The sequence below is a fragment of the Brassica napus genome, chromosome C9 (assembly GCF_020379485.1).
Source record: "Brassica napus cultivar Da-Ae chromosome C9, Da-Ae, whole genome shotgun sequence".
Classification (NCBI taxonomy): domain Eukaryota; kingdom Viridiplantae; phylum Streptophyta; class Magnoliopsida; order Brassicales; family Brassicaceae; genus Brassica; species Brassica napus.
In genome coordinates this window covers 6422198-6493451 of record NC_063452.1, presented here as the reverse complement: position 1 = coordinate 6493451, position 71254 = coordinate 6422198, and the positions used below count along the sequence as shown (strand labels likewise).

Sequence of the window (71254 nt, the reverse complement as noted above, 5' to 3'; positions counted from 1 at the left end):
TCTCCAGTTAGATATGGAGGAGGAGTGTCTCTCACAACCCTTTTGTGCCTAAACAAATTCTTGTTTATTCGGTAAGGATGGCCAATGGGAAGAAATCGACGGTGACAATCAAACCAACTTGTCTTCCTACCATTCTTCAGTTGAAACGCATCTGTCGTTCCATTACAATATGGACAAGCTAATCTCCCATGTGTAGTCCATCCAGACAACATCCCATAGGCAGGAAAATCACTTATGGTCCACAAAAGCATCGCTCGCATCGTAAAATTCGTCTTCGTTGAACAGTCATACGTCCTCACCCCTGTTGACCACAAATCCTTCAACTCTTTTATCAGTGGTTGTAGGAAAACATCCAGGGACCTTTTTGGATGGTTCGGACCAGGTATTAATATGGTCAAGAATAGTAACTCCCGTTGCATGTACATCTCCGGTGGCAGGTTGTATGGAGTAAGAAAGACTGGCCACAATGAATATTGTCTCCCTGACATTCCGAACGGACTAAATCCATCTGTGCATAATCCGAGATACACATTCCGGATATTGCTAGCGAAATCTGGATGTACTTTGTTGAAATGTTTCCAGGCTCTTGCATCTGATGGATGAGTCATCTCACCATCCGTCTGAGTATGCTCGGCATGCCATCTCATCTTTCCAGCAGTCTGCTCTGATTGATACAATCTTTTCAATCTGTCTATAATTGGTAGGTACCACATCCTTTGGTACGGTACCCTATTACGTCCCCGTCCTTGCGGCTTGAATCGTGGCTTCTTGCAGAATCGACATTCTTCTAGCTTCTCATCATCTCCCCAATAGATCATGCAGTTGTCGATGCAAACATCTATCATCTCCGAAGGCAACCCAAGACTATAAACCAGTTTCTGAATCTCATAATAAGAATCAGCAGACACATTGTCTTCCGGCAAGTACTCTTTAAACAAGTCCGCCCATTCGTTCATGCAACTTTCAGGTAGATTGTGATCAGTTTTAATATTCATCATTCTAGCAGCTAACGACAATTTAGAGAGACCTTCTCTACAACCACTGTAAAGTGGTTGATTCGCCGCATTTAACATTTCGTAAAACTTTTTTGCATCTATATTAGGTTCTTCATCTTCATCATGAGCTACGAATGCATCAGCTACCATATCATGAACCCTATCAAAATCTACCATCTCCTCCTGATGGTAACTATGTTCATTATGCAAATGATGATCAACCGGTTCTTTTTCCTGAAAATTGCTATTACTACTACTAGCTTCATTCTGATCATAATTAAAACCTTTTCCATGTTGAAATCAGATATAGTAATTTTCCGTGAAACCTCTATTTATTAAATGCTTCCAAACATTTTCACGATTTGCCAGTTTCGAATTGTTGCATTTCCGACAAGGACAGAACATCTTACCACTTTCTTGGGCGAGCGGTGTTGAATCTGCTTGATGCATAAATGTCTCCAGACCCGCAAGGTATTCTTTCGTCACTCTCCCGTTAGCATCTCTATGCATATACATCCACTTCCGCAACTCGTAAATAGTCCCGGAGCCAGCCATTTTTTTTCTTTCACGTTTTTTGTTGTTGGTGTGTTTAAAATGATGTTCAAACATCCATATTTATAGGAAAATTCGAATCTGGTAGTTGTAATTTTGCTATGAATTTACGACGAAAATTAATTAGGTGGGCAAAAAAAACGTGTAACACCTATAAAGTTGGTGGATTCAAAAATTTCCTCGCTAAATACACGTAAACTATTCCCTCGTAAATACCACGCAAAGTTTACGTCGTATTTACGAGGAAATAGTTTTTCCTCGTAAAATACTCGTAAAATTACATCCACTTTACGACGAAACAGTTTTGTCGTTACGTTACGAGGAAATAACGATGACTTTAGTTTTTCACGTAAATTCGTCGTAAACTCGACGCAAATTTACGAAGATTGTTTTTCCTCGTTAATTTTCGTCGTTAAGCATGTGTTTTCTTGTAGTGTTTTCAAATTCTAACTGTAAAACTACTGGTTTTTACTTTTTGGAGATGGGGAAGATACAGTATCTTTAGACCTCAAAGCATGTCCGAATGAAGAAGAAGACATAGATCTGGTGTCTTTTGTTAGGAGGTTAGGGTCTAATATCTTTCACCGACTTTAACTTATTGTTTACCACTTAAAGTAATGCTTACTCATCTATATACTTTAAAATATTTTGTAACCCATAGTGATAGTGATTTAATTAGATGGTAACCCATAATGTATAGAATATATTATAGAGAACTTAGTCGATAACTTTTTCATTACTCTCCAACATATGTTTATATGTTTGCGATTTATTCAAGTTTTCTACTTTTTGTTATTTGCCTAGGGAAACCAATTCTATAAAGATATATTTTTAATTAGCTGATAACTTATTTTGTAACATTTATTACTCTTCATTAGATTTTAATTTAGAAGAGTTTAGTAGGTCATCTATTGAAGACGACAAAGTGTTTTGGAGTATAGATAGTTAGATGGTAACCCATAGTGTATTCAGTAATAATAGTTGTAGACGATAACAATCTAGTTAGACGTTACAGCGTTGTGTAGCTGTTATATACAGTATGTATAGAAACCCAACTGTTTAACTTTCTGCAATACTATTTCTATATACTGGGATTATGTTTATATTTTTTGTTGTGTCAAGTATTAATAGCTATAGACGATATCTATTTAGTTAAATGTTAATGTCAATTGTAGCAGTTAAACTATAAGTTTATTATGTGTTGTGTTTAATGTTGTAGGTGGAGACCATGTCGCCTGTAGAAAAGATGGAGACCCCATCTTAGCTAAAACTGATTTTTGGTCGCATGATTAGGTAGCAAACGTGTGGGAAAACATAGTTTGGCTTATCAGTAAAGAGCAAGTTTTCAAGAAGACTATGTTTCCCTCAGTCGTAAGACTCTGACTTCACAACGCCTACAATTCATCGGATCCGCTACCAATCTTCCTCTCCCACAGTTTTGCATTTAACATTCTTTTATCGTCTAACTTTAGAAAATTGTACTTAATACATTACCAGTTACATACTAGTGTTATAGTTAACTAGTAAATTTAGACACTAATATTATATATAACTTACTCGTGTTTTTTAAATTTAAAATCTTAATATTTTATGTTAGTCGATATTTTTCTAGTTACTTGATATTATTAGTGTTTTAACGGATCCTAATTTGCACAATTCAAAAATGATAAATTTGTGTATATCTAACATACATGTTAGCGGGTACACCAACATAATACAATTCCTATTGTAGTAACGAATTATATATTATGGTTAACCTTTTGTGTGTTTAATGAGAGTTATATCAATCGCTAAAATATGTGCTAGCGAGAATGTTTAGTAAGTTAATCAAATATGTACATGAGGTAACAAATAAGAAATGGGAATAATATATAACTTAACAAATAATAAGATTAACCAGCACGTCTGTGCGGGTTTGGTTTTTATATTTTTAATAAATTGTTTGGTGACACTTTTAGACATATAGGTTATTTAGATATTTTTAGGTTCCTACAAATTTATCCGAACTCGAAAGAATCCAACTCGAACCCTGTCCAAAATTTTATAATACCCCAACATAGTATAATTTTAAAATCCAAAAATCTGATACCAGTAGAAACCGATCTTTATCCGAACGTATACATGAATGCCCATGTCTAACTGATTATGTGATCAAATAAAAATAATTTTGTTAACCGGTTGAATTCTTGTCACTAATGGAGCAATTTTATTTAAAAACGTAAATTATTATGGTTAATACGTAAAATAAATAACATCGAATTATTATGGGAATACAATTAATGAAGTAGTTTGTAAGAGTGAAAAGGGAATGTAAAATATGTAATAAAATACTTAAATGAAAACAATAAATGAACTATTTACAATTAGTCAAAAAGGAAATGAAAATCTGTAAGAACCCACTTTAAAATAGGCAAGTATTATTTTGTAGTTCAGTTTTAATAGAATAGATATATGAGTAACTATAGTGGTTGGTATTAGTAATGTTAAATAATAGTAATTAGAGCTTGACCCGTGCGGATACTTATTTCCACTTTTATATACATGAATATTATTTAAATATTTATTAATTAATATTTTAAATATTTATCTTATTTTAAAATATTTATAAACATAATAATTAAATATTTTACATACTGTAAAAATATTGACTTATGTGCTATACTAAACCTTCGACAAATATTGACCCATTAATAAGTTTGAATAATTTTTCTCTAAACACCGAATTGTTTTCCACATATAATAATATTTTAAATATTTTGATTAAATATAGGTCATATGGTGAGATTTAGATACATTAGAAAAATAATATTGTTAGAAACATTAAATATTATTATACAAGTAATTCAATGATATTTAAATTTTAATATATATATTTTTATTGTTGAAAATAATTAAAAGTAACTGAAAAGGTTAAAAATATATTTTAGAAATATTTGATACATATATACATATATTTTAAGCCTTACAAGCTAAATGTGTGGAGATTATATGATACTTGAAAAATATTACATAATATTATTAAAAATCATTTTTAAACTTGAATTTTCCTAAAATTTAGCTAAATCATTTTAGGAAATATCTTGAACACAAAACTTTAACTACACTTGATTTAGGAAATAATTTAATAAAATATGAAAAGACAATGATTAGTGAAGTTATGGTTATTTAATAATTCAGTGGCATGAAAATGTAAACACTAAAAAAAAACTAGGGTCAATTCAATTTTGTATTCCTATTTTAATAGATTAGATTTAAACATATGACTTAGAACAAACCTATTGCAGACCTAAGCAAGCCTTAGCGGGCTACCAAATCGTACTTAGAAATTTACCAAGATAGTTCTCAATGTCTTCGCCGTCAACCTCTCTTCTAACGTGGCTAATGGAAAGGACAGTTTAGAAAGTTCATACAATTAAACTACAGAGTTTATTGGGTTTATCAGCAAAACGGATAATTTGCTAATTCGGGTCTAAAAGTGATATATCCAATTGTCTCTGAACAAAAACGAGAATGTGGCACATGTCACTCCACTTACGTCCACACATGGGAAATATTCGATTTAAAACGTTTTATTAGATTAAATAAAGGAAAATTTGGGGCCTTGGTTGGTAAATCTGGTGATAAAACATTAAAAGTATACTATAGAAACAATATGTTACAGAATCAAGAATCAGTATGTTCTCATAAATACAATTAATATAATGAATGGTAGATTAGTAAATGATTCATATATAAGATTTCTAGCTAAAAAATAAAAGAAATAAAATGCATAATGCATCTAACATTTCTATAATATATACTATATTGTCCTTCTAACTTAGTTGTTTCAATTTTCATTTATTTCTACCAATAAATTATAAAACTCTTTTTCAATAAATTTTTTTCAACAACCACCTACCACCATAATAACGACCAACATTGTGGTACCATCACGATTACAATAACTTTTGATACGAAAGATTATAGTCTCCTCCATATCCATTACCGCAACTTCCTCTGAAACAATCACCGCCATAGTCACCATCACCACCGTTACCCCAACCACCACAATCAAATTCATAACTTGTACTATCTATCTCAAATCCACCGTCCCTTCCTCCATAACCACCATCAACTCCGTCGTATAACAATCACAACTATGGTAACCACCACCGTAGTGTGGTAACCACCACCGTAGTGTGGTAACCACCATCGCCACTACATCTATGAATCTATCACCGCCACTTCCTATGTAAACATGATCACGTTCAAGAATCATGACTAACATTAGGCTATACTATTTACTAAATTAAATAGATATAGTTTAGTATTTTTAATCTATACTATTATTTATGAAGTGATTTAGCTTATTTGTTATGCTTCCATGATTTTAGGTAATTTTGCTTATTTGTCATGTTTTTGTTAGCTTAGTCATTAATGTATTATTAGTTTTTAGCTGAGGTCATTAATTTATTAATTTAAATGATATAACTATACACTTTGTAACTAGATATAAAATTATTTTAATTATTCGTATTTGTCATGTTCTCCATGATTTAAGTTAATTACATGTTTTATTAGGTTTTAGCTATTCATTAATTTATTATTAGTTTTTAACTGAGTCATTAAATTATTAATTTAAATAATACAACTATTTCAAGATTTGTAATTAGATACATATATATATTTTTTAAATTGTAACTTTGATGAGTTATGATCAATTCTTATTATTCTATTTTAAAATCATATTTGTTACTGGATAATTTTAAATCATATTCGTTACTAACGTAATCTATCTTTTAATATAGTTTATAGCTTAATGATAGTATAAGTGATATTTATCTTAGTCTAGGTCGTATTATAGTTATAGTATTATGTAAATGCTAATACATAGAATTATGATGCCGGCTTTATCTTAGAATCCATTTTAATAATTTATTATTATAATTTGCCGACTCTATGCTATGATTGTATATATTCTCATCATACGTTTGATGGGAAATACACACAAAATTTCATCTTTAAATAATATGAAACACTTCAAACGTTGTCTTTTGGAAAAAGAAACATGTTTCACTTTTTCTTATTGGGGATATTGAGTTGGCTAAATATTGCTATAAAATTAGAGTAAAGGTGGTGATACTTTAGAATCATGAAAAAATCAAAATTTGTTTCAACTGAATTGGTGTTGGTTGATACCATCGTAAATATTAATTTATTTCATTATTGATTCACATTAATTATATGATTTGGTGTTAGTCAATTATTTTAAAATTTATTTTCTTAGGGAACTAGGGACTCATGCTTCTATTGATAAATGTTCTTTCGGCGACTTGTCTTTTGGTAATTTTCGATCTAAGTTATGTCAAGGAGATTATTTTATTCTGCACAATTTCACTTCTGGTGATTAGACCATAAAATATAAAAGGCCTCTTCTGCTTTTTAAGATAAATTTCTATAGAACAACCAAAATCATACCTTGTGATGATTTTTCAAAAGAGTTAAAAAATAATTATTTCATGGAATTTAAATAAATATTGGGACGTCAATATGAAAAGGAATGTTTAGTCAGTGAATTTTCTATATCATATTTTGTTTTTATTGATGTATTCAATTTATGATATGTTTGTTCACAAGTTCTTCTTTCTAATGTTTTGTGTTTTAGATATTATTAGCGAAGTCGTGAATGTTGAACCTTTAAAATATATCATTACTAGTCAGTGAATTTTCTATATCATATTTTGTTTTTATGACATGACGCTTATTTAAATTTTTAATATTTAGTCATACATGTTTAACATGCACATTCTTGGTATGCAAACCAAGTATCATATTTCTTTAAACCAATCCTGAAAATCACACTGATATGTATTATTAAGTTTTATTCAAGTTATCTGCATAGTTCTACAAGGCCAAAAACTGTACTACTAAATTAAAGATTTGTTCTTTCATATTGAGTACGCTTACACTTAAGCCAAAATTTTTAAAACTAAACTTTTTAATATTAAAAAAACTTGGGATTCAATTTCCAGATAAAAGAATCATGTGTAAACAATAAGAAAAATATTTCCACACAGTAAACAATTGAGATTTGGTTAAAAAGACCGAAAACACAAAAACAATATTTATATCTAATTAGATACATTATCATAAAATAAATATAATAGTAAAAAAATATTAAGAATATATATTAGTTCGCACAAGGTGCGAGCACACACCTAGTAGTATAGTATTTTTAATAATATAGTATTTCTAGATAATTTTGTAATTTATCAATATTTACTATACCATTTCTTATATTATATTCTATTTTTATTTTTATGTTCTTAAAAGATAGAAAAATTATATTTGCATGAGCAGTAATAATGGTTGTTACATATTTTAGAATATTCTATAAGATAAATATAATCATTGAAAGCAACCTTAGATATCACCTAAGTGAATACAATTTATTTTTCCAATATATAGTTCTATTTGATACTTTCAGTAAGAAGCATCAAATAAATATTTGTAGCAATAAGCTATCTTTTAGAAAACAGAGAATACTTAGGTAAACCAACACACATTAGTAATACCCCATACCCGACGATGTTACGTATAAGAACATACACATTACGAAATACTTTCCCTCACATGTCGATGGGTTTCGTCGAAGACATCAACTAACCAATGCTTTTCACGGTTGGAATCCAGGTAATATGTGTTGGCGGAAATTAGAGACTTTGTTTGTATGAAATGACACGAATTAACGTGTATTTACATCAGATCATACCTAACTAAAGTAACATCTAAGTAATTAACTTTACAGTGATACAGTTCAACATGTTCTTATTACATTAGTTTGTTTTTCTAAACAAAGAGAAATATAAAGTTGATAGCAACGGCAGATGCTTAAACCCTGCTTAAATGTTTTTTTTTATAACATTAACTCTAATTAAATGTTACCTTGTTATGTTCCAAGAAGCTTAAATTCTGTTGCATATGCTTTAGCTAAATCTGCTTTGTACCACGCAGACTCTCTATTATGTCGTTAAATTTATCAATGAAATATTTGTTTGTTCAAAAAAAACAAAAACGAAGAGAAATATAAAGTTGATGATGCCACGACTAGGTTTTAGCTCATCGGCTGAATAATCATGTGTGTATGACTCGGTATTTAGTGATGGTGTAGACTAGTCCATCTAGCTTAACATGGGATCAGAGCCCGATCCACGCAGTCCAACCTGATCTATTGATCTGATTCAAAGTTGGCCCACCGACCTTTGTCCGAGCATTCCGAGATTGACGCTTAAAAAACTATCATCTCGAAGGGGCGTATTAGACACTCTAAACTCTTTTTTATCTCTTCTTAAACTCTAGCTAACTAACATTTGAACAATATCAATACAAGTTCTCTCTGTCTAAAAAAAAAAATGTTGGAATTCATGAGTGTTTGTTTCATGTCAAGAGAGTATTCAGTTAACTTGTAACTGAATCCCCTTCAACCACACAACAGGAACTCACCATTAAAGATCAGAGACAACCAACTTGTGAATGAATCCTCACACAAAGCATAAATATAACCAAGAATCTTAAACAGTAAACTGATTATATAATGCAGAGAATCTCTAGTTTGAATCTAATCCTTGAAAAGTAACACAACACTTTAGAGTTTGTGCACTTAAGATGAATGGGATTTAGAATCAGTAAGCTAGAGTTTAAGAAGAAATAAAGAAGAGTTTAGAGTAAATATTACAAGTATTAGGCTGCCTTAAGAGTTTAAGGCAACCTCTAAACCATAATGCTTAACTCTCTACATTGTGAATATTGTTTAGACACAAGATAGAGAGAGAGCCACGAATTTAGACTGAAAGAAACTTGTATATTGATGCTAGTTGGTGTTACAAGAGATGGTGAAGGTCTTTAAATAGACAATCACTTACAATAATTACTAAATCAGGGAAAAACTAAACAACTAATATAATGGAGAATTGGAAGAGGCCAAAGGATATGGACAAGGAGAGGCACAATCAGATGAAGAAAAAAGGACATAAGAGAAGATGGCACAGTCTGCTTGAGTGAAAGTGACATGAGTAAGGTGCATTCTTCATGGTTGGATAGTGACAAGTCTGGTTGCTTCTCCAAGCTCCCATGTTACTTCTTCTTGTCCACTACAAGAAAAACGCGTTTTTATAGCGGACGAATAACGCTATCTAACGATAGGATAGCGGTTTGTTAAGCGCTGTATCATCGCCCGTCATAATAGGTCGAGGACATTAAATAGCGGTATTTCGTTGTGCCATCTTTTCTTCCGCTACGATAGCGCTTTTATTTCTGCAATTAAATATTATTTAATAGCGTCTTTTTACTGCTATTACTAATTTTATAAATAGCATTTTCTGTTTGTTTTAGTTAATTCTACTATAGCAGTTAAAATAAAAAATTAAAAAATTAAAATATAAATCGAAATTGCAACTTATAATTAAATTTTATTTATAAATCAAAATTTATTTATAAATTATAAAATTGTATTACAGAAGACTACACCAAAAAAAATTTAAAAAGCCTAAACCCAAATTAAAAAAAAAACCCTAGATCTAATTTTCTCAGCCGCCTGTTTGTCTTCTCCGTCAAAGCTGGCAAGGTGAGCAGCGGAAGCGTCGGAGGCGTGACTGGAGTCGCAGTGGAGAGAGCTCGGATCTGCCAACAATGTCTTCCTCTTCCTCTGTCTTCTCCGTGTCAGCGGAGAGAAGCTCGGGATTGTCCTTTACCTCAGGTGCTGCTCTGCTACGGCTACTGGATCTGTTTACCATACAAGCAAATTGACAAAGGCCATTTTGTAGAAACCATATGTTATTTATAGAGTCCGTCGAAGTACCATACCTTCAATCCACCGTCCTCGGCTCAGCCCACAATTGTCATATATCGTTATCCTCCTCAAGAACCGTCTGATTTGACTTTCCCTTAAAGAGGATGAGGTCTGACCTCGATTGGATCATTTAATCGATTCGCTTGTTGATGTCGTCGCCGGAAGGGTGAGATTCATCGCCGCAGGTAGAAGAGGAGGAGTAAGAGCAAGGCTTGATAAGCGTGGAGGGAGTAGCCGTGGCGGAGGAGAAGTCGGAATCGTTGTGAGTGGTGAAGAAGGTGAAAACGTCGTAGAGAGGATCTGGAAAGACTTGATCTGTTTCATAAAGGAGAAGATAAATGAGAAAGGGAGAGATTGAATTGTGGCCATTTGATTATATTTCATCAATGGCTAAAAATTGCGATCCTCGAAAAAAAAAGTCAACCAATAAAAGAGAAGGTTGAAAATTGATAAAAAAAAATAATTTTAACCTTTAGACTATACTCAATCAATGGCCATAAAAAAAGGGCAAAAAAATTGTTTTACATTTCCTTTTAATTCTTTTAAAATTTGCCTAAATTTAAAGATTATGTAAATTAGATTTGAATTTTGTGGATTTATGATTTTTAAAATTTTCATGATAGGGTTTGAATAATTAGAGTTATGTTAAGTATTTTTTATATACAAACTTAAGAGTTATATTTTTGATTTTGAATTTATTATTTTGTTATATGCTTTAGAGTTTATATGTTTATGATTTAGAAGTTGGTGATTTAAATTTTTTACTGTTTGAAAGTTAAGATTTATGTTTATGATTTAAGGTTTAGTACTGAGATTTTTTTTATTACTTGTAGAGTTTAGAATAAATGTATGAGTATAGGGTTTAAAACTTAATGGTTTGGGATATTGATTTTAAGATTTGAGATAAATTTTTGAAAAAAGATTAATTTTTGAATTTATATCTAACATTTGAAGTTAAATTTATGATTTGATGTTAAAATAGAGTTTAAAGTTTGTATTTAGAGTTTAGGGCTTAAAAACTTGTTTTAGGGTTTAGGGATTCAAAAACCAAACATAGCATTTTTAATCATGTTTTGCTATTAAACACGAGTGTTACATATAAAAAACCATATGTTATCATAGCGTTTCCAAATATACCACTTTATCATAGCGTTTCTAAATATACAAACGCTATCTAAGACTAATGGGTATGTCAAACATAGCACAATCGTAAAAAAACGCTATTTCGGTCTGCTATTAAAACTCATTTTTCTTGTAGTGGTCCAATTCTGACCAGAAATAAACCTTTGCATCCAAACTTAGTTTACTTGAAGCTTAAACATATTTGGGAACTTTGGATTCAGCTGTCCGCTGTTCAGCTGTCCACTATTTATTGTCCATGGTCAAGTGTCCACGATTTGTTGTCCACGATTTGACTGTCTATGATTCAACTTCAACAATGGATCATTGGTTTCTCTTGATGAACTCTCAGTTGATCTTGAACTAACTTCTTTACTCTGGTTCTATTTTCTTCTTCATTTCAACACTCCCCCTCAAGCTTGACCATAGGAGATCCTTGGGCAAGCTTGGAACTGAGAGTACTTGCCTCATTAAAAAAACCTAAGTGTGGAAAACCTCATGGGATAAAACCATCACTTAGGGAAAAAGAGTGCAACCACCCTCAGCTTAGGGATTGGCTAGTGGGTTTATGAGTCTTATGATCAAGTTTAGGGACTCATAAACCCTGGATCATAGCCTTACTTCAATGGCAAGCATGCACCAATGTCTTCCTTACTTTACACTCAAAACTGCTTGGAAGTCTCAATGTGGCTGGTTCTTTGTCTCCCCTTTCTTCTGACATCCTGCCATCAACAAAGGGTTTGATCCACGACCAGATTCTTATCATGAGCTCCAAGTACCTTATTCAAACAATGCACACACACATGCATCAATTCTCAAGGGGCAAACCTATTCAAACAAGAATAAGTATAGTTTTAGGTACTTCCCTTGCATAAGAAGATGGACATTGGCTTCTCATATTAACAAACATGGTATCAGAGCCCGATCTACGCAGTCCAACCTGATCTATTGATCTGGTCCAAAGTTGGCCCACCGATCTTTGCCCGAGCATTCCGAGATTGACGCTTAAAAAACCATCATCTCGAAGGGGCGTATTAGACACAAAGTGTCCCACGTCGGTAGTTGTAAGGAATCCTAAGCAATATATAAGATAGATGGACCACTCCACTAATTACCAATTGATTTTAGGTTGGAAGCCCATCGAACGAACTTAACAAGTAAGCCATTTTAATCAATACTGAGAAACTGATAAGTGTTCTTTTTTTTTCTTTTCGAAACACTCCTCATAAGTGTTCTTATTCTATATTTTGAAAACTATTTAACAAGATCCTCCCATTTGCAGTACTGACCACCGGCCAATGCACGGTAGTAGCGGTCTCTGCAATAGACCGGTCTTCCATCAGCAGCCTCAGCCGCCGCGGCTGCCAAGTCATCATTGGTCACAAGATCTATTGGCAACCGAAGCAATTGTTCTTTCCTGGTAATATATGTAATGAAATGAGGTGAGTTTGGTTTCAACAAAAGCCAAAAACTAGTTCGTTTCAAGTGGGTGATATTACCTCATATTGAATTTGTTGTTGTTGGTTCTTGAAATAGAAACCTCATTGGTTGCTCTTAAAGTGGTTTTAAAGAAATCTTCGACTGGTGTTGCAAAGACGAATAGCACAAATGCTGAAACGAGTAAAGCTCCTGTACCAACCAATGTTTGTTTGAGCATCTTGATTACTGGCTTCACCTGAAACTCACAAACGTGTGCATGAGTTTCTTTCATTTTTGCCTTTTCATCACTGATTGAATAATAAACATTGCCATAGAACATTGTTTACCTTGTAAGAACCTAACAACCTGTCCCGAGCCAATACCTAAGAAACACAAATTCACAGCCACAGTAATTATCTAATCAGTCTCTTGATTTTTGAATTATGTAGATCAACTCAACATGCAAAGATGCATGTGGACCAGGTATGTTCATTCCTTCCAGTGTTTATATCCAAACATGCATAGAATACTAGAGCTATGGAAACCGGTGGTAACTTTGTAGTGAGTAAACATATTCAAAATTCTGAGTTTCTTTTTTTTTTTGTCTTCTCTAGATTAACACTTAAAAGGATTGTATTCTCTAAAATTTTGAGTTTCCTTCTCTACATATTTAAAGGACTTTGTAATGCAAACCTCAGGTGGCTTCACCCACATTTGGCCATCATACCATCCGCTCTCTTCGTATGGAATAACCGCAGAAAGTAATCTATCTCCAACATAGCTCCATCCCTAACAACAAATAAGTCAAACTTCCTTGGAATCCATCAGAAATTATTGTAAGCTGGGAGAGGCAAGGGAAGTCTATTAAATACCAGGTAAATTCTCAAGACAATCAATGAAACCAGGAACAAGGTTCCTGTACCTGCAGCTACAACAAACCTCAAAGGTTCCTGCAACATTTTTCAAGGAAATTATATTCTAATATGTAAAAAGAGTGTATTAACACACATCTTCATATGGCAGAGAGAGGCTAAAAGGATTCGAAGCTCACTCTGGAAGGATTAAAGCTAGCAGCTGCGATGGGAACACCAAGAACAGTGAAAGTCACAAGCCAAAGACCACCAAGACGAAGAAAAAACTGGCTTGGAGCCAATTCTCCCCATGAATACAACATCCCTTCCTTCAAGTACGAATACTCATTCACCTAAGCACCAAACAAAAAAAAAAGGGTATTAATTATTAAAAACCTTTAAATCTTTAATTAGAAAGAAAAAAAGAAAGACAAATGTAAATGTAATCCTTACAGGTCTCTGTTCTGAAGGAACTTGTATCTCCGAACTAGGATCCCAGCTTTGTCCAGAGAAACTCATGCTTCCACTTCCGTTACCTTCTTCCTTCATTGCTTTCACAGAAACTCTTAGAAACAGCTTCTTCTTATCAGCATCATCGCCAACTCCGCCGTGTTTAAAGGTCGACGAAGAATCATAGTAAGTCCCGAGCTTTCTATTACAAACTCGGTGGGATTTCTTGGGAAAGAAAGGGTAATTAGCGTTTAATCTGAGCATTGAGCTATCTGGTTTGAGTTTCCTTGTGAGTAAAGAATAGCGTTGATTGAAGAAGATTTAAGGTGAGTGGCGCAGAGCACCTGAAAGGTGGCAAGCACCGCAGAGCCAGAGAAAAAAACTTATAATAACCAAATCTGTTTTTTTTAGTTCTGGTTTTTTCTGACATGTGGAGTGTCTCTCCCGCCACGTGGCAGATGCTCCTTTGCACGCAGTTCTCGCGGGAACCTCACTCTGTTGCCACGAGCATCTCCTCTTATCTTGTTAATTATTGTTCTACTAATCGGCTTCCACTGGAAAGGCCCATTTCTATCTTTTTAAATAATATAATTTCTGATTCATAACATACGTGTAATTAGCTTTTTTAACATATTAGACGTGGAATTAACGAGAGTCTTAAAAAGAAAACATGGCTCTTGTTTAAAACACTTGAAGAAAAGATGAACACTACAATTCATCTTCAGACAGATATCTCCGAGTTTCATTGACTTCTCATTCTGCTCGTTTCTGCTTCCCTAACTTGCGCCAAGTAAGCGTGCCCCTGTTTCAAAAATGATCAAATCATATATCTGTTTACCTTAAAATTAAATGTGATTGAATAAAGATGATCATACCGGAGCACCTTGTCCCATGAAACCAATCGCCTATATGGTTTAAACTTTAAAGATACAACCTGTTATAACCCCAACTAAAACCATTTTCTGAACAAAGAACAAATAGTAAACCTCAGGTGGGACTAGGTGCTGATTATCTGTGTTGATGAATTTGGACCAAGGTTTCCTGCTGTGTCTGTGTTTGTGTTCCATTGAACCAGAATGATTCAGCATACCATTCTCTTAGCTTTTAGCTCATTATTACAAGGAAACACACACAGAAAGCTCATATGTCTATACAAAAATATTTGCATACCGTCCAACGAGTGCTTCAAGTTGTGGTTCAAGTTCTAACTGGTACTTGTTTAGATACGCAACTAAATCATATCTGTCCCAAGTACCTAATAGCAAGAAGCCAAGAGAGATATTTTCATGACAACAACATCAACAGCAACAAGAGATCTAATAGCTGAGTGAGTTTTACAAAAACCTAAAGACCGTAGACACTCCATCTCTTGAAAACATATCTACTAATAATAGCAATCTCCATTAATTCTAAAGGTTGTGAATCTACTTATGTTGAAAGGTTGTGTATTTTGTAAAAGATGTGTAAAAGGTTGTGTATTTTCTAAAAGTTCAATGTTGGAAGGTTGTGAATCCACTTATGTTGAAAGGTTGTGTATTTTGTAAAAGATGCATGAAAGGTTGAGTTTCTAAAAGTTCAATGTTGGAAAGTTGTGTCTTTTCTAAAAATTGTCTAAAAGTTGTGAGTATTCATATAAGTATCTTTTAAAAAGTGAAAAGTTGTAACTATTCATAATATGTATCTTTTCAAAATAACTACCTTTAAATTGGAAGAATGCGACTATTTAAATTGAAAAATTGTGACTATTCAATATAACTACATGTCTTTCTACCTATATATAATTAATTTACAATATGATCTTAAATATATATATATATATATATATATATATTTGGTTTGAAAGTATATTTTTAGATATCATCTAAAACTTAACGTTTACTAATTAACTTAATAAACAGTAATAGTAAACATAACTTAAATATTAAATAAATCAAATATTAATGATTTGAGTCTATATAATTAGAATTAAACAAATCTGTCAAACAATGTATCTTTTAATTGAAAATTACCAAGTGTGCCTTTTCTTGTATTGAACATCTCAATGGGTGTCTCTTTCATTTTCGACATTCTTTTAGCTGCAGTTAGATTATTATAAGTAATAATATTTCAATGAATCTTAAGAGTGAGTTTTGATACTTTTGTTTATTTATAAACTAGGGTAGTTCCGCGCTTAATTTTATTTTCTTAAAATAATTTTTTAATATTTCATTCTATTTTGAATATTTGGGTATATATTATGTATGAATCATTATTTTTCGTAAATGAATCGGTGCAGTTAACTATTTTTATAATAGATTGTTGAGATTGTTTTTGTAGTTAATTAAAAATTTAATGTGTTAGGACTTTGAGTCTTAGAATAGTTGTGTTTGACTTAATTGCTTAATACAATATTTCCAATGAGTTGAATGGAACAATGTTCTTTTTTTTTAATCAGAGTGGTTGTTTCAAAATGTTTTCTCATATATTTGGTAGATATTCCGGCTACACGCAGATTGCTATTCAAAATTAACATTTTGATTACAGAGTTTTGCAATATTAAATTGTTAGTTTCATGTAGAATTTATATGTAAATTTTTATGTGTTTTCTGATTTTAAATTGATGACAACAATATCAAAAAGATTATTAATTTTTTTTTTTACATATATAATAACAATTATAAATGAAATGATAGACATAGAATCACTATCTCATAAATATGATATGGTTTTGCTACTGATCATTTGTTGTAAACAAATTAATTTTTATAGCATTTTGTTATCTTGTAAATAAAAAAATATAGTAAGGTAGTTTAAATTGATTATTTATCTGTACTTACTTACAAAAAGTTTCAGAGTTTTTAACAAAGAATAAAGATATAAGAATTTAATCATTAATATTTTACCTATAAAAGGACAATATCATTTCGTAGAAATAGATGGATAATCAGATAAAGAAACAAAATTTTACAGTGGTTTTGTGCTCTACTGAAACTTCCACAACATTTTTACGGTAATACTCGGTCTGTTTTCTAGACTGTTTCGCTATACACCACATGCATTATTCCTTAGATTGTAACAGTACCGTTGAGATGTACCTCATTGTTACATCATCCTCAAGAAAAAAATAGGGATAAATAGCAATTATCATTCACTATCAAGAGATGTGATCAGCCTGTTGGTGGCTTAGCAGCAAGATTAACAACCATACCACAATAGAATCAATTTAGTCACTAAGATAACCAGCTTAAGAATAATCAAATGGAGAAATGGAAACAAATTAAACTGAAGATATACCATCTTATTGGAATTTAGAGCTCAGTTATTGCCTTTGTTCGTTCTGCATTGCAGCTTTCGGCTTTTCCCTTCTTCACATGCTCTTTCGCCACCCTGACAATTAGTCCTTGTAAATCCAACTGAATTTTACTAAGTGAACTGATATAATTATACACGCGATTGAAAGGAAGAATAAGTTACCATGATTGTCTTCATGTTTTGTTGCTGGCGCTATAGAACCCAAGTTATATCGCAATTCCATTTTCATAAGGAGTACTTGAACAAACTTCAGTAGTAGTAGCAGAAGCATTTGAATCTACAGATGGTGCAAAGGTGTGACCTTTGGAAACCATGGGTTGTCTCACTTAACTTTCTAGAGATGACTTGTATCCTGAATGTGATAAAAAACACGTTGAAAGAAGAATAGATTCAGGGAGTGATTGGTAGTTGCTGTAGGTGATGTCCACAGCCCTATTTATTTCTAAAACACCAAATTCAGAATAATCAAGCTTTAAATTTTTTTTTGAAACCACAGTTCTTGAAATAACTTACAGCTGTACAAGTGCTCTGCAGAGCCAAATATCCAAAGCAATTTTTTAGTACTTTCCATAAAATTCTACAGCAATAAAATCTAAAGCCACAGCAAAAAGTTTACAGATTTTTTTCTACAGCAAAAATTTTAAAGCTACAGCAATTACCAATCAGACCCTCACTAGAAACGAAACTGATAATTAAGTGGATGGGAAAAGTTATTGACAAAGATAAGAGATCTAGAAAGCTCTTTCCTTTTTAGCCTAATTACTCCACGGTTATATTCATAGAAAATAATTTCCATCTGTCCATCATGCGGCAAGACAAAGTAAGGCAAAGCAAGAAGCTTTCTAATAACATAACACTAGCCAGGGACCGCGCGACCACGCGAGTATTAATCTTCTCTTTTAAATTTTTTCTTTGTATTAAATGAAAGTAAATAGAATAATACTGTTGCAAGATACAACTTATTGAAAAGAAAATACAAGTTCGAGAACCCTTAGAAACCCATGGAAACAGAGGGGACAAAAAATTATAATGGAGCACTAATATAACCAAAATATAATTCAAGGAGTGATTGAGCACCTGCGGGAGAAGCGGGGATGAATATAATTCAAGGAGTGATATAGTTGGTTGTCTGAATTCGTTTTGTGTGTGTTTCTTTGACTCTGATATACTTATTTTGTTTGTGTTTTATTCCAGAAAAGTTGTGTGCGAACATAGAGATGAAACAACTAATGTGAATCATGTTGCTCAACAAAAAAATACGAAGCTAAGCGTCATCACATTCACCGGTTATTTTTTATGTCATATATATATGATATATGTGTGTGTTTATGGCATGTTTTATTTTCTTTTCATTTTAGAGCTTGGAAACATGGTTTGTGTCTGATTAGAGTTGAGAATCTCCTTTTTGATTTGCTGTTCTTGAGCCACCCTGCTTTAGGTGAACTTTTGACAGAAGAAGACCAAAAAGTTTGTGCAGAAATTAATATATTGTTCAACTGTTTGTTTTGTTACTGTTCTTAATCTTGTATTTGTTTTCAGGAATAATATACTTCAAATACAAAGATCGAGTGTTTCATTCTTCTATGAAGAGCAACTTCACAGGTCTATATAAAAGATAAGTTTATATAATTATTTACGTAAATATAATAGCTACCAAAAATTTAGGCTATAGTTTCGATATTTTATGGGTATAATAAAGATTCGACATTAATTATAAGTTTGGATAGACTAATAAAAGATATTATGTTTTGATTCTGAGTCTATTGATTTGGTTTGTTTAGAAAGATTAGAAAATGGATTGTATAGATGATTTGAATTTTATACATAAAGAAATAAGGGAAAATTTCATATTAATACACAACTTTAATTATTATTTCCAACTTAATACACAACTTTTAAAAGTGGCCATAAAAAAACACAAACTAATTTTTTTTGCTCTTTTAATAACTCTACGAAAGCCCATATGTCCATGTCACTTTGGCTCTTTAACGCCATTATCAAGATTGTTAACACCGTAACATACTCGTTAATTTTGCCGTTTAGCACTAACCCATGGTTAATACACTAACCTTAAGCTTAAACGATGTCAATTTGTTTACCTTTCTACTCCCTCCACATCGAAAACCCTAACTTCCCCAAAACCTCTCTTTGATTTTCACAAAACAAATCATCGATTGCTTCTCTCTGACGGAATGTTCGTCATTACAGTGTAGACTCAGCGAGACAGTGACTTGCGAATACGAAGATGAGGTAAGAGTTAGAAGCCATCGTGATCACAATTTGTTTTTACAATTTTTAATTCTTCTGAGAATCACCCATAGTTGCTGTTTTGTGTTTACAGTGACATTGATGGTGCTTTGAAGATGAACATTCACTATGGCGGTTCTATGTCATACGAAAAAGAGAAGTTCTCTTACAGTGGCGGAGTTAGTGTTAGAGATTTGTTTGTCGACCCGGATCTCTTGACATGGTCAGTTTTCGAAGAGTTCATATCAGACAGAGGAATCAAAAGTAAGGTAGAGCAGGTTTGGTATAAGGCAGTGAAAGAAGATATCTCTTTGGCTAGATCGATATACAAAGACAAAGATGCCGAGATTAGGAAGTTGTGTAAAGAAACTGAAGCTGGTGGTGAAGTTGATTTGTACATTGTCTATGGTCAGAATGTGGATGAAGAGAAGAGTGAAGATGAAGAGAAGAGTGAGGATGAGAAGAGTGACGATGAAAATAGAGAGGAGATCAGTGATGAAGAAGAAATGAATGAGAATGAAATTAGAGAAGAACAGGAAAAAGCTGCAAATGGTCATCAGTCGGAGGATGAAGAAAATATTTTGGGTCAAGGAGCTGAAGATGTTCGATTCCAAAATCTGTTTTCACAGGCTGCACAGACCGAGTGTACACAACCAAACCTTGCTCCTGCTGAAGAAAGTGAAATGAGAAGCCTGTTAGAGGAGATGAGTATCCTGATTCTCCAGTTGATACAGATGAAGAATGGGCAAATTTTCACAAAGAAGAAAGAAAAACAAGAAGAAAAAAGAACGCAACCTCACAGAGAAGCCGTGCAGACTATGATAAGCCTCCATATCTGTGGCTAATGAAAACTTTCAATAATGGTGATGAGTTCAAAGATCAGTTGCTAAGGTATGTGTTGAAGACACAGTTTGATGTCAAACTTAATAGATGGGAGTCAACAAAACAAGCAGCTGTGTGCACCCATGAGAATTGTAAATGGAGGATATATTGTTCAGTTGAGAAACCAATCCTCAAGTGGATGGTTAATGTATATGAAGACATCCATTGCCATTTGCCAACAGGAAGAGTTCGGATGCCGAAACAAGGTACTATCGCGAAACTGTTCAAAGAAGAAGCTAGAAGACGACCTGAAATAAGAAGTACAGATATCAAAGATGAGTTGATGTACCAGTACAATGTCTCAGTTTCGATATATAAGTGCAAAAAAACAAGAAGGATTGCATTAGACATGGTGCTGGAAACACAGAAACAACAATTTGCAAAGCTATGGGATTATGAAGCCGAGTTAAAGTGATCAAACAACAAATGCAGCACAGAAATTGTAACAGTTGAGAAGAATGGGAGGCAGGTATTTGATAGGTTCTATGTGTACTTTGAACCACTTAGAAGAACTTGGAAGAAATATTGTCGCCCTTTGATAGGACTAGATGGGGCTTTTTCTCGGTTAGAATTAAAAGGAGAGATATTAGCAGCTGTAGGGAGAAATGCAGAAAATAGGATTTATCCTATAGCTTGGGCTGTAGCTAGAGGAGAGAACAAAGAGTCATGGGAGTGGTTTGTTAATAAGTTGCAAGCGGACTTGGGATTGCGTTCAGGAACTGGCTTTACTTTCATTTCAGACAGACAAAAGGTATGACTATTCACGATAATACATCACCACTTTTTTTTATGAAGAACAATACATAACCACTTCTTACTTTCTCTGTTCATTAATTGTTTTTTAATTTTTCAGGGTTTGGAAATAGCTCTAGCAACAGTTCTCCCAAACGCAGAACATAGGAATTGTGCTAGACATGTGTACGCTAATTGGAGGAAGACTTACAGCAGTGAAGAATATAGACCTTTCTTTTGGAGGGTGGCTTACAGTCGAACAATTCCAGAATTTGATTCAAGGATGGATGAGTTGCGTGTATTTGATAGAGAAGCACATGACGACTTGAAGGCAGCTAATCCTAACAGTTGGTCTCGTGCTTTCTTCTCCAATCTAGCACGATCTGATAATGTCTGCAACAACTTATCTGAGAGTTTCAATAGGACAATTAAAAAATCCAGAGAGTTACCTCTAATTAAGATGTTGGAAGCAATTAGGAGGCAAGTTGCGCATTTCCCGTAGATGGGTGAAGGCAAACCAATGTCTGCTTGATTTTCCCAAAAAAGTAGCTACTACTTTGGAAACAAACCGAGAAACAAGCAATCGTTGTACCATATACAAGAGTAGTGATAACTTGTATGAAGTAAGTTTGTATGATTGTAGCTTTGAGGTGAGTCTTCGCCTAAAAAACTTGTGTTTGTCGAGAATGGGACCTCACCGGCATCCCATGTTCACATGCAATTCGGGTCATCAACGACAGCAATCAAGATCCAGCTAAGTAAGTTATTGTACATTTTATTACATGATGTGGTTTGAATCGTTACTGAAGTTGTTACTTTTCTATGCAGCTATGTTGATTATTACTACAAGACTCTGGTTTGGATAGAGACTTTCAGAGACAACATTAAACCAGTAAATGGAGAAACATTTTGGCAGAAGACTGGTAAAGACCCCATTGGAGTTCCAGGGTTTAGGAAAATGCTCGGACGTCCTAAGAAAAAGAGGATTAAAGCAGCACATGAGTCACCTTCAAGACCCTATCGAGTGACTCGTGATGGCAGAACAGTGACATGTGGTAATTGCCAACAGATTGGACATAACCGAATCACTTGTAAGAATGCAGCTCATGTGGTTCAAGGTCCAAAACGTAAACGTGGAAGACCTTTTAAATTGTTTGTAAGTATATATTTCACCATTGCCACTAGATAGTATATGATAGCTTCTTATGGGAATTATTTAACATTACAGGGGGAAGGAGAAACAAATCCAAAACGACCAAAGAGACAAAAGAAAACACAATCCGAACCTTCCATCAACGCACCTGATGTTACATCTTCATGTCCTGAGGCATCGACAATACCATCTTCTTCAACTGCAACAGATGCAGCAGCAGGGCCACCTTCAACACGTCGTGGCCGTGGACGTCCTCCTGGACGAGGACAAGCACGTAGAGAGGTTTTTCCAAGGGGGCATGGAGTCTACATAAGTCCATTTACTGATAGAGTATTTGAAGTTTATGGAGACCGTTCAAGAGTTATAGGGTCTGCTTCTAAGGAATGAATATGTGATTTGTCTTTTGTTTTAAATCTCTGGTTATGATGTTATCTTTGGATGTTTGTCTTCTGTTTCAGAACTCAAGTTAAGCTTTTAAAATTCTAGTTATGATGATGTCTTTGGATATTTGTCAAGTTATTAAGCTTTTAAACGATTTTGTCAAAACAATACAAATACTTGAGAGAAACAACACGACTAACCACACAAATAATACCACAATCAGACACGACCAACAAGACAAGCGCATAAGAGCAACAACTAATTACTTTAAGCCATGGACAATCACAGAAACAAAACAAAACCCACCCAACGATAGGGTTACAAATTGTCAAAGCTGTTGTTAGAAGATATTGTTTCTTCTTCAACAAGACACACAAAGCTCTGTTTTGTAATCAGCGTGCTCTGTTTTTATGAAAGAAAACAGAGTATTTCAGAAACTTATTTCTATTGAATATGAAAAACAATTTGTAGTTTTTACATTAAGGCAACAAAGCTTTTAGTTCTTTCATAGTCACAAGTTCAGTTTCTGTATCGTTGTCCTTCTCTCTCTCTGAATCTCTTTCCCTCTCTCTATTAATGGTGAAGATAAATTAGGGTTTCCTTTGAGAATATTTAAAACTTAAGGTTAGTTAACGATTATTTTAGGATGTTAACGATTATATGTTAACGATTATTAACCATGGATTAGTGTTAAACGACAGAAATTAACGATTATTTTAGGATGTTAACAGTTTCAGTAATGGCGTTAACGAGGCAACCTAATATAGATACAAGGGATTTAGTAGAAGTATTAAAAGAGCAAAAAAAATTAGCTTGTGTTTTTTTCTGGTCATTCTCAGAAGTGTATTAAATTAGAAATAGTAATTAAAGTTGGGTATTAATATGGAATTTTCTCAAGAAATAAATATGTATACATCTTTGTTATAGGTTACAGTAATAAGGCCCGGTCACGTGCATGTGCTGAGAGTGCATTTGCACAAGGGTCATTACATCGTTTAAAAAAAAATTAGTCCAGACTAGGGCCCAATGTTTTTTTAAAAAAAAAAAATTAGGAAAAAAACCTTATTTTTTTTCTTTTCTTCAAAAAGGGCCCCAAAAAAAAATTTCGGCTCAGGGTTCCACTTTCTATTTCCAGACGGGCCTTGAGTATATATCCATATGATACCTATGAGAACGTGACTGAACATTGACTTTCGGAAGAATAATTATTAATATGTATCATAGCAATGAAGACTTGAAGTCATGAAGTTTAATTTTTTTCTTAGAATAAAGTTATCCTCCATGTTCATCACCTATAGATGAAGAAGAAAACCGTTGAAAGTTAAATTTGATTTGGATCACATTTTGGGCTAATAATTTACTAATCATTTTAGTCCAAACTTAGTCCAATATCTAGAATCATCCTCCACCTCCTTAGAATAAAAATCTAGATATTCTCATAGAATTATCTAGATAATTATAATAAAAAATCTTAGATATTATGGTAGAATTCTCTAGATTTAAGATTAAAATATGTAAGATATTTTGTACTTTGGAGGCTATAAATACATCCACTATCTTCTCATTTTGCATCACCAAGAAATAATCCAAGTTTGTAACAAGTAATAAAACCCTCTTCTAAGTTATATAATCTTTCTTCTTCACAAAACTTCTTTCTCTTCAAACACTTAAACACTTTCTCCATCTTTATAAAAAAATTTCATTCCAACAAAGTGGTATCAGAGCCAGGTTCCTTTTGAAGATGGCAACAATGGTGTTCCCTTCCAAGTTCCATTGCTCACTAAGAGCAACTATGACAATTGGAGTCTTAGGATGATGGCTATCTTAGGAGCACATGATGTGTGGGAGATAGTCGAGAAAGGCTTCAATGAACCGGAGAATGATGGTGGTCTATTTCAAACTCAAAAGGATGGTTTGAGAGATTCAAGGAAGAGAGACAAGAAGGCTCTCTGTCTAATCTATCAAGGATTAGATGAAGATACATTTGAGAAGGTTGCTGGAGCAAAGACATCCAAAGAAGCATGGGAGAAGCTTCAGACATCTTACAAGGGAGCGGAACAAGTTAAGAAGGTACGTCTTCAAACTCTAAGAGAAGAATTTGAAGCATTACAAATGAAGGAAGGAGAACTCATCTCAGATTACTTCTCAAGAGTATTGACGGTTACTAATAACCTAAAAAGAAATGGTGAGAAGTTAGATGAGGTGAGAATCATGAAGAAAGTTCTTAGATCATTGGATTCAAAATTCGAGCATATCGTCACCGTTATTGAAGAGACAAAAGACTTGGAGACTATGACGATGGAGCAACTTCTTGGATCAATACAAGCTTATGAAGAAAAGAAGAAGAAGAAAGAAGATATTGTGGAGCAAGTTCTCAAGATGAGAATTGATCACAAGGAAGAAAGTGGCCGAAGCAATCTAAGACGTGGTGGCGGTCATTTCCGAGGACGAGGTTGTGGTGTAAATGGACGAGGTTGGAGACCATATAAAGACAACTTCAACCAAAGAGGAGAGAATTCATCAGGAGGTCGTGGAAGAGGAAACCCAAAATCAAGGTACGATAAATCAAGCATCAAATGCTATAGTTGTGGGAAATTTGGACATTATGTTTCTGAGTGCAAAACTCCAAACAACAATAGAGTTGAAGAGAAGTCCAACTATGTTGAAGAACGGCGTAAGGAAGAAGATATGCTGTTGATGGCTTACAAGAAAGATGAACCAAATGAGGTTCACAAGTGGTACCTTGATAGTGGTGCAAGCAACCACATGTGTGGAAATAAAAGCATGTTCGTGGAGCTTGATGAATCGGTGAAAACTGATGTGGCTTTAGGAGATGAATCGAAGATGGAAGTGAAAGGTAAAGGAAATATTCTCATCCGCTTGAAGAATGGAGATCATCAATTCATTTCCAACGTTTACTACATTCCAAGCATGAAGACCAACATCTTGAGCCTAGGACAACTCTTAGAGAAAGGTTATGACATTCGACTAAAAGATAATAGCCTTTCTTTAAGAGATAATGCAAATAATCTCATCACAAAGGTGCCGATGTCAAGTAATAGAATGTTTGTCCTAAACATTCAAAATGACATTGCACGATGTCTCAAGATGTGCTACAAGGAGGAATCTTGGCTTTGGCATCTTCGATTTGGGCATCTCAACTTTGGAGGCTTAGAGCTACTTTCCAAGAAAGAAATGGTGAAAGGATTACCTTGCATCAATCATCCAAATCAAGTGTGTGAAGGTTGCTTACTTGGAAAGCAATTCAAGATGAGTTTTCCAAAGGAGTCGGAGACAAGAGCAAGAAAGCCACTAGAACTCATACATACAGATGTATGTGGCCCAATCAAACCAAGTTCACTTGGTAAGAGTAACTATTTCCTTCTCTTTATTGATGACTTTTCAAGAAAAACATGGGTTTACTTTTTGAAACAAAAATCAGAAGTGTTTGAAAATTTCAAAAAGTTCAAAGCCCATGTTGAGAAGGAAAGTGGTCTTAAGATCAAGTCCATAAGATCAGATCGAGGACGAGAATTCATGTCCAAGGAGTTTCTTAAGTATTGTGAAGATAATGGCATCCGAAGACAGTTGACGGTGCCAAGAACCACTCAACAAAATGGAGTAGCGGAAAGAAAGAATAGGACAATACTTGAGATGGCAAGAAGCATGCTCAAGAGTAAGAAGCTACCAAAGGAGTTGTGGGCAGAAGCAGTTGCTTGTGCGGTTTATATATCAAACCGTTCTCCAACAAAGAGTGTTTTAGAAAAGACACCACAAGAAGCTTGGAGCGGAAGGAAGCCTGGAGTCTCACACCTAAGAGTCTTTGGAAGCATTGCTCACGCTCATGTTCCAGACGAGAAGCGGAGCAAACTAGATGATAAAAGTGAGAAGTACATCTTCATTGGGTATGACGCTAACTCCAAAGGCTACAAGCTCTACAATCCTGAAACAAAGAAGACAATCATTAGTCGGAATGTCATCTTTGATGAAGAAGGAGAATGGGATTGGAGATCAAATAATGAAGACTACAACTTCTTTCCATCCTTTGAAGAAGAGAATGTGGAGCAACCGAGAGAAGAGCCAGCTACACCACCAACTTCACCAACAACAAGTTCTCAAGGAGATGAAAGCTCAAGTGAAAGGACTCCACGTTTTAGAAGTCTACAAGACATCTACGAGGTAACCGAAAATCAAGACAATCTTACTCTATTTTTCTATTTGCGGATTGCGAGCCTATGAACTTTGAAGAAGCCCAAGAAAAGAAGTCATGGAGAAGTGCAATGGATGAGGAAATCAAGTCGATTCAAAAGAATGATACATGGGAGTTAGCTTCACTTCCAAATGGACACAAGGCAATTGGTGTGAAGTGGGTGTACAAGGCAAAGAAGAACTCTAAAGGAGAAGTTGAAAGGTACAAGGCAAGATTGGTGGCAAAAGGCTATAGTCAAAGAGCCGGGATCGACTATGATGAGGTATTTGCTCCAGTTGCTCGCTTAGAAACGGTTAGACTAATCATTTCATTGGCAGCCCAAAAGAGTTGGAGGATACATCAAATGGATGTCAAATCAGCCTTCTTAAATGGAGACCTTGAGGAAGAAGTCTACATTGAGCAACCACAAGGCTACATAGTTAAAGGAGAAGATGACAAAGTCTTAAGGCTGAAGAAGGCGCTTTATGGATTAAAGCAAGCACCAAGAGCATGGAACACTCGGATTGATAAGTACTTCAAGGAGAAAGGCTTCATCAAGTGTCCATATGAGCATGCACTTTATATCAAAACTCAAAACAATGATATATTGATTGCATACTTATATGTTGATGACTTGATATTCACGGGCAACAATCCGATTATGTTTGAAGATTTCAAGATGGAGATGACAAAGGAGTTCGAGATGACCGACATTGGATTGATGTCATACTACCTTGGCATTGAAGTAAAGCAAGAAGAAAATGGAATCTTCATTACTCAAGAAGGATATGCTAAAGAGGTACTTAAGAAGTTCAAGATGGATGACTCAAATCCAGTTTCCACGCCAATGGAATGTGGAGTCAAGTTATCAAAGGAAGAAGAATGAGAGAGTGTGGATCCAACACTCTTTAAGAGTTTGGTTGGAAGCTTACGATATCTAACGTGCACAAGGCCCGACATCCTACACGCAGTTGGAGTTGTGAGTCGATACATGGAGCATCCAACAATAACTCATTTCAAGGCAGCCAAGAGGATCCTACGCTATATCAAAGGTACAATCAACTTTGGCTTGTATTACTCTATTTCTGACGATTACAAGCTTGTTGGATATAGCGATAGCGATTGGGGTGGAGATGTAGATGACCGGAAAAGCACAAGTGGCTTCGTGTTTTTTATTGGAGAAACCGCTTTCACATGGATGTCAAAGAAGCAACCGATTGTCACTCTTTCTACTTGTGAAGCGGAGTATGTGGCAACTACTTCGTGTGTTTGCCATGCTATTTGGTTACGAAACTTGCTAAAGGAGTTGAACCTACCACAAGAGGAGCCAACAGAGATCTTTGTGGATAACATGTCGGCAATAGCATTGGCGAAGAATCCAGTCTTCCATGATCGGAGTAAGCACATCGATACTCGTTATCACTACATAAGAGAATGTGTTACCAAGATGGATGTGCAATTGGAGTATGTGAAGACAAATGATCAAGTAGCTGATATCTTCACCAAGCCACTCAAGCGAGAAGACTTTATCAAGATGAGGAGTTTGCTAGGAGTAACCAAATCAAGTTTAAGAGGGGATGTTGAAAGTTAAACTTGATTTGGATCACATTTTGGGCTAATAATTTACTAATCATTTTAGTCCAAACTTAGTCTAATATCTAGAATCATCCTCCACCTCCTTAGAATAAAAATCTAGATATTCTCATAGAATTATCTAGATAATTATAATAAAAAATCTTAGATATTATGGTAGAATTCTCTAGATTTAAGATTAAAATATGTAAGATATTTTGTACTTTGGAGGCTAAAAATACCTCCACTCTCTTCTCATTTTGCATCACCAAGAATTAATCCAAGTTTGTAACAAGTAATAAAATCATCTTCTAGGTTATATAATCTTTCTTCTTCACAAAACTTCTTTCTCTTCAAACACTTAAACATTTTCTCATCTTTATAAAAAAATTTCATTCCAACAAAAACTGCAGACTACAGTTAAGAATTATTAAACTATTTCATTATCCTAAGATTTTTTGACACTATATTTTAATTAGTAATGACAGATTACGTTCAAGTCATTGTTTCCCGTTTTTGTTGGTAAAATTAGAATTAGGAAATACATTTATTATTTGGAAAAGACAATATTACTAAAACAAATGATCATTTATAACTCTAGTAGCATTGGAGTGTAAATAAAATGAAAAACTAAGGGGGTAATTTATATGGGTACTTCTTTTTTAATAATATAGATGTCCTTGACCAACATTATCTGGTTTTATACCTACATCGTTCTGTTTCAAACATTATCATTTTGAAACAAAACATTACTACAAATTACATCACATAAGGGCAGAACTGAAATGAAGATTCGAGCTTAAGAGGATTTAACCAGCAACTATTACCAGATCCCAATCTGTTTTGCCTTCTTTCTCGAATTGTTTCAGATTCCAAGTTCCATTAACCCACTTCGCATCCTGAAACAATGATTTCCATCGCGGTGGTTGGAAAATCAGTCTCGTGTCGTCCATTATCAGACGTGGAGGAGCTTTCCGTTGGAGATTTAGCTGGCACTCCCTCTATGGAAACCGAAGCGGGCTTTGGAATCTCGACGGGGGTTGAAGAAATATGGCCAGAAGCGGGTGATGACGTACCATTGTCGGAGGAAGCGTTTTCACATTTCTTGCTTCCCAAAACCGGAGAAGGCGCAACACCACGGTGGAAGAGCAACAGCCGGATCTCAAATCAGTGAAAACTATAGATGAGTGAGCCATTATACTAAAAAGACATTTTTCTTGTATTAGGAACGGTGAAGATGATGTTCATGGGATGAAGTCTAACTTTATTTATAGATGGAGTTCCACCGACTGTGAGGGAGAGAAAGAGCATTGAATGAGTAATCATGCTTTGTGTGGGTCCAAAAAGTTAAGGAGATTGTTAATGACGGTGAATCACTTCATTCTGTAACGAATCGGAGGAGATGAATGTAAACCGAAACGACAGGAACAGCAATCATCACAGAGATTCCAAACGAATATTTGTCTCAGACAACCTTCTAGAACCTCCAATGAAAGCCTGACGTATTCGGAGCTCCAAAGCACGTAGAACCCTATAATTTTCAGTCGGTACCAATGAAGAAGACGACGTTGTAACCTTTTTTTTTTGTGAAAGCCAATTAATTTGATTCCTAGCCCACAAAGTAACAACACTTCCAAGCCCGTTTACAACTCTAACAAAATAAGAAGAACAAACATTTAAGCCCATTTAAAGATCAAACGAAACGAAAGGTTCGGAACACTTAAAAAAGAGAGAATATGTGGCGTCTTATTCCTCTCCTATTTAGTGACATGGCAGCACCAGGAGAGAAACAAAGTGTACTTTATATAATAAGATTACAATTACTATACAATTAATCCAACAAAATTAGAACATGTGTTAGATAATAAAATGAAAAGCAGCGATTACACCTACTGAAAATGAGTTTAGCAAAGAATATTCGTTACGTTTGAAACAACGTAACTCTTCATCCTCCTATATGCACTAACAATTTCAAATAATGAGTTCCAAGCCTATCTATATCAGCCGTTAAAAAAAAAATTGTGCATCTACAAGAAAAAAAACAAGCTACCACTTTGTCAACCGGAAGAGACACAGATTATTCTGGTTTTTAACATTTTAATATAACAAATTAATTTAAAATACAAAATTAGTTAAAAATTGTTATATTAGTTTACTTTAAAATAATAGCTATATCTAGAAAGGCTTGAATGTCTTCTGTTTAATTTTTTTATTATAAATATTATTAAGATAACAGGTAGTATGATACATTTACCAGAGTAGGTAACTCAGTCTTTCAACATTAAAACTCGAGGTAATAAAAATTATTAACCAAACAATTCTAACTTTCATAAGTAAACAAAAAATGTAATTAAATCTATCTTGCGATTGTGATTGTCTTATGTAATAACACTCACATTTTTATCACATTATAACAACTAATACTCTACTTACAAGACTACCACATCAATGAAACTTACATCATTTTCTATCTTTACAATGTAATGAAATTTTTAATTGCACTGAGCTGCCACGCGATATCGCGCGGGTACAATTCCTAGTAATATATAAAGTATAAACATATGAATATATTTTAATTTTTGTTGGACATCTAAGTTTTGCTTCAAAGGATCTTTTATTTTGTCTTCAACTTATAGACATTTGATTTCTTTTAATTGTTTGTACGTAAAGCTGGTAATGTCTTCTTGAATGAAAGTAATTTCATCTTGTTCTTTTTTTTTGTAACAAGTAATTTCAGCTTGTTCAATTCATCAAAATATTACAAATACACCATTGGAGCTTTACCTATGGAGCTTCTGAGGATATATCATAGATAGTTAGATACCGAGAACATGGGATTCTAAAGCTGACAATGATCTCACACAAGATTGTGGGTCATGTATATAATATAATTATTTCCTTTAATTTGGAAATTATAATATAATTATCAGAACTAAATCAGAGGAAGTAGGCGATGCTTGAAGTCTGAAGGGAACATGCCAGTACGAAGTGCATGTTCTTGTCCCACAACAACTTCATCATTGGCCCCTTTTGTATCTTCTTCTCTATTGTTCATTTATTACTAATAATAATAAAAATAATACAATTTTTTTTTCCATTTTGTTTGTATAATGTAAAGATCGAACCTTATGTAGATATAGATAACTATAATGTGAATATGACAATGTCTGGCAATGCACATTTCTGTTGAACTCAGAAATAATTAATATCTTCCTAACCAAAGTAAGACATTAGTTTCAAAAAAAAGAAAAGCAAAGTTAGACATTCATATTGATTTTATTTAAACCTAGAAAATAACTACTAAAAAACCTACTAAAGAAGAAAATCCTTGTAAAACTTAAAAAGATCACCTGATAAGAGGCGTGTTAAAAAAAAAAGCTACTAAATTGGAAAAAGAAAAAAAAATGCAAATCTATTTCAGAATATACTAGTTAATATGAATATTATTTACTATTAAATAATATTCAAGGTCAATGCTCGAAGCCATGGCTGCTTCTGATTCTGATGTTTCATCAACTTCTCTTGGATTACTTGTTCTTCAAGATTGTTGTGATTGTTATTGCTTGACCCTGTCGAAGACGACCAGAAACTCCGGCCATCGGAATTTAAATTTCCGTCAATCATCTCCAGCAAAGAGTTCTTATTCTTCTTGTTCATTCTCATCAACTCACCACTGTAACGTGAAGGTCCAAGCGTTAGCTCGATCTCACTCTCGTCCATAATATCTGTATTATTACTACCGGAATCTCTTCTCGCCAACCGGTCAGTCTCATGGTCAACTGTTCTGTTGAAAGTCTCTAGTCCTGAGCTTACATTATTTCCCTTGTTGATCTGCATGTTTTCCATCAAGATCTTCTGGACTTGATATAGCCTATGAAGTTCATTTACCTGAAAATGCATTTGAAACATATATTTATTTTCATTTTCATATTTATGACGTAGGCTGAAATAGATTAGAATCGACTAATGATGATCAGTAATTATATTACCTGTTGCTTGAAAGTTTCTTCATGTTTGAGCATAGCCATTTTCATGTATTGCTTTTCGTAAGGATTAAGAAGCTTCTCCATCTTCCAAGGAATGTCAAGATCTCAAGAAGATTAACGAACTTGGAACTTCGCTTTGTAATAACCTGTGACAAAAAAAAGAATATATATATACTGACTTTTGTCAGCTAGTACTTGATTTAGATTCTGCAATTTGTAGCCACTTATGTTATAGATCTGAGCACACATGCACAAAAATATCTTCATGTATCTAGAAAATCTCACACATATTTATCGTACTTTCAAAAATCAATTTGGTGGTTCATGTTCTCTCTTACACGCATGTTAATCTTGTCTTTTCATTAATATGATTCGCTTACATTCTTATGGACTTTTCTGGTTTTTACAGTAAGAATTGATGTCAAGTTTGGTGCGATTAATAATAGAGGTGTTCAATCGAAGTGAATTTAACTATTGATTTATATACAACAAACTGATGAAGAAATGACAACAAATATTATCAAACTAATAAAAGATAATTAGGAGGATTATTATTACTAACCTGAACCAATTATAGCTTTAGAAACTGATTCTATGATGGAAAAATATGATGAAGAACATTAAAAGGCGTCTGTTTATGAAGAGAATAATGAGCTTGAGATCAAGCAGAAGATCATGAGCTTAGCGAAGAGATTTGAATTGGTGACTCACATTCTTCGTAGTTATATATACTGGTTTTTAAAGAATGTGCTCTAATTTAATGATTATAAAAAGGGTTTAAGTAATCATTTGTTTTTGAAAGCATTGATTAATCTTTTTCTCCCATATCACAAAAATTAAAGTGATTGTTACAAGCTCATATGCCCGAAAAAACAACAGTCTTTAGCCAATAGCCTTCAAAGGTTCTTCTAAGATGCATGCCATTTACCACGCCTCCCCAGGCAGCTCCAGCAAATTAAAACCATACTATGTAAATCAATTTATTTACATATTTATATATGTAACTATATATGTATGTCTACATAATCGTAGACATACATGCTTGCCAGATGAGGCAATATTATATTCAATTTCAGATCCATCACATATCCACATTATCAAAATTCATCCATATAGTTTAGAATAACAATAATATTCATGCCTTAAGGTTTATATATGTCTACATATGAATCATGTTTTTTTTATTATTGTTGGTCCGAAATTATATACTATGTAACCATCTTGATATATATCATGAATAGCTAATAATCGGAACTTGGTAGAGTTTCTTTTTGTTTTGTAAAATCCTTGCAAGTGTGTTTGTTCATTGTCAAATAAATGTGAATTAAATAAGTGGTGAATTTAGTGTTTCAAAAAAAAAAAATAAGTGGTGAATTTAGTGGTTGTTGGAGACTTTATATCTAATAAACCTTACAATACTTTATAAAAATATGATTCGATAATAATGCTGATTAAGAAGTAACGCGGAATGTCTTAAATCTTGCTGAGTTTGAAGCACATGCAACCCAGACTAACAAAACCCAGTTGTCTTAATATATTTATAATTAATTCACTATACAATTTACAAAGAAAGAAGTATGATTACTAATATATATAATCACTTCGTAGGTATGCTAGAATAGTATGGGAAGAGAGATCTTAGCCGTTGGATTTTGGTCGAGGATGTCCTTTCGAACTGTTCAAAGGACTTAAAACTGTCCCAACAGAATCTGATCTCCACCGTATCTACGAACACACATAAAAGTGACCAAATAATTCTTCTATATGTAATAATTACAATAATTATTAGTATTATGTTATAAAACGTTTTCTGGTTAAATGTTTTTTTTTAGTTAACGTGGGGGTGATCCGGCGACCGTGGTCAACCGACTATTCCCCACGGCACTCCACGTATTCTTACCATTTAAGGTAGCCCGGGTGGCCAACGCAAGTCGAACCTGCGGAGAGCGTATTGGATTTGGTCCTCAACTACCTCTAGGTCAACTGCGTTGGTTAAAATGTTCCTGGTCCGACTTTTATTCTTCTAAAATCTAAAACTATTATCCCTTTGAGTTTACATGTTATGTCAAATTTAAATTGAATATGCCACATGGCTTTAGAGTTGGCCGTTCTGTGTTAATTTATCTTCTTATAAAGTCAAATTCTTAGTGTTTGTAACGAGAACGGTGTCAAATCGTTTACAACTCACTAATCATAATTAAATATTACGATAAGAGATCATTAAGAAATAATCAATGTACATAAAAAGAAGATATTGGGAATTCTTCTGTATTGTGTTTTTGATGATGAATCACCCATTTTAGCGTAATCGGTATAGTTTTTTGCGACAAATTCAATATACATGGTTTGTATGATAGATCGTCCGGATGGATGTTTTGGCTTTCATTTGCTTCACTATTAGATGAATTTAGATAGAGCTTTAAGGACTTGTTACTGGAGTTCAAACCACTTGCATAGTCTCCAAGCGAGTTTCCTATTTAGTAGGGTTTTACTCGCAACGTTATGTACTTATGTTCATGAGTACATACATGTTTGATGATATGTATAAGCACTAACAGTTGAACAGTTGATGAGAAAAAGGAGAGGTATTTAGATAAATATATTATGTTAAAATCAGATTACAAACCTAGCCACTAACCCTCTTTCTTCTAATTTTGTTAACCAAATTAACCACTCTCCATATAATAATTCTATTGGTATTTACAAATGTAACGACCTGTTATATATGTTACATGTAACATGTGACATTAGCTAGTAATTTGCACAGTTTATGCAAAAAAAAAACTTGCTAATAATTTTATTTCTATAACCACAATAAAGAAACAAACGTGCTTACTAATGTGGGTTTCAACAATGCAATTGGAGAGAGGGAGAGAGAGAGAGCGCAAGAGGCACACGTTGCCGGAGGGAGGAGGGGCAATGACATGGAGCCATGCGTCGATTGACGCACACGTTCGTGGATTGTTCTCATGACTTCCTCGAAAGTTGTTGTTTACAATTATTAAAAATCAAATGTTTAATGTTCAAAAAAAAAAAAAACTTTTTACAAAGAAAAAAAAATCAAATGTTTATATGTTTTATAAAAAAATGTGGATCGACCCAACAAAACTAAAGATATAAACTTGTAGTCTTATGAAAAGAATGATCGAGAGTTGTGAGAAGAGAAAGAGTGTCTTTCTTCGTAGTTGCTCGCAGCAAACGAGACACTGACTCCTGCAGTCATGTCTTGTCCTCCCAGTCCCCTTCCCTATATATGCTACGATCATGCACTTTCAATGACTAACTTTAATTTGTTCATCAACTTTGTTTTTCTAAAATAAGTCCCTGCAAATTTCTCATTTCATATTATTAAATCAGAGCGCAACTTAGAAGACTTTATATAGTACAAACTAAAATAATATAATTTTTAATATTGTGTTGGAGATATTTTGTGCAAAAATCTCATTAAAATAGAATTTTAGAGTTGGATTAGAGATTAAAAAAGATTTGTGTGGAAACCACACTAAAATAGTATGATTTTAACATTAAAGTGGTGTTATGGGTTGAAAATCTCCTAAGTGTCTTTGTCTGCTTTGAGATTATCATTTATCAAAACACTATAAATTTGCAAACACCATGCATGCATGTAAAATATTTCTCTATTGCAAATTTGTAACGCAAGTTCGTTAACATATATAATTTGAAATTAACAAAGTTTAGCTGAATAAATTTCTTACTATTTTGTTAGTTTATTTTTACGTATAATAAATAACACACATTCCTAAATTTTAGTGATAGTAAAACGTGTGCATAGTATTTTGTTAGTACGTATACGTACATGACAAAATTCGATTTAAACCCTTAATGACTAAAACTGTACTCATGAAACATAGAGACTATTCTCAAAGATTGGGATTTGATCAATAAATTGTTTCTGCAGTGAGAAAGCTAAATTTCCTCTTCGCATTTTCTTAGTTTATTAACGTAAAATACTTAGAATTGGTTGTTTATTACTTTATCAAGGAAATGAATTCGTTCTGAGATATGCTAAGAACATCAAGGATCTGGCCTTCTGAATTTCTGAACCTCGCGTTTCCCATTCCATAATCACGAGCTTGTTTGTTTTTACTGAAATAAATAGTTCAAACTTTCAGTTAAAACAATTAAAATAAAGTAATCGATTTTCTACTTTATTATATTACAATAAAAAAATTAATAATGAACCTTCACTAAGTAAGACTATTTCGTCTATCTATCTATGGGAAATCTTATAATTTTACACTAGTAACACCAAAATTAATACTTTTTTTTCAAAACATACTATATATTGTTAATCAATAACCACTCTTTCTACAATGGACAATCATTCTGTTTTAAATAAAACTAGATCTCGACCCGCGCAACCGCTCGTAATTTTATTTTCATTTATTTTTATATAAAAATTTTGTTTTCAATTCTAAATTGGTATATATTATAATATATATATGTGTCTATCAATTTTTAAAATATAATAAGTTTACAGTATATTTTTTTATTGAGTAGATTGTTTCAAACTTTCACATGTATTCATATATTTTTCTATATATATATTTTCGGATTATTATTTCATTATTAAAATCGTAACTATATATACAAATATTAGTAAAATATTATTTTATTGTCATATTCAAAAATATTGTAACATTTCACAAATTTAGAAATTTTTTAAAAAATTAAACTTTTCGCTTCACATATTTATATTATCGAGTAAATAATTAAACATTTAGTTTTTGTTTAATTTTTAAAATAAACTATATAGTTTAAAATTTGTTCTCATTGGTTTAAGGTAATAAAGATTAATCATTGTTAGATAATATGATTTTTGTTATTTTAAAAAAAAAATCATAATTTTAAAATTTAACATCGACAAATATTTAAATAATTAACATATGGAAGTATAATATTACAACATTAAATTATATCTATTGAATTTATATTATCTATAAATCAAATGGATCATCTATTGTTTAAATCTAATTATTGATGGGAAAATTACATGTTTACCACTTTCATGCTATTACTTTTCATCTTTACCACTACTAAAGGGACATTTTCAAAAATACATTATTCATTATTTGGCAAAAGACTCTTATGCTATTATTCTTTATATATATAATAAATATATATTTAAATAAATAAAAATCTAAAAAAAATATTTTTTTAATTTTTTAATTTTTTTCGAATTATGCTATTTCGAAATTCAAACCCTAAACCCTAAAACTCAACTCTAAACCCTAAACCATCAATCCTAAACCCTATTTTTTTTTTGAAATACGAACTCTAAATCCTAAACCATCAATCCTAAACCATCAATCCTAAACCCTTTTTTTTTTAAATACGAACCCTAAACCCTGCAACATCAACTCTAAACCCTAAACCCTAAACCCCTATACATCAACTCTAAACCTTAAACCCTAAACCATGAACTCTAAACCCTAAAACATCAACCCTAAACCCTGAACTTCAACTCTAAACCTCTAAACCATCAACACTAAACTCTAAACTATCAACACTAAACCATAAACCCAAAAAAAATTAGCCCTAAACCCTATAACATCAACTCTAAACACTAAACCCTAAACCTTCAACTCTAAACCCTAAACTCTAAACCCTAAATCATAAACCCTAAATCCTAAACCCTAAACCCTAAACCCAAAAACCGTAGAGTTGATGTTTTACGGTTTAGATTTGAATGTTTAGGGTTTTAGGGTTTAGGGTTTACGTTTAGGGTGTATAGTTGATGTTTTATGGTTTAGATTTGAAGGTTTAGGGTTTTAGGGTTTAGGGTTCAAATTTCAGAAAAATCTAGGGTTTAGGGTTAACATTTAGGGTTTAGAGTTGGTGTTTTAGGGTTTAGATTTGAAGGTTTAGAGTTTAGGGTTTAGAGTTGATGTTTCGGGGTTTAGGGTTTAGAGTTGATGTTTCATATTTTAGGGTTTAGAGTTGATGATTTAGGGTTTAAAGTTGATGTTTTAAGTTTAAATTTAGGGTTTAGAGTTTACGTTTAGGGTTTATAGTTGATGTTTTAGGGTTTAGATTTGAAGGTTTAGGGTTTAGAGTTGATATTTCGGGGTTTAGGGTTTAGAGCTGATGTTTCATGGTTTAGGGTTTAGAGTTGATGATTTAGGGTTTAAAGGTTATGTTTTAAGTTTAGATTAGTTAACCGTATGTTTTTTTTTCAAATTTAATCAAAAGGTTATAAATGTCTTTTACCCTTTATTAAAGATGAGGGTAAAAGTGGTTTGTGTAAACATGAAAAGTATGACTTTAAAAATGTTATTTTTGGCAATTTTCCATTATTGATAGTCTAATAAAATTTTTGATAGATTCAAAATTTAAATGATAAGATTAGAGATTAAATTTAACATGACTTTTTAGAAATAGGTTCATTAGTTCTATTTAAAAAACAAAACACACATGAATCAAAGTTTGAAAAATTATTACAATAAACTCATATGATCCCAGCTACATGTATGCCACTTTCACAAACTCTTGCAAGAAAACGTAAATATTGATTTGATCTTGGCCATGAATTTTACTTTATTAATTGTAAACTGACAAAACTTGTCCAATTACATTAGATGTGGACATGAATGAGAATCTTTTGATTTCTGCTATGCACGAAGGTCACGTTTGAGTTTGTATCTTATCCTTTCTTATTTTTCCAAGTGTCAAACGTCTTGTCTCTTGTTGTCAAGGAACCTGTTAGACTCCATAAAAAGAAAAAAATGTAAATAAACTTGTAAAACGGTTAGAGTATTTGCTTTCCAGTTACAATTGCCTAGCGTACTCTAAGAAGCACTTAATATAGAGTTTATAAAAAAAAGAAAGCACTTAATGGTAATGGGCCTAAATTCACAAAACAACGGACTCAAGTTTAAAACAGAAAGAAGCTGGAAGAAGTAAAATATACGTACGTATACGTTGTACAAAGTCAACGGTTAAAATGTCATTTGTTTTACTAATTCAAAACCCCAAATTACTGCTAAGAAGCTTGCCGACCATTACCAAGATCGTGGCTCCAAGTTATATATATAATATATATATATATATATTCTCCGGCCCAATTAGAAATTTTCTTCAAAAATTTACATATTATATAAAAATAGAAATATGATTAAGTCCAATTCACGATTACTATAAATACAAATCCATAGTTTCCTTATTTTTCATCAGCTCAGACCATTTCTCGGCATAACACATAGCAACTTCTAATTCCCCGACGAAATGGCACGGTTTGGTCTGGTTCTCGCCATGGCTCTTTGCCTCACAATCTCTGTGTTTCCGGACACAACCACTGCTCAGCTCAAACCCAATTTCTACGGAAAGTCATGTCCAAATGTTGAAGCTATCGTGAAGAAAGTTGTCCAACAAAAAGTCAAAGAGACATTTGTCACCATCCCAGCTACTCTCCGTCTCTTCTTCCACGATTGCTTCGTCAACGTATAATGCTCAAAACTTTTGATTGCTTTTCTCTATATTTGAAACCTATAATATGGTTACTAATTATATATATGTTGCTTGTTTTATATAAAGGGATGTGATGCGTCGGTCATGATTCAATCAACGCCTAACAACAAGGCCGAGAAGGATCATCCAGACAACGTGTCTTTGGCCGGAGATGGATTTGATGTTGTGGTCAAAGCCAAGAAAGCTATTGACGCAATCCCAAGCTGCAGAAACAAAGTTTCTTGTGCTGATATCCTTGCCTTAGCCACCCGGGATGTAATTGTCGCGGTAAGTTACACAAAATTATTTATCAATCTTACAGAAACATCCGAGTGGTCTTGGCCTATCGGTAAAGGGACTCCGGCTGGAGCTTCCACCCTGGGTTCGATTTCCTTTGGCCACTCATGGACGCCTTAAGTGGCAAGAAAACCCAGATTTTTATAGGCGTCGTAGTGATTAGTCCTTGGACCTAGAAAGCCTTTGGTATGACACTATTATATTTTTTCTACAACTATTAAACGTAGCTTTTTGGATGTGTTTAGGCTAAAGGACCGTCTTACACAGTGGAACTCGGTAGGCGTGACGGTTTGGTATCGACCGCTGCTAGCGTCAATGGAAACTTGCCAGGCCCAAATGACAACGTTGACAAACTCAACAAGCTCTTTGCCAAAAACAAACTTACTCAGGATGATATGATTGCTCTTTCAGGTATTAATAATATAAATTTTATGATTCCTTTGTGCCTCAAATTCAAACTACATTTGCTACAGAAAGTTATATTTTAAATCGAAATATCTAAAACTAAAAGTTTGACTATGAATTTGTGAAAAATTGTGAACATAAAACTCGAAACTTCCAATGTTAACAAAAAAAAACTAATTGGTGACAAATAAATTAACTGGTACATTTGTTTTCTAATAAACAAAGAATAATAACACCACCAAAATGCATTTTTCTAAACTGTTAAAATTTTCCAACCATGCAGCGGCTCACACCCTCGGGTTCGCCCACTGTAGCAAAGTAGCCAACAGAATCTACAACTTCAACCGCACACACCCTGTTGATCCAACCATAAACAAAGCCTACGTTAAAGAACTCCAAGCGGCTTGTCCCAAGAAAGTTGACCCAAGAATCGCTATTAACATGGACCCAGTCACTCCAAGAACGTTCGACAACATTTACTTCAAGAATCTGCAACAAGGCAAAGGACTCTTCACTTCCGACCAAGTTCTCTTCACCGACCGTCGCTCTAGGCCCACCGTTGACGCTTGGGCCAAGAGCTCACCTGCTTTCAACGCCGCGTTTGTAAAAGCTATGACCAAGCTTGGCCGTGTTGGCGTTAAGGTTGGACGCAACGGTAACATCCGTCGTGACTGTGGAGCGTTTAACTAAAAAAAATTATAAATCCGTTTTTGAGCTTCTTTTTGAGATTTGATTTAAAATTTTATTTTTAATTGTTCTGTTTGTTTCTGCATCTTGTTGTTCTTAAAAAACATTAAAGAATTGTTGTTTTAATACTTTCTGCTGTAATATTACCTTATTTCTTTTATTGAAGTTGTTTAAAAAAAATCAAACCCTAAACATATAAAATCAGCAACAAGTAATTAAACACCAAGACATATATATACACACAAAAACCTAAAGATGTTGTCCAACACAAACTCTGTAATGGAAGAATCAAATCTATCTAGTTAAAGAGTTAGCTTGTCTGAAAATCTGGTGTAGCGAACCGGATCTTTTCAAGCTTTGTAGACCAATCTTCCCCAAGTATCGACGGGTTTAACTCCATAGCTACTTGAAAATCTTCCATAGATATTGAAGAAGAAGAACATACTTCCCCTCGGCTACTAGACCGTGAAGCTGCTAATTCTAGACACGGTTTGATTAGTCTTTTCAAGAAGACATTGAGTCCAGCGTTCAACGAGTTAGCAAAACCAGCTGAAACCTCTAGTCCTTCTCCCTCCATGTCTTCTTCGACTTTCTTCTTTAAAGAAATAGAATCAGGAAGCTCACCAGAGGAGTAACATGTCCCTACGTGAGGTCTTCTCTTGATCACATCTCTAAGATTAACACCAAAGGGAGCTTCAATGGGTTGACTTCTCCAACACCGAGTCAACTGGTCAACTTCTTCACCATCTTCCATTGACCATTGTTGTTTAAAACTAGAAGAAACAACCTCAGTGACTTGACTCTTTCCTTTGCTTCCATTACAATCCTTATTAACCCTCCTTTGAGTCCTCCCTTTACGAGGCGATTTAGGAAGGTCATTGCATAAAGACTTGACACCATTCAATTGCTTCTTCTCTACTCCTTCAACACCATTCGATGTCTTTGAGAGACATACATTCTTAATAATCCCTCTTAGCAAAGCGTTGTGCAGAACAATGTTCTCCTTCTTCACCGTGGCGAAGACCAGCTTATCGAAATCGGGTTTGCTGATTTTCAAGCTCAAGAATTTGGATAGGAGATTAAGATAGCTCTCGGTTTTAGCCCGACCAATCTTCTTCTCGAGCTGAGACTTTAACTCCGAAGTATCTGTCCTAACGACATGATGCTGACCCGTTGGCATTTGGGTCCCTTTAGAAACAAAAAAAAAAAAAAAAAAACAGAACACAAACTGTAAAAAGAATACGAATCTGGATCCGTACAAGTCAAAAGGTCAACTCTTTGTTGCGATAAACCAAAATTGAGATCGGAATTACGAAACCCAGATTGGGAATTGTGAAAGTAAGTAACTTTTTCAAGTTCATCGGAACTGATTCCATTACTACACAGACAGACATAAGATGAGTACTGAACAGTAACCTACCAACAAAATAAAAATCGAAACTTTATTACCAGTTTCGATTCCCGAGATCAACAGAAACAGAAACTGAAACTATACAGTTTCTTCAATCGCGCAATAATGAAGCACGCTATAGATTTTACCAGATTCGGCAAAAAATATATAAAATTGATAAATTTAACTAACCTCGTTGAGGAGAAGAAGAAGAAGAACGGAGAAGCGATTTGAGCTTTGAGATGAACAGTAATCGCGACTTGGGAGTAGTGGATTAACAGAAAAACAAAAGAGGGATTTTTGGGGGAAATTTTTTAGAGACGGGATAGATCGCATATTCTTCTAATTTCTTTTTGTTTGTGTTTTTTTTTTAGAAGCTTCTGTTTTGTGAAAGTCAACGTTTAGTCAACGAGGCACGTGCTGAAACTTTTACACAGCTGGATATAGCTAACTGACCAATCATGTTACTTGATTTTACAAAAGTTATGTTTTGAAGTCAGCAGATTCAGACACAAGTCACACAACGAGTTGGGTCGGGTCAGAATCCCCAAAACTTTTCTAATTACATCAAGTCATCAGCTAATTAATTAAGTTCTACTAGTAAGCACTAATCCTAGATTAAAGAAGATAAATAAAGATAAACAAACACATTCTTATCCATTTTAGGCTTTGATTAATTAGTACCAAAACGATGCAAAACACAACACTAATGTCCCTTCCATGTCAGCACTAAACTCTCTACATCATCATCATCAATATCTCTCTTCAGTCCCCAGCCAGTGGCGTGTTCCTCTAGCATCATTTTAGCCTCACTCGCCGCCGTCTCGCCGAATCCCAATTCGGAGAACGTAGCTTCTCTCATCCGCTCTACATGTCAAATATGTGTGATCAACCACATGTAGTTGAAGATAGACCATAACCCGATACTTTTATCACACATTTTTAGAATATTTACTCGATACATGTTTCACATTCATGGTAAAGATTTCACTTATATTTTGTAATATTAATATCAAACTATGTAGGTCAAACCAACGTATGTCTTTTTTTCCAATGGTCCAGAAAGCTATTAATGATGCATTAAAACTAATGGGCTTTACGACATTGGGCTTCCCTATACATGTACACAGTTTAAAAAATGAATTAATCTGCAGATTCTGCAGTCTTAAAACACTTCACAAAAAACTGAGGAAGGTACCCCCCCCCCCCCCAGGCCACCAGAATTAGAAATAAATACTTGGTTCCACTGGGATAAAAATATCGAGGCTGTATTATTCATTTACAACAATTATATTGCTTTAAATTGCTGTTTTTAATACTTAAGTTACATACGTGATATATATACAGGATGCGAGAATGTTAGTCACAGTGGCTCTAATCCATGGCAACATAGGTCCAAAAAACTAAAGTGTTATTTTACTAATTAAAAAATTTATTTTTGTTTGTTAAATATCAATTAGTTGGTGAAATTATAACAAAAAAATCCATGATTAATTAAACCTAATTTAAATACAATAAGAACAAAAAAAAATATCATGCATCATTCTCAATTTTCTAATTTAAATAAAAGAGTCATTATTTATATTTCGCCTAAGGTCATTAAATTTTCTAAGACGGCCCTGGTTAGTCAAAGTTGTCAAATCCATTTGTAGGATCAAAGAGGCCAAGATTGGATATAATTAAGTTCCGGCGATGAGGGAGACAGTCGGGTAGGCCGGGCGTTTTTACCCTAACCCGAACCGGATCCGTTATACAAAAATATTTATATCCGAACGGGACTTATGAGCTTAGTACTTTGGGATTTGGTTATAATCCAAACTGAACCAAAATCCAAACTAGGATCCGAAGATATTCAAAATTAGTAAAATATGGTAATGTTTTTATATATGGTAAGGTGATTTAGATATGTTAGAGTATTCAAAATATTTTTGTAGTTTGTTTTATTTGTTATTTTGAATACTTTTCAATTAATTTAGATAGTTTAACTAATTTTTAATTAGATTTGTGAATGACTAATTTCTATTTTTGCAAAAAAAAATTATCAGTTTTTGAGGTTTAAAAAATATATTTTTGGACAATTTCAAACATTGGTTACAATCCGATCAGAACCGAATCTAAAAAGAACCAAACTGAACGCGACCTGATAACTAGTAAAACCCGAACAGAACTTATGATCATAACACCAAAAATTCAAAAATCGAATCAACCGAACCGAAATCGGCGGGGCACCCAGGCCTACAGTCGGGTGACTATCACGTGTTCGACCACCTGTTCCGTCATTGTCTCCATTACATTGCTCCTAAATCTCCGCTGGTCCCTAGCCCTCAGATTCTATACGCCGCATGTGTCTCTCCTCTTGCATCATTTTTTATAGTGAGGCTCGTAGCTTTGATTGATATTATGCCCTTACTTCGATTTTTATCCATTCATTTCACGGTTTTTATTTATTACCGCCGTCAGCATATTTTACATATCACGACAAAAACTCACATTCAATAAAACAATGCACCCACAGTTTCAAATCAATGAAACCAAAAACCTTAAAACGTACGTAGTATATTATTAATTACTTAGGTCAGATCCGACATGTGTGGAAGCAATCAATAAACAAGTTAGTATATTAATATTAATAATTCAACTTTTATTTGGTAAAAATATCTATAGTGGATGACTTCATAGTGTAAAGAAATGCTAACTGGGTGGATTAGGAGCTGAAAAGAGTTTAATGGTACGCCCAAGAAAATTGTTGAAGGGGCATATGTCTCTTGGACTCTCCCACGACGAAGGATCGCTTATTTATATATAAAAAAAAACTAATTAGATTTTTTTTTTTTTTTTGTAAACTGACTAATTAGATTTTTTGCCTGTTCATTACTTGGAAAACCAGCTCTATTGACATGGCTTATATACGTCCTACAATCATCTCGTGTCATACATTATAAAAACGATTAAATCCCTAAAGTCACATAAACATGCACCCACAAAGTTAAACCGAATCCTTTGTCTTACTCTTATGTCTACCTTTAAATTTTGTTTATTTGTGATATGTTGATAACATTTTGATAAAATAATTTTCCCGTTATTGATGGAATGGATAAAGCTAAAGGTAATTAAGTCAGCAAAGTGTGCTCGGGGACGTAAGGTGAATATAAAAGACAATGAGCCCTACCAGGTCCAATTACAGCTACGGCTTTTAACATCCAGAACGAGTCAGTCTATCCATTTCTTAACATTATTGATTTGACTTCAATTCGCATTTTACATCTGAGTCATGTAAAACAGAAACTGAACCTTATTTTATTGTTAAAAATAGAACCTTGTGTTCATTCTTTCCAGTTGTTATCATTTTCTTAAAACTTTTAATATTATCTCTATTTGTAATAAACGACAGGATGAACAAAGCCTCTCGATTCGTTAAAATCCCGAGCTTACTAAAATACGAATATTGTTTATTTATTTAGTGACCTTTCGAGGTTGAATTATAAATTCCAATACATAAAAAGGTTGTAAATGGTGGAGGCAATAAGAAATCGTAATTGGGAATAATAAGTAAAATAAAATCTAAATTATAAAAGAAGTCGTAGATGTCAGAAAAAGTAAGGGAATATGACGTGACATTGGCTTTGATTGCCATTGGATGGTTGGCAAAGAAAATTTGAGGGTCCTACGTGATATTATCCTTTGATGAGATCATAAAACATTATCTAAAAACGCCAAATAACTCAAAAGAGGATGAGTTGTAACTTGTAAATTCACAATGCATACGGACCCAGGAAATAATACCTAAGAGCATCTTTATCCATGGTTGTCAGTGGGTTGCTTAGGGAAATATTGGATTAAAAAAAAATAAAAAACTCAAATTAACTATAACAATGTTGCCTAATTAAGCCCACTCAAGCAACCACGCTCTTGGACACGTGTTGGGACGAGAGATGAGAGAGAAGAGAGGGGTCGTCGATTTTGTCTCATCTCACGGTTCTTTCTTAATCTATCTCTCGAAACCTCTCGACCGAAGGCGATTCAGTTTCTCTCTGTGCCTCCTCGACGGCGACGGCGATGGACCGCTCTCTCTCGGTGTCTCTCGCCGACAGCATGAACGCTGATTCTCTCACTCTCCGTGGGTTTCGTCGACGGCGAGGACCCGCTATCTCTCTGTGTCTCTCCGGGAATCTAAAGGTAAAGATGATATTGTGTTCTTTTATATCATGCATGTCTTAGATTAGGGTTATTCTCGTTCTGATCGGAAGTTTTGTGTGTTTGTCAGTTCGAATCTGTCTCTCACAACGGCGACAGAGGAGCTCTCTGTTGGTGGGTCTCCTCGTATCGATCAGGTAAAGTTTCCTCTTTTATTTGTTTCCTCGTTGATTCTTGTTAAGAATTTTTGCTGAACAATTGGGATTTGTTTGTTGCTAACTTTAAGAATTTTGATTTGTTTGCTTTCTGTTGATTCTTTTCTTTTTGTTTTTGTCTTTGTGTGGTGAGATGGAGTGATCAAATCTCTGTTGTCAGGTTCTGTGGAAAGAGACGTGAGGAAGGTTCATCGAACAAAGCACTTCAATTGCTTCTCAGGTTAGTGTTAATGCTTTGGTTAGTGTAATGAAATGAAAAGCATTGAATTAGCTTCTGTTAAGAATTGAATCGAGGGTAATCAATGTTTTGGTTAGTGTATTGTTATGGTTGTGTATGGAATTTAATAGAACTGATGGTTAGATAGAAAATTGAAGGTGAAGTGTGATGAATGAGTTAGAAAAATGTCAAGTCGTTTAGGTTGTTGGGTGTGATGAATGCATTGGTTGGTTGTGTGATGAATGTTTGAATTTAAATTTGTTCTCCTCTTACTTTTCTCTTCATTCATTCTTCTCTTTCTATTCAGCTTCGTTCTCTGCATTCCTTCTTCTCTTTCTTTCCAGCTTTTCAATTTTCTTCTTCTCTCCCTTGCCATTTCCTGATATGGATTCTACTCCATACGCACAGGCAGCAAATTTTGTTGAGCTTCTTAATAGCCAACAAGACAGTGTCTTCCGTTTAGTAGAAGGTAGTGTCAAACCAAGTTCATCACAGCTTCCTCTCTTCGGCAGTCAAACTTATGAAGCTTCCAACTTTGGTGTAGAGAAGGGAACATAGCGTAAAGAAAGAAGGGCCTGGACGCATACAGATGATGTTGTGCTTATCTCCGCCTGGTTAAACACGAACAAAGATCCTCTAGTAAGGAATGAGCAATGTTCTGGTGCATTCTGGAAGAGGATTGCAACATTTTATGCGGCCAGTCCGAACATTGAACCCGGTGAGGAGAGAGAAGCAAACCAGTGCAAGCACCATTGGCACAAGATCAATGATCAAGTTTCCAAGTTTAGTGGATCGTATGCAGCTGCAACAAGAGAGAAGACAAGCGGCCAAAATTAGGTTGATGTTATCAAACATGCTCACGAGATCTTCTACAACAATTACAAAAAGAAGTTTACCCTTGAACACGCGTGGAGGGAGCTTCGCTATGACCAGAAATGGTGTGGCAATGAAGGCGGCAACAAAAGGAGGAAGCTTGGCGATGGTTCTCATTCAGCAAGCGAATCTTTAAACGCCCATGTTGATGTAGATGATGACGGAACGAACCGCCCCCCAGGTGTTAAGGCAGCAAAAGCCCGTGGGAAGAAGAAGCCGATGGTCGAGGGAAAGGAGGTGTCTGATTTTCAGACTATGTGAGAGCTGAAGAAAGAGGATTGGGTTCGCAAGGAGAGAGTAGTTAAGTTAAGGTTACTTGAAAAACTCCTTGGAAAGAAAGAACCACTAAGTGATGCGGATGAAGGTCTGAAGAAGATGCTCATTTTTGAGCTGATGCCTAATTAGGTTAAGTCTAAAATCATACTTTAGGTTAACTATAATAAGTATCATTGTGGTTGCTAATTGTTCTTGTCGAAGGATCGTTGGGATAAAAATGCTCATTGTTCTTGTGTTTGATGAACTTGTTGCTAATTGTTGTTGTTTGTTGTACTATATACTTGTTGTCTTTATTTCAGGTTATTGATTAATCTTGTTGTTTGTTTCAGGCTCATTGGAGTCACTTGTAGCATTGGAGTCACAAGACATTGTCACGGACTGTCCTGTTTCACCTCTTGTAGTGTCACGGAGTGTTGTAGTGTCTTGTACTCTTGTTTTGTAGTGTCACTGAGTGTACTTGTTCACATGTCTTTGTTTCACTTGTTCACATGTCTCTTGTAATCTTGTTTCACGGACTCTCTTGTAGTGTCACGAATTATTATGTTTCCCTTTCTCTAGTTCATGTAGTGTAAAGCTCCTTCACATGTCTCTCTCGTTTATTCAACCTCTCTCCCTTTCTCTACTTCGCATTTGTTCTTGTTTCATCACAAAGTCACTAAACCAAGACTTTTAATACAAATTCATCACTCTGCCTTTTTCTCTCTTCTTGCCAAGTAAAAAGCCAAACCTATATTTTTAATTCATCAGAAATACATTATCACTTTTCTCACCAAACAAGACTTTTAATTCAAAAAAAAAATATCTCTTTTCGATCATGGCATCTTCCTCTCAAACTACATCTGACGATTCACTAGAGGATGCATTTGATGATGCATTTGATCAATATTTTGATCAAACCTTTGAGAAATTTACTCTTGGTCATCAAGAAGAATCAAGGAAACAAAGAAAAAAATGAGCTTATATCGAAAGAAATCGTGAAGAAGGGCATATGCGATTATGGAATGATTATTTCAGCGAAACTCCGACGTATCCTGGAAATTTCTTCTGACGACGTTTTAGAATGAACAAGCTATTGTTCATGCGCATTGTTGATCGGCTCTCCAACGAAGTTCAATACTTTCGGGACAAGAGAGATGGTCTCGGAAGGATTAGTCTCTCTCCCCTTCAAAAGTGTACTGCAGCCATTCGTTTCTTGGCATATGGTTCTGCGGGTGATATGGTTGACGAATACCTCCGGCTCGGTGAAACAACAACTCGGTTATGTGTAGAAAAATTTGTGGAAGGCATAATAAATTTGTTCGGCGATGAGTACTTAAGAAGACCAACACCGGCTGATCTTCAACGTCTACTTGCTGTTGGAGAGTATCGAGGTTTTCCCGGGATGATAGGAAGCATCGATTGTATGCATTGGGAGTAGAAGAATTATCCGACCGCTTGGAAAGGGCAATATTCTCGTGGTTCGGATAAACCAACAATTGTTTTTTTAGAAGCGGTTGCTTCATACGATCTCTGGATATGGCATGCGTTTTTTGGACCTCCAGGTACATTAAATGATATCAATGTGCTTGATCGATCACCTGTTTTTCATGACATAATTCAAGGTCATGCTCCGAAAGTCACTTTCTCTATTAATGGAAGACAATATGATATGGCTTACTATCTCACCGATGGTATCTATCCGAAATGAGCTACTTTTATCCAATCTATTCGTTTACCACAAGTGCCAAAAGCAGTTTTATTTGCTCAACGTCAAGAACATGTCTGAAAAGATGTCGAGCGTGCTTTTGGAGTCCTGCAAGCTCGTTTTGCCATTGTTAAAAATCCAGCGTTGTTCTGGGATAAAGTTAAAATTGGGAAGATTATGAGAGCATGTATCATACTCCATAATATGATAGTAGAAGACGAACGAGATGGATACACTCAATATAATCTTCCAGAGTTCATCCAAGGAGAAGAAAACGGAAGCTCACATGTCGAAAGCGATTTTGATCGAGAAAACAGAAATGGTGTGGCAAATACGATGGATGCTCGAGCAAGAATTCGTGATAAACCAATGCATCAACAACTGAAACATGATTTGGTTGAACATATATGGCGTCAATTTGGGGATGATGATGACAAAAACTAAGCTCAGATGCTTCTTTCAAATAATTATCGTTTATTTTACTAAACTGTTGTTTCAAGTTTTTTTAAAAAAATCTATGTTTAAAATGTTATCTTTTATTATGTTTTATGTAATAAAAAAATTTAAATTTTAATAAAAATTGTTTAAAAAAATTAAGCAACTAAATATAAGAGACTTGCAATGGAGGAGCAAAATAATGAAGTTGCTTACCCAAGTCTCTTAGCATAATTTACTTTTTAAATACTACTAAAATATTACTAAGCAACCCATAATGAATTGCAAGGATAAAGATGCTCTAACACGTAATAAAATTCAAGAAAAACGACACAATATGCCATAAGAGTAATGGTTAATTAGCATGCAGCAGTAATTGTTTGCGTTATATCGAAATTATGTAACGCTAAATTGTTGTACGTACTATAATTATCACTTTTGTGGTCTACTAAAATAATAGCATATGAAGAGAGAGATTGAGAGATTTTTCAAAAAAAAAAAAAATGTTATAAATCAAGGTCTGGTGGAATCCCATATTCGAAAGCTCATATTCTTATGTATTTGTATTTCCTAGCCCATATTGTATTAGGGTTTCATACTTATGTAATTTTCTATATAAAGGGCTTCTTATTGTCTAATAAAGATACAGACTTTCCCTTTATTTTCATAACATGTTATCAGCACGATAGCCTCTAGCCCTAAGCCCTCACGAAATATTCTTCAACTCAGCCGAAAATCATCAAACCCTAAACGCAAAGGAATCTGCTTCGGAACTTCAAAAAGGTCGTTCTCTCAAACCGTGAGGACCCAGAAAACGATCAAGATATCAAATCGAAGTCCTCGCCGAGATGAATCCGTCAGTGCAAACCGCTTGTCGATATGACCACCGACGCGCCCTCACGCACAGATACAGTGCGCGCCAATTTGATTTGAAAACCAAATCCGATTCCAACAAGGATTTTCTAGCCGAACTCAACTCTTGTGCAAGATAAGTTTATCATACCTTAGTTGATTCATGTTATCTTGTTGGCGTTCATGTTATCTAATGCTCCTCGTGTTGTTTCATGAGCCGAGGGAATTAAAATCTAATATCAACAAGGAGTTCAAGCCGAGAGGAGTTTCTGCCCGTGCGATCAAACTCTCTTTTCCATTCAGATCAAAAGGAGTTCATAGATAAACTATCTCAAACTTTAAAACTACTTAGAGGTCGAGTTTAATGTAAATAAACTTGAACCATACAAGAGAGAACCGATCGCATATACCTTAATATGTGATCATAGAAATCAAAACCTAACAACTATGAATACATAATTCGATTTATATCCTTATAAATCATACAGTATATGTTTAAAAATTAGTAAAACATGGTCATAAGATTTAAACCTAAGAACCAATCTAAACCTAAAATCGCATGACATGAAAATCGAATGTCATGCTTAAAACCGGAAATTGTATAAACCTATACAATCTAATATGATTCTAATAATTCTAAAACTTGAATCATATACCTAAAACTATAGTTTCAGATCTGATTATGTCAATAATCAGATCGCATACTTGGTATGCTTGAAAAACCGATTCCTAAACATCTAAAGCCTAATTTGCTTAAACCTAAAAATCGCATAGCTTTAAAATTAAAACCTCCTTAATGAAAACTTTCTAAAACTTATTTTCACATGCTGTTTAAAGCTTTAAAATCTGATTATTTGTTTAAGAAAATCTGATTGCATGTTTTTAAAATTAGAAATCGCATGCTAGGCATAAAATTGCAAATCGCATTCTTAATTGAAATTTGATTTGTTTGACCACCTAATCACATGCTAGGATTATTAAAACTTGATTGTATGATCTGTTTGTTAATAGAAATTGCATATTTTTAGGTTTGTAAATCATATGTTAAACATTAAAATCAAAATCGCATGCTAGACATAGAAAATTAAATCGCATGTTTAGGTTTAAAATCTGATGTTGTTAATCACATGATAGGATTGATAAAACCTAATTGTTTGATCTGATCTCTAGTAGAAATTACATGTTTTAATGTTAGAAATCGAAACATAAACATTAAAACTAAAATTGCATGCTAAAACCTAGAACCCTTAAAAAAAATAGGAAGGTTGTTACAAGGTTGTTACAAGGTTGTTACAAAGTTATTAGGGTTTTTGTCTTGGCCGATTTTATGCTTGTATAACTTGATATTTTTCATGCATAAATACATGTTTGAGGTTGCATAATTAGACTAAGAATAATTACATGTTATTGTGTCTAAATCCTATTAGAATTATGATTTGAAATTTAACCTAAAATCTGATCGCAAGTTTATTGGAATTTCCTGAAAATTTAAAACTTAATAAATTTAAATTAGAATTCCAGAATTTGATCATATGAAACCCAGGGATAAAATTTCATGATTAGATTGAAATTATTCATATGCTAATTGATTAAAAATCGAGTAGACCTAGGAAATTGAAATCGCATGATTAAATCCTATTAGAAATTGAAATTGCCTTGATCACATGCTATTGATTGAAATCTGATTTGGTTGCTTGATCACATGATATGTTTAAAATCTGAATCGTATGTCTTAACCAAATCTGATTCGCATGCTTCAAACCAAAAATCTGATTTGTTTGATCGCCTAGCTCGCATGCTAAAAAATTAAAATCTGGATTGATTGTTAATTTTTTAGCATGCGATTGCGTGCAGCATGGAACCTAGATTTAATTTGCTCAGTCACATGCTCACATGATCCAAATCTGATTTGCTAGCTGATTACTTGATTGAAAATGATGCTTTGCTTGTTTAAAACATAGAGATTGCATGAAATCCTATCCGCATGATTAAAAGCTTGGCCGTAGGATCAAAACTTCATCATATGCTAAACTTGATTCGATTACATTGCTTGGCCTATATGTGTTTTTTTAAACCTTGAATCATATGCTGAAAAATCTAGCAAATCTGAAACACATAACCAAATCCTAAAACTGTTTGGATTTGGCTTGGCCAAGACTATACATGTTCATATGAACATTTGTAGGATCGTTTCTCAAAGCCTTGGCCATATGAAATCTTAGCAAAGTTTTAAGACATGATCACTTGTTTAAAACTTAAAATCTGATCATAAAATTACTCCTTGACCGAAATCTATAAAAATCCTAGAACCATTCGAATTTGGCCTGGCCGAAACTTATGTTTGGCCTAATGAACAATCACATGATCTTTAAAGCCTTGGCCAAATGTAGAAGCTTGGCCTAGCTTAAATCTTGATCAAATGCAAAGTCTAAATTCTCTTGGCCAACCTTTAAAAGACCTTGACCGAAGGCAAAAGCTTGGCCAAATTGAAATTTCTATTGGCCAAATATGAAATCTAGTCAAACTAATAGAATCTCTTGGCCAAAGCATTTTGGTAAAATCATCTTGGCCGAATCCCCTTGGCCAAAGCCTTTTGAATAATCTATCTTGGCCGAATTTAAATTCCTATTAATCTAATCAGACTTAATTTATTTCTGGCTATTTGTTGCACACTTTGATTTATTTAATGCATGATGTTTTCAAAATTATTGTCTAAGGGAACAAAATTTGATATTAAATTACCTAAGTTTGGGATTCAATACGAGATAAATGAACATTAAGTGTTATTATCTCGAGGGAGAAAATCATAGAATCCCAAAATCCCTAAATAAGTTAAGCATCCATGACAACAATAGCCCAAATAGAACTCGGCCAAAATCAAATCTGAAAACGAAATTGCACAACAAAAAGATGGAGATTAATGATTGGCAAACCGGTACTCATGCCATTCCGGTTAAATATGCGACATTCTATTGAATGGTTTAAGATATGATGCCCCTTTGAATAAGGGAATTGATAATATGAGTATTCACCATGATATTTCAAAAATAAGCAAGGAATTTCGTGGGCTTGATCGATCACCCACGGATGGACTGATCATCCATCATATATGACGACATATGGTTGTACATATCCTTGTCAAAATCTGCAATAAGTTTGCAAGAGTAATTGGTGATACCGGTGGATTTATGAATCCTTATAAGTTGTAGCAAAATTTGTTCGCATAATGCCAAAGAACAAATAGAGACTCTCCCATGAATTTGATAAAGGGTCAAGAATTAATGTTCCCATATAGAGAACTTAAATAAGTTTCTCCACCACAAAGTTATAAGATGGGATCTGAAGTTGAATTAAGTGTATACGTTGGATATAAATCTCCATAAGAATACATAAAGCCACGAGAGATATGATTAAGGCTAAGCTATGGATTAGATAAATCCGTATATCCAACATCAGGGAGAGAAATAATAAGCTGGTAAATGATTTCGAGAATGAATAATGATCCTCAAATATGAATATAGAATAAGAGTCCAAAGAATGAATCATTCTCAGACCTTAAACAAGTCAATTGCCAGACATGTTTGATGACCCAAACTGAAATATACCAGCGGGTTATGCTCTAATAAAATTGATTTGGACTTAGTTAAGATAAGACGGTTGCATACATGTATTACTCGAAAATGAGAAGAGCATAAAATTGAAATGGCAGATCCGAAATTAAGGTTTTCCAAAGGAAACCTTAGACATGACCATGAATAAAGATCAGGTACCTGAAAATAATAAGATCTAAATGCATTATGTCATGTCTGGATTATAAATGGAACCGGTAAAATAATATCGACGTCGATGATGATATAATATTTGAATACAAAATCGCTTGACAAAAGCGAGGATCATGAAACCAACGTCTATCATAGAGTGCACTCAGAGAAATTACTCAGAGAAATTGATTAAGCAAATTGATAATGCTATAAGACGTGGTATATGAAATCTGTTAAGAGAAGAGATGTAGTCAAACCAGTTGGACATAAGTAAGTCTTTGGTGAGAAAACATAATAAGAATGGCGAAATTGCATAAGGTTCTCACAAAGACCTGGAATCAATTATAAAGGAGACATACTCCTATGTGGTGGATGCAACAACATTCTGATTCCTTATAAGTCTGGCAAATAAAATACATATCTATATGGTCCACTGGATAACGAAATTTATGTGAAAGTTCCAGAGGGTATCGAACTACCGAACACATCAAGTTTTCGAGAACAATATTGAATATCTTTATGTGAACGACTTGAATATCCTAGGAACCTCTGGAGAAATTTTCCAAAGATAGAATACATCAAGAAAGAATTCGAATTCAACATGAAAGGTTTTGGGAAAACAAGATTATATATTGGATAATACATTGAGCACCTTGAAAAGAAAATCCTTATGCATCAAATGACATACATAGATAACGTGCTCAAGAAGTTTGATATCGACTAAGCTTACGAATTGACAAGTCTCATAATTATAAGGTTCCTCAGTTTAGAAAAGATAATTTCGGCCCTAATGAAGAAAATGAGGAGATCTTTGGTCCTGAAATGCCATGTCTAAGTGCCATAAAGTTTTGACGGATTTGGCGAGCCATACAAGGCTAGATAAATAATTTGCCGTAATCTATTAGCTAGATATAGCTCATGATCGATCCAAAGGCACTAGAACGGGATTATACATATTTTTGTTACCTACAAGGAACTAAAGACTTGGGTCCATTTAATACTAACCTACTCGAAGAAGGGTAAATTATTTTGGTGATACAGGTTGTTTGTCCGTCCAAGTTCACTCAAGCGAGGATTTGGTGGATCTAATTAGTAAGGTGTTACTGACATCCAGAGATGTACTCAACAGGGGGAGTAATACGTGTTGTACTCTTTTTCCTTCACCATGGTTTTATCCCATTGGGTTTTCCTGGTAAGGTTTTAATGAGGCAACATCCAAAGCGTATTACAAACCACTTCGGAGATGGTCTTCCAAGAGGGAGTGTTATAAACCAAGGTCTAATGGAAGCTCATATTCGAAGGCCCATATTCGAAGGCTTATATTCTTATGTATTTGTATTTCCTAGCTCATATTGTATTAGGGTTTCATACTTATGCAATTCTCTATATAAAGGGTTTCTTATTGTCTAATAAAGATACAGACTTCTCCCTTATTTTCATAACAAAAGAGAGATTAAGAGCGTGTTTTAGATTATTCCACGGATGGAGATGGAAAATGGCTCTTTGCGTCGTCCAAAAGCTGCCTCTAAAACAAAGGACCATGTGTCAATGTGGCCTCCTCTCCAACCATTTGGTCCAACCACATGCTTAGATATTGTCTATCCATCTTTATTATTTTATGTACGGCACTATTTTTTTGTGTGGTAAGATGTTAAGATCTACTACTATTTATTTGTTTCCATCATTTGAGTTATTAGATGTTCTATAAGCCCCGCTATATATTGTTTGGTGGGGGGTTACTTGCTAAGTTTTATATGCATTCATATGCTATTTATATGCTAAAAAGTCTATAAACGTTGAATATCCAACAAAATAAACATGGAATTTGCATACGCTGCTGCAGCATTGCGGTGAATAGCGATTACAAGTAAAAAAACTGGAAAAAATATTAGACAAGATGGATGGATCATCTGGTGTAAAGTAGTTCATTATTACGAGTTTGTCTCGAACAGTGATTACTATTTTGTTATCGTGTTAGTCATAACAAAATAGAGATAATATAACATGGTTAAAATAATATTCAATTTTCACTCAACAAAGTTTTAGCATTTGTTTAACAAGCTTAACCGGAGAGAACAAAATCGCGTCATCGGTCCAAATACTTGTTATCCACGAAAAAGGGAAAGAAAATGTGTAAAAATACATTTCTGAACCCTAAACTAACCCAGAGAAAGAAAGAAATGAAAACATCGTTTCCTTAAACAAAAAGGTTAAGCAGCCTGCTTGTTTCTCCTCCTCCGTTTCCGTGTTGAGCACCAGATGCAGAGTTATCCCAAAACGTCGTCGTCGTTGTCATTGACTCCTCTGAGTTCATCGACGGTGTTCTAGATTGGTGCCGTGTGGAAGAAGGCACTGCTTTCATGGGTAAACTAGGGTTTAGTGATATATCGAGCTTACGTTTCCTGGGAGAAGAATCCAGCGTAGATCTTGATCTAGAGCTTGAAAATCTGGAATGATTGTAGATGTTACGATCGCTGGAACCATCATTCTGCTGGAGCTTCAACATTTCCGCGCAGATCTCAGATGCTTCTTCAGATGTCGCCGATGGAAACCCGCCGCCGTGAGTGATAAGCTCAGGGATAGGTCTCAAAGAACCGCCGCGAAGCACCGTCTCAACAGCAGCTTGGCAGATTCTCCAGTTTCCCGTCCACAACATTCCGATTGCTCCGTTGACCGGATTCACTGTTCTTCCACAAGCTTCATATAGCAAAGACTGAAACAAAGCTGCACAAAAACACACACAAGAAACCAAAGATTAGAAAACAGGACAGTATTCAAAGTAATATTCGAACCAGTTGATATATGGTTTAGTTAGGTTAATTACCGGGACGCTGAGATTCCGGTACGGCGGAGATAAAGGACATGAGACCGGCACGGCCGAAGAATTTAGCCACGAAGACGGTGGCGTGGCCTTGAGCATCGGCGCTTTCTATCCACTGAATACATGGCCGGAGGATACAATTCTCGCTGCAACCTTTTCGGAGCACACGGCAACCGTTGCAGCTCATTTTTTTCAATTATATTTTTTATAATTTATCTGATGAGTTTTGAGATTGTTAAGTTTGTACTTCTCTGTCCCTGCTGGTTTGTTTGCTGATGTCTGGGAGAAGCTCAGAGGAATAAGAAGAAGATTTCAGTTACAAAAAAAAAATAAAAAAAAATAAGAAGAAGATTTGATTTGGGAGAAAGAAAGTGATACGGAAAGAAAGAGAGATTTACATATCTCTGAAGATAAGAACACATATATAAATACATAAATCCTTAGTATTAAAATCCAAGTTGGGATTTTAAAAAAAAATTGAATAATAAAATAACTAAGAGTGTGATTGTTTGTTACAGTTAGCGAGAAACTTTTAGGTGAAAACATATTTACTCTATTTTCAGCTAAAACTACGCCAATCAAGTGGAAAAAGTTTTTCACTAGTTTACTCTAGTTACTGTATATTTAATGGTAAAAGCATTTGTTTCGTTCCTTATAGATTTGGTGGAGGAAAACAGTTGCGCCCACTTTCATTTTTTTTTTTTTTTTTTTAATTTCAAACTTTTATTAATTAGTAAGAGTTAACATAATCTTCATGGAGAAGATTAGTAATACAAGAAGGAACATAGAAGTTAAATTGAAAATTACAATTGTCTGGTAGATTTGCTTTAGCCAATCTATCTGCCACCTTATTAGCTTCTCTTCCTGTTCATGTAAACTTGATCTCTGTAAACTTCTTAGCCCACCAATGAATTTCCCTTGTCCAATTATAAGCGCTAAATTGCAGCTTTCGATTGTTAAGAACATCAATAACTTTTTTATTATCACCTTTCATATGTAGCTTCCGATATCCCTGCATCCAGCAATGTTGAATAGCCATTAAAACCGCTTGTAATTCGCTTTCATAAGCATTCTCAACATGTTGGTCAATTGCTTGTGCAGATCCTTGATAAACTCCTTTCTCATCTCTTAAAACCCAACCAGCTACACTAGCACTATTGTTACTTACGAAAGAACCATCAGTATTACACTTAATCCATCCCATCAAAGGTCGCTGCCACTTGTTCATTCTTGTTTGTGTAGTTCGTTGTTGTCTTTGTTGTAACGAGAATATAGAATCCTGATTTGTTGTTCCTTTCCATTCCTGAGCATCCAACTTAGCGTATTGAAGAGATTGTCTCCACTCAATTTGTTTACGTTGGAAAACCAGAATATTGCGAGATTTCCATAATCTCCATAGAATCCATAGGGTTAAGTCTTTAAAATGTTCCAAACTGGGAGCAGAGCAAATGGAAAGACAAGCTTCAATTTTTTCTTCAAAGGTCGTCGATGGACTGTTGATAGTAGTATTAGAAATACCCGAAGCCCGCCACACACATTGAGCATATTGGCAGTCAAAGAACAAGTGCTTCTCTGTTTCAACATGTAGACCAAACCTTTTACACTGATCATCTCTTGTAATATGCCTACGTCGTAAGTTATCTCCGACAGCCAAACTCCTAGAGAGGAGATTCCACATAAAATGTTGTATTTTCGGTGGAGTCTTTGTCTTCCAAATCTTTTGCTTAAGAGGAACATGCCCATAGGTAGGTTGAATAGGATGTGGTATTGGTAAATGAGTTCCCAACCAGTAACCAGACTTGACCGTATAAAGACCGTCATCATTGTAGTGCCATCCAACTAGATCCTGTATAGCCATTCTGCTAATTTTTATTTTCAGGATGCGATCAATATCATCTTCTATTACTGCGTCTCGCAGTTTTTGGATATCCCATCCAATACCATTTGTATCAAAGAACTGATTAACTTTCATTTAAGTTACAGTGCCAGCTCTTGGTATTGGAGATCGTGGAGGATGATCAGGAATCCATGGGTCGGACCACATATTGATCAAAGAACCATCCCCAACAATGTATCTCATACCTTTCGTTATCAACTCTTTTCCATAGAGGATTGACTTCCAAGCATACGACGACTTTTTCTTCAGAGTTGCACTTAATATACATCCATCCGGGAAGTATCTTGCCTTTAACACTCTCGCCATCAAACATGTTGGGTTTTGAAGTATACGCCAAACTTGTTTACCCAATAAAGCTTGATTAAAAACTTCCAGATCTCTAAAACCAAGCCCTCCTTCACGTTTTGGTGTACAAACCCTCTTCCAAGCATACCAATGCATTCCTTTATTCTCACCTGATCCCCACCAGAACCTAGCCAGTATTCCATTAATCGCCTCACAGACCTCCTTAGGTAATCTGAAGATGTTCATGGAGTAGATTGGCATAGATAACGCCACTGCCTTAAGCAAGACCTCCTTTCCTCCAGGCGAGAGATGTCTTTGTTTCCAACCTTGGGTGATTGCTTTCACTTTCTCAATGATGTAAGTGAACATTTCACTTTTCTTACTTCCAAACTGTTCAGGCAACCCAAGATATTTACCTATACCACCCTCATTATGTATTCCCAGTAGATTTCTCATTCTAGTTCTGACATCCACTCTCACTTTATGGCCGAAGATGATAGATGACTTACTTAGATTGATAGATTGTCCAGACACCGCTTCATATTGGCCAAAAAATTCCTTTAACTTCTTTGCAGCTCTATCATTTGCCAATGAGAAAAACAAAGAATCATCTACAAATAATAGATGATTAACTGCTGGAGCATGCATTGCAATCTTCATCCCCAACAGTGAACGATCAACCATTGCTTTATTCATCATGTGCGAAAGAACTTCTGCACAGAGGATAAAAAGATAAGGAGATAATGGATCTCCTTGTCTTATCCCACGTTCAGGAACTATATACCCTTCTGGTGAGCCGTTAATAAGAACAGAGAAACTAACAGAAGATACACAAGACATTATCCATCTGATGAACTTACTGTCAAAACCCATATGTATCATTGATGTTTCCAAAAACTTTCATTCCATTCTGTCATACGCTTTAGCTATATCAGTTTTAACAGCCATGTAGGAAGTAGCTTGTCGTTTCCTTGCCTTCAGACTATGGAACATTTCATGAGCAACTGTTATATTATCAGAGATCAATCTACCCGGTATAAAAGCATTCTGATTCTCTGATATAATACCCCCAAGATGAGGTTTCAGACGATTAACCAACACCTTAGAGATAAGTTTGTAAGACACATTGCACAAAGCAATTGGACGGAATTCAGTCATGCCCGTCGGTGGGTATATCTTAGGGATCAGACACAGGTTAGTGTGGTTGTGCTGACGATCAAACTGGCCATCAAAGAATTTATGTATTTCCTGCATGATTTCTTCTTTTAAATCCTCCCAGAAACGCTGGTAGAAGACCGCAGAAAATCCATCAGGCCCTGGAGCTCGATGTGGTCCCATATCAAATAAAGCATTCCTCACCTCCTCCTTAGTACATGGGCGAGTAAGATCAATATTCATCTCTTCTGTTACACGTGTTTGAAATCCACTAAACACGTCCATTAGCAGACTCTCATTAACCGGGGTCGACGTAAATATATTCTGAAAATACCGTTCTGCAACTTGAGCAACCTCCTTCTGTCCTCTATGAATGACTCCATTGTGATCTTGAATAGAATGTAGAGTATTCTTTATACGCTTAGCCTTCGTTACAACATGGAAAAAACGTGTATTACGACCTCCTGCTCGTAACCATATGACTCTACTTTTTTGCTTCCAAAAGATCTCCTCTTCCAAATAGGCCTGATTGAGTTCTTCTTTCAGGTCAGCTCTCTCCTGCTGAGTCCTAGTATCAGAGACCATCGCTTGATCGAGTCGTCTACGCAGAAACCCAATTTTCTCTTCAGCATTACTACGGTTATGTCTCTTCCACACAGAAATGTGCTGTCTACATCTACTCAACCTTTGAGCTAAAGGAATCCGTAAGAGATGCATCTGTCTTGTTCCTTTCCATCCACGTTTAACAGTATCATGAAAACCATCTTTATCGATCATGCGACTATCAAAACGGAATACACGTCGCGGCTCTACCTGCTCCGTCTCAATATATGTTACCAACGGTCTGTGATCAGATTCCCCAATCTCCAAAAACTCTGTCTGAGAAGCTGGAAATTTATCAAACCATGTACTAGTTGCCATTGTGCGATCCAAGCAACATTGCACTCTATGATTGCCTCTCTGCCCAATCCATGAAAATTTGTTCCCCAGCGTTTGCAAGTCTTGAAACCCACAAGTGCGTCTCATGTCCCTGAAATCTTGAAAGGAAGCTTCCGACCTTATTCTTCCTCTTATCTTCTCATGATTGCCAACAATTTCATTAAAGTCTCCTAGTGTAAACCACGGTTCATTCCGTCTTGTCAGACCACATCGCATCAATCTCTCCCATGTATGATGTCTAAAAGCAGGATTAGGATGCCCATAGACAAAAGACAAGTAGAAAGAAACTTCCTTACTGATAACCTTACAATCGATTAGATTACAGGACTGACTTAAAACAAAAACCTGTACAGACTGCTTCCAATAAACCACTAAGCCACCACCTACACCAACTGGTGTTACAATACTAGAAAAAGGAAATCCTAACTGCGCACCAACGTCACGAACATAGTCATCTTGCTGCTTAGTTTCTGATAGACATATGATGTCCGGGAGATACATACGATTGATCTCCTTCAGGCGTCGAACTGTCGAGTCAATGCCCAAACCCCGACAGTTCCAGCAGACTGTCTTCATGGCGGCAGTGGTGGTTCTGGGCCCACCGCGCCTCCTTCCTTTGGTGTGTCCTCCGAGGGGACATCAGCAGCATCATTGTCAATACTCCTCTGTGGTATTGTCTGTGTACCTTCATTCTTCTTGCGTCTTGTGTATCTCTTCGTGCTAGATTCACCTTGTTCCAGATTTGTAGATATGCTTACATTCTCATTAGCAGCCTCCATCCAAGCTTTCCACTTCAGAGCTTCACGGGTATCCGAACGTTCTCCAACCGCAGACAGAGGATTAAACATTTCATTCATATTATACTCCTCCAAAAACATTGTTGGCATTGCATTACCATACCAGAGCGCATCATCTTCCTCTGCAATCTCCTCCACTTGGATCTCATTATCCATATTCTCAGCTACAGCAGCATCCAGACCACCTACGTTTTCTTCTTGTTGATCAGCCTCCACAATCTCTTCAATGATTAAATCTTGTGGTGGCGCAGGATCTTCCTCCAGATTATCATCCTCACTCCCAGAATCATCTGCACCTCCATTATCAGGACCTCCATTCTGGATGAGACAAGCACCAGAATCATGAGTCAACATTCCACATGTCTCACAGAAACCACGTAGTCTTTCATACGTAAGCCTGAGCATAGTGTTAACCCCTGCTTCAAATTGAAATTGCCTTTGAAACCTTAGAGGCTCATCAACATTCCAATTGACTCTAACCCTTGCAAACTCTCTCCTCGCCGTAGTGTCGCTGTTGTAATCAACTTCCATGTACATTCCTAGTGCCCTTCCAATGTGAATAACAACATCTTGACTCATGTATTGAAAGGGAATGCCACGGATTTGAATCCACAATGGTATAAAGTTGAGCATCAGTGGGTTAAAAAGTGGAGACCAGTGTTCCATAATCAACATACGATCAGCAAAGGCCCATGGACCTCGGCGAAGCACCATCTCCAGCGATTCCTCCGTAGGGAAGACAAATTGGAATTGACGACCCTCAGTTAGTCTTCCTTGTACGCCATCTTGGCCCCAAATACGCGGGAGATTTGCAATGATTGAGCGGATATTTTGTCGCCTAGGCATGACCGGTCTTCCAATCAAGATGAATCGGTTCTCAGCAACAGCTTCATTAAGGACGTGAACAGGGAGTTGAACTGGAGGATCATTAGCACCCAAATTGAGGTTCTGCAAACCCCTTCGGATATTGTCCGCCATGAGAATCCAATGATCGAAAATTCTCCAAAAGAAATGAATTAATTGAAGAAATTCAGAGGAAAGTGATGAAATCAAAAGCATAGAAGCATAAGCTTTATATATCAAACTTCGGGGAAGTTGAGAAACCGTTTCATCACAATCGTGGGCATCAATCATGGGGATTACATTCGAAAGATGGACTAGTGGAGAATCCCATACCCCTCCATCTCCGAGAACATCGGGAGTAACAATCAGAAAAGGGGAGATCAACCGGAAAAATAACGGTTTTTTGTTTAGGGTTGCAATCGCATTTTCAGTCGCCTTTTCCTCTCTCTCATTTTTTTAATAAATATACAGTCGATTTAGCTTTCATTTTTTTTTGTTTTTACTTTATTACTTTTTACTCTAAAGATTTTACTCATAATTCTTCTATCACACCCTGAGACAGACAAGGAACTATAGGATGTAAAAGTTGATAGTTGATACTAGCCGCCGCCGCCGTATATTAGAGATTTTGAAGCGGTACTCCCTCTATTCCCAAAAGAAGTATTCACCATATTAAGAATATAATAAATATTTATTATTAAATTTTTTATTTATTTTACTATACATTTTCTAATAAATATCAATTAATAGTATTTAACCAATTCAAATATTTTCGTTTAAAAGTATACAAATTTTCAACATTAACTACTAAAAATATTTTAAAATTTTAGAAAATCTAACATTATGGAACAAAAAAATAAATCTAGAAAATCCTACTTTCGAAAACGGAGGAAGTATATTTTAAAATTTAACAAGTGCAAGATTTCTTCTCTCCCTCTGAAAAATTTAAAACGGAGTATTACAATTTTTCGATAATTTGTATGTATTTTGTGACGTTTATGAAGTGACCTTAGAGAGTAGTCAAGATTCCAAGATGGTGTGTGTGAGCGGCTCCGTTTCCCCGCGAAAAGTTGGGTCCTCTCTCAGCCATTCATTTTTTAAAAGTATATTTTACTTGCAATATTTATACTCTCTCTTTATTCTTATTGTAGAAATAGTTGCTATATTTTTATGCATATATATATAAGACTGTTTACGGGTCCTTTTCTCGACGGATTCGGAATCCCCAAATCATTCAACTTTATATAGAAGGTCAGGGTAATTGAAGCTTAGTAATCGATGGAATTATGCAAAAGAGCGTCAATAATTGCGTACATACCTGGTTAATGAGTGGGTGAAATTATATATAATCATGGTTTAGGCTTTATAAGAATCTTATCCTTTTTCATGGAATGCTAATCATAACCATTTTAGGTATGATTTGTAAAAAGATCACATGCAATGCATTACAATGGAGATATAGAACTAAATATTCGTCGTTGCCCACTATTCTCCACTAATCACCTAGCTTGATATCAGTTTATGCATTTTTGTAAAAGGCATTTTTTCCTTAACTCCGTCTTATTTCCAAAGTTTTTATAATTATATCTTTTTATATATATAGAAGATACAATTTACAAAAAAACTCTCCTGGTCAGGGTCCAACATTTTCACAATACACATAAGAACATTAGAAGATCTAAAAGTAGGAAACTATGAGATAAAAATATAATAATTTAGCGGACAAAGTTCTAAGTCGACCCCTGGAAGAAAGAAACGGTTGACCCTATAATATCCTTAAGAGAACTACATATAATAATGTAATAATAAAAAAAATACTAACTTTTGCAATTTAAGTCTTCTTCTATTGTCACCCTCCACATATCTAAAGTGAGCCTCTGCATGTAACGATGTCATGGATGACGCAGGGAACGTTTTCTTTTTCCCACGTACCAATAGTAATTACTAATTACGATATAGAACTAATGCGATGCTTTTGTAGGTTTAGCTATGTTAATGGGCTGTAAATTTTCTTCGTTCTTACTGGTCGGCTCATGCAATTCTACAAATATCAGTCTCATAAACGAAAATAAAACACGGGTGTGAAAACGCAAGACTGTAATTTGGGTAACGAGGAGGATAAGATTTCCCGAATTATCATCCTTAATAGATGGGCTTATAATTATTAATGGGCCGTGATTTTAAACCAAGCCCATTTTGATCTAAAACAAGTTAGCTTAATAGGAAGCCTAATTAAGAAAACCAAAAAAAGACTAAAGTCAAGACGATGATCTTCTCCGGCGAGTCGACGGCGTTGATTTATCATCGATGGTGGTAGCTGAGCCAGGACTTTCAGACGTATCTGAGCTGCTAACATCTCCGACACCATCTCTGTCTTTACCAGTCCAAAGCTTCGAGAAAATCCGAGACATCACAACTCCTTTAGCCTTGGTCTTCTCAGAACCATTTGTCTTGTCTCTCGTCGTCCTTGTCTCCTCCGTTGCCGTGACTGAGTCACACTCTTCTTCCGTCGTCGTCCTCGAGCTCCCGTGAGAGCCGCTAGGTGGAAGAGAAGGTTTCGCTGTAGCTCGCACCTGCTCGAAGAAGAGGATCTGCACAACGACACGTAAAGGTAACCGTTCGTTTTGCACGGCGTGAGCGCATGCCTCCGGTGATAGTTTCCGGCAGTCCATTAATCTGCATATAGACTTCTTCTCGCTCTTTGTTACTCCTGGATGTTCCTGTAAAACCATATAATATACATATTGAGTTTCTAAGTGACATAGTTTTTCTTTTTTGGAATACGAGGTTCTGTGCCTGAGGCATCTCCAGTGGAAATGGATAAGAAAAAAAAATCATAATTTCGAAGTAATCTTTTATTTTTTGTTCATACTCCATTTCTCCCTCTATTTGTTTAGTAAATTATGGAATATGGATAGAGATGGTTTGAGTAATCCCGCAATCATGTAATATTAGTTTTGACTCAGCGCTCATCCGAACTAATGAACTTTCTAGTTGAGCTAATGACCTCTGATCAAGTGACGAAGTTACCTTCAAGAACATGTCAATGGCACGATAAACTCCATCGTGTGACGATCTCGGGAAACTCGAAACCTTTTCCGCAGTTGCAATGAACTTTAAAGGAGAGAGATTCGGTTCGATTCTCGCTATTTCAGCCAAGTATCCATCGATTAGCTTTGCCACAACTGCTTTCGAGCTGTCTGAACAACCAACCTCGTCTCTTTTCTCCGACTGCGTAATAAACTCATCGATTAAGGTCTCGACGATGTCAACGTCATAGACTGTTTCACATCCATCGGAAGCTCTAATCAAGAGATCATCCACATTGGCTTCCCCTAGCTTCTCTCCTATTCTCTTACTCAACTCCTTCCTCACGTCTTCTCCACACTCCAGAGAAACAGATGACTTCAACAGCTTGATCAAGATCCCACAAGAAACGCTCTGTTTCTCACCAGGCAGCAACGAGATCAATGTTTCCAACAAACATCTCTGTTCCTCCACATCATGACAGTGATCATCCGTTTGGATTCTCCTCGCTGCATATACCTCAAGAGCTTCTCCTATAACCTCAGGTGAAACACCACCTTTTCTTCTTATACTCGAAACAACTCTCTTGTATAAATCTATACTAAGCTCGGTTAGATCGTCCACCCACCAATCTATAGGCACGCCATTGTTAAGCTTTCTTCTGTTATACGTATAAGACCAATCTACCCTCGCTGGATCCACCGCGGCTTTCGAAGCGATAGACTCCAAACACCTTGCATCGATCTTCGCATCTCCAGACCACGGATGAAACGATCTCGTCGTCTGGAGAACGATGATGGAGTCTTTCCAGCTTCTCAAAACGCTCGAGTTCAAGAACACCTCGATCTTGTAAACGAGGTTCCCGGTTTCGACCGACTCGTACATCTCGAGGTACTCGGCCGCGCAACGCGCGGCTACGACGTTGTAGGCGTTGAGGGTCACGGTCATGCCGTAGCAGAACTTGGCGCATATCTCGAACGCTTGAGGTCCTCCAGGGATGTCGGGAATGCTTATTTCGTCGTCTGGTTGTTGTTGTTCGTTGATCGTTGCGGCTATTAATTTTTGAAGACGTGCGCTTTTGGACAGAAGAGGAAACTGTTTTTGAAACCAAACGATCACTACTATAGACCATAGTAGCTAAAAACACACAATGATGTTTAAGATTTTAGTTTACCTTATGAAGATAGAACTTCACGTCTCCAACGTTTACAACTACATCGGTGGCTAAGTCGGATGCTACATACCTATAAGCAGCCAGAAATGTAAGAGATTTAATATGAAAAAGAAAAAAAACAATTAAAATCTTGGAAGACATTTTATTTTACCTTATGCAATCTTCTTCAGACTGAAATGAATCAGGTTTGGATCCAAGTTTCATAAACTTCATTTTTCCTCTAACCAGAAAGAGGTTTCAGAAGATTGTTGTGCTCTCTCTTTGTCTTAAGCTGAATCTGTGGAATAGTTATAGTAACCAGAAGAGCATTAAGGATTAAAACTCTGAGATCCTTATTGGATGCAAAAGCATAAACAAGAAGAGTGTTGTTGAAGCAATAAACTGTAGACTTTAAGACTTAAACTGAAAGAGAAGAAATCTATATATTGCTTATTAAGTTTGGTAACTCTATGAGAGATTAAAGGGGAAACATGAAAGACCAAAACACAAAAGAAAGATGCTCCACTTGCTTATAAATCCTACACGTTGCGTATTTCTTTATTACCAAAGTCTCTGTTTCTTTTTTCAATGTTCTGTTTTTGTATACAGAATCTTTTTTCATGTTCAGAAAGCATCAAAGGAAGAAGAAACAAAAACCCAGAACCCTAGATAAAAGAACGAATATCCGGTTTAAGAATAAAGCAGTTTTCTTGATTAACAAAAGCATTAAAATTAAAGAAAAACAATGGAGAGTTGCCAAAGAAGGAAAGAAAGAAAGATTATGTTTTGTGTGATAAATGAATTATCCAAAACCTGTGATTTTTCTAATAAGATCGACCCATTTATAGAAATATGGTTTTTTCAAGATATACCAAAACATGTGGTTCAAGTTTCAAATCTACCAAACAAATAAATTAAAATGTGTAGATATTATCAGTAGACAAGTTTACTTCCAAACCTAGAGAAAAAAAGAAGTGATTTATATGCTTTTACATGGACTTTAGATCAGGGCAAGTAAAAAACTGCAAGAAAATGAATAGGAAGCAGCGATAATTCATACCTTTGGTGGAAAGAGAAGCCTTCTTTGTAATTATGGAGTGAAAAAAAAAACACAAAGACACTGGGGAAAAAGTGTGGGCTGCTAGTTTTAAGCAGAGAACTCTAATCCAAGAGAGATCCGACAAAACACAAAACAGCAATCCAACAAAAAAAAGGTAAGAAACCCTAAAAAGTTTTAAAAAGAAAAACAGAGAGGATCAAAGAAGATGAGCTGTTTTCTTCTATCTCCTTTCTCAACTTAGTGCAAATCTGAAACCCTCAGAATGTTCTGTCCCCTTTATTTACCCTCTCTCTCTCTTCTACCAATGCCCCACTCTCTGAATCAGCACCACCGCCTCCACCACTCAGCCTAACTTTATTAAAAATTTGATTTTATATGAATAACAACTGTTTTTTATATATTTTTACCCAAGATTTGTCTCAGTGATGTGTTGTTTTTTCTTCTTTTATGTAATGGATACAAACTGAAACCAATGGTTTTAACTTTTAAGACTTTAAAAGTGTAGTTGTAGGAAGTAGCTACGATTTTAATGAGTGTATATTTATAAACTCAGTCAAGCTAAATCTGACAAGTAAAACTGTTCTCTGCTTCCTTTATCAATATCCACATTCTGACTCGAAAGATAATATTTCTAGTGAATATAGTCATTCATGGATTTATGACAACTAGTTTGGTTTGATGTGTTGACCAAGTAAACCAATGTTTTTGGGTCAAAGTAAACATGAATTTATGAGGATAATAGTAACTCATCTTTGACCAAAAACTAAGAGACAGACACTAGTATCTTTCCACTATTATATATTCTAGAAAATAAAATTTGATTTGATCTCTTTAACAGATGATAGGCCGATAGTTAACAAGTGAACCCGTCTTTTGCCCTAGTGGACAAACGGGGACCGCACGCAACATTACTTTTTCACGCCATAATATATGCTCTACCATAAAATACCAAGTAACTACGTAAAAACTATGTCTACACCAAACTGTTTAGCTTTCCTCTTCCTTTTGGTTCTTTCTACATACCCCAACACTGAAATCCTAAAGGATCCAATGTCAATTAAATATATGTTTCTAGACAAACATCATACTTAATATTTTTTAAACATGGGCTTGTACCACGTCACCTTCCGGCGCATCCGCATGAATGTGCTTCACAAACTTTATAAGATATATAATTTAAAATTGTAAAAAGAATTGTTTATCTTCCTATATATATAAAGAATCTGACAGCCATCACCCTAGTTTGTAAGGCAACGTACTTAGATTAAACCTATACATGTTTTATATTGCCATTAAAGAAAAAGGCAAAGCATGTTTATTTGCTTATAATGTGTGTTTGTCATATCATTATGCACGATATATTATTTTTTCTTCCATAATTACATCACCGGCTAGCTCTCGAATTGTTTTAAAATATAAAGGCATTGACAGAAACAACAAAAAAAACATAGGAGCTTCATTTAGAAAAAAAAACAAGTCATTGAAATAAAAGGAGAGCACATCAAACTGAGGGTCACATGATGAATTTTTTTGATCAAGGGGTCACATGATTATGGAGAAAGATAAGGCATCGTTAAGAGTTTGGTCGGTTAGGGGAACGCTGATGATTACTTCCAACTGTTTTAGTCAATGGACTTTAAAGACTGTACATTAGTACATATCACATGTGCTTTGTATATTTTTTTTCAACAAATGTATACCAAGTCAGTAGTAGTTTATTTCCTTAATGTTGATTTTTGCCAATTTGAATATTGACATTTTAGGTACTAAACTAATAATGAAAGATAGATAACGTAGTTGGAAAAAGACAGACGCAGATCACATATATCAATATATGTGCGGTAAAAATTGCTATCTAATAGAGATGATCGAGTTTCTTGATTTCTGGCAAAACAATATTTCATATGAAGAAAACATTTACACCAACCAACTTTCATG

General features: G+C 34.8%; 9 protein-coding genes and 1 long non-coding RNA gene across 10 annotated transcripts; 4 read left to right on the top strand and 6 right to left on the bottom strand.

Annotated features, from left to right (window-relative positions):
* Positions 1-11581: 11581 nt before the first annotated feature.
* Positions 11582-14803, bottom strand: BNAC09G07320D (protein CONSERVED IN THE GREEN LINEAGE AND DIATOMS 27, chloroplastic). Its single transcript, XM_013855861.2, has 7 exons — positions 14217-14803; positions 13964-14116; positions 13785-13862; positions 13606-13701; positions 13260-13295; positions 12993-13168; positions 11582-12910 (listed from the first exon to the last, which is right to left on the bottom strand). The coding sequence occupies exons 1-7, from the start codon at positions 14475-14477 to the stop codon at positions 12748-12750; spliced, it is 963 nt and encodes a 320-aa protein (XP_013711315.1). The 5' UTR covers positions 14478-14803; the 3' UTR covers positions 11582-12747.
* On the top strand, positions 13555-14037 carry LOC125592595. The gene is made up of 2 exons (XR_007328451.1): positions 13555-13787; positions 13936-14037. It is a non-coding gene; the product is annotated as an uncharacterized LOC125592595 (long non-coding RNA).
* Positions 14804-19749: 4946 nt separating the features above from the next.
* On the top strand, positions 19750-20596 carry LOC125592447. Its single transcript, XM_048767613.1, has 2 exons — positions 19750-19754; positions 19846-20596. The coding sequence occupies exons 1-2, from the start codon at positions 19750-19752 to the stop codon at positions 20594-20596; spliced, it is 756 nt and encodes a 251-aa protein (XP_048623570.1).
* Positions 20596-22905, top strand: LOC125592446. Its single transcript, XM_048767612.1, has 6 exons — positions 20596-21044; positions 21141-21384; positions 21487-21712; positions 22009-22015; positions 22194-22521; positions 22594-22905. Exons 1-6 carry the CDS (start codon positions 20596-20598, stop codon positions 22903-22905), a joined length of 1566 nt encoding a protein of 521 aa, XP_048623569.1.
* An 8868-nt stretch (positions 22906-31773) lies between these two features.
* On the bottom strand, positions 31774-33442 carry LOC125592594. The gene is made up of 2 exons (XM_048767864.1): positions 32650-33442; positions 31774-32548 (listed from the first exon to the last, which is right to left on the bottom strand). The coding sequence occupies exons 1-2, from the start codon at positions 32728-32730 to the stop codon at positions 32114-32116; spliced, it is 516 nt and encodes a 171-aa protein (XP_048623821.1). The 5' UTR covers positions 32731-33442; the 3' UTR covers positions 31774-32113.
* Positions 33443-39825: 6383 nt separating this feature from the next.
* Positions 39826-41660, top strand: LOC106412137 (peroxidase 73). The gene is made up of 4 exons (XM_013853031.3): positions 39826-40107; positions 40201-40401; positions 40656-40821; positions 41099-41660. The coding sequence occupies exons 1-4, from the start codon at positions 39892-39894 to the stop codon at positions 41503-41505; spliced, it is 990 nt and encodes a 329-aa protein (XP_013708485.1). The 5' UTR covers positions 39826-39891; the 3' UTR covers positions 41506-41660.
* Positions 41637-43244, bottom strand: LOC106412138. The gene is made up of 2 exons (XM_013853032.3): positions 43085-43244; positions 41637-42690 (listed from the first exon to the last, which is right to left on the bottom strand). Exon 2 carries the CDS (start codon positions 42680-42682, stop codon positions 41813-41815), a length of 870 nt encoding a protein of 289 aa, XP_013708486.1. The 5' UTR covers positions 42683-42690; positions 43085-43244; the 3' UTR covers positions 41637-41812.
* A 14090-nt stretch (positions 43245-57334) lies between these two features.
* LOC106413704 (LOB domain-containing protein 37) lies at positions 57335-58751 on the bottom strand. Its single transcript, XM_013854450.2, has 2 exons — positions 58164-58751; positions 57335-58063 (listed from the first exon to the last, which is right to left on the bottom strand). Exons 1-2 carry the CDS (start codon positions 58345-58347, stop codon positions 57537-57539), a joined length of 711 nt encoding a protein of 236 aa, XP_013709904.1. The 5' UTR covers positions 58348-58751; the 3' UTR covers positions 57335-57536.
* A 4210-nt stretch (positions 58752-62961) lies between these two features.
* On the bottom strand, positions 62962-65930 carry LOC125592593. The gene has a single exon (XM_048767863.1). It carries the CDS (start codon positions 64365-64367, stop codon positions 63009-63011), a length of 1359 nt encoding a protein of 452 aa, XP_048623820.1. The 5' UTR covers positions 64368-65930; the 3' UTR covers positions 62962-63008.
* A 247-nt stretch (positions 65931-66177) lies between these two features.
* On the bottom strand, positions 66178-69822 carry LOC106416101 (BTB/POZ domain-containing protein NPY3-like). Its single transcript, XM_013856933.3, has 5 exons — positions 69317-69822; positions 68429-68554; positions 68278-68347; positions 67107-68198; positions 66178-66796 (listed from the first exon to the last, which is right to left on the bottom strand). Exons 2-5 carry the CDS (start codon positions 68488-68490, stop codon positions 66335-66337), a joined length of 1686 nt encoding a protein of 561 aa, XP_013712387.1. The 5' UTR covers positions 68491-68554; positions 69317-69822; the 3' UTR covers positions 66178-66334.
* Between the last annotated feature and the right edge of the window lie 1432 nt (positions 69823-71254).

Coding starts and splice junctions, on each gene's coding strand:
- BNAC09G07320D (XM_013855861.2), bottom strand. CDS start 14,477: ATGCTCAGATTAAACGCTAATTACCCTTTCTTTCCCAAGAAATCCCAC. Junction 13,296..13,605: donor TGTGGGTGAAGCCACCTGAG/GTTTGCATTACA, acceptor TGTGTTTCTTAG/GTATTGGCTCGGGACAGGTT. Junction 13,169..13,259: donor GGTTGTTAGGTTCTTACAAG/GTAAACAATGTT, acceptor TGTGAGTTTCAG/GTGAAGCCAGTAATCAAGAT.
- LOC125592446 (XM_048767612.1), top strand. CDS start 20,596: ATGAAAACTTTCAATAATGGTGATGAGTTCAAAGATCAGTTGCTAAGG. Junction 21,385..21,486: donor TCATTTCAGACAGACAAAAG/GTATGACTATTC, acceptor TTAATTTTTCAG/GGTTTGGAAATAGCTCTAGC. Junction 22,522..22,593: donor GAAGACCTTTTAAATTGTTT/GTAAGTATATAT, acceptor TTAACATTACAG/GGGGAAGGAGAAACAAATCC.
- LOC125592594 (XM_048767864.1), bottom strand. CDS start 32,730: ATGGAGAAGCTTCTTAATCCTTACGAAAAGCAATACATGAAAATGGCT. Junction 32,549..32,649: donor AAGAAACTTTCAAGCAACAG/GTAATATAATTA, acceptor ATGCATTTTCAG/GTAAATGAACTTCATAGGCT.
- LOC106412137 (XM_013853031.3), top strand. CDS start 39,892: ATGGCACGGTTTGGTCTGGTTCTCGCCATGGCTCTTTGCCTCACAATC. Junction 40,108..40,200: donor TCCACGATTGCTTCGTCAAC/GTATAATGCTCA, acceptor TTTTATATAAAG/GGATGTGATGCGTCGGTCAT. Junction 40,402..40,655: donor CCCGGGATGTAATTGTCGCG/GTAAGTTACACA, acceptor GGATGTGTTTAG/GCTAAAGGACCGTCTTACAC.
- LOC106412138 (XM_013853032.3), bottom strand. CDS start 42,682: ATGCCAACGGGTCAGCATCATGTCGTTAGGACAGATACTTCGGAGTTA.
- LOC106413704 (XM_013854450.2), bottom strand. CDS start 58,347: ATGAGCTGCAACGGTTGCCGTGTGCTCCGAAAAGGTTGCAGCGAGAAT. Junction 58,064..58,163: donor ACCGGAATCTCAGCGTCCCG/GTAATTAACCTA, acceptor GTTTTTGTGCAG/CTTTGTTTCAGTCTTTGCTA.
- LOC125592593 (XM_048767863.1), bottom strand. CDS start 64,367: ATGATTGATGCCCACGATTGTGATGAAACGGTTTCTCAACTTCCCCGA.
- LOC106416101 (XM_013856933.3), bottom strand. CDS start 68,490: ATGAAGTTTATGAAACTTGGATCCAAACCTGATTCATTTCAGTCTGAA. Junction 68,348..68,428: donor TCTGAAGAAGATTGCATAAG/GTAAAATAAAAT, acceptor GGCTGCTTATAG/GTATGTAGCATCCGACTTAG. Junction 66,797..67,106: donor CCATTGACATGTTCTTGAAG/GTAACTTCGTCA, acceptor ATGGTTTTACAG/GAACATCCAGGAGTAACAAA.